General features: G+C 31.6%; 1 protein-coding gene across 2 annotated transcripts; it reads left to right on the top strand.

Annotated features, from left to right (window-relative positions):
* The first annotated feature begins 270 nt into the window (after positions 1–270).
* Positions 271–5,385, top strand: LOC112293283 (putative boron transporter 2). 2 transcript variants are annotated; one of them, XM_024542535.3, is made up of 14 exons: positions 283–505; positions 842–1,145; positions 1,264–1,346; positions 1,470–1,662; positions 1,997–2,135; positions 2,340–2,505; positions 2,628–2,794; positions 2,940–3,113; positions 3,334–3,429; positions 3,591–3,725; positions 3,830–4,134; positions 4,378–4,645; positions 4,781–4,916; positions 5,036–5,385. In XM_024542535.3, exons 2-14 carry the CDS (start codon positions 1,042–1,044, stop codon positions 5,092–5,094), a joined length of 2,025 nt encoding a protein of 674 aa, XP_024398303.1. In that variant the 5' UTR covers positions 283–505; positions 842–1,041; the 3' UTR covers positions 5,095–5,385. The 2 variants fall into 2 exon arrangements, with proteins under 2 accessions (XP_024398302.1, XP_024398303.1); XM_024542534.3 differs by having other exon boundaries at positions 271–505; positions 1,264–1,662.
* The last annotated feature ends 55,563 nt before the right edge of the window (positions 5,386–60,948 follow it).

Raw genomic sequence — 60,948 nt, 5'->3', positions numbered from 1 at the left:
TCGTAACAGAAGATGACAGAATCACCGCGAACTGGAAGATATGCAGCACGCGGGTTTGTTACAGTGGCTGCTCTTGTCCACGGATTGCCCACTTGAGACCCATCAGCCGCCAGCGATGGCGCCATGCAACGATGCTTCCCACAGGAACAAGACAACCAGCATTCATGGCATGTGTGACCCAAGTCTACAGACACCCACTGTGCAATGTGTGGAGTTGCGAGCCCACAGCAAACAAACTTACGGAAGATTGCATCCATTTCGTCTCCATTCGGCTCCATGGCAGCTGGGCTTTACTCGTGATGGCTACTGAAAGATCCCATGTTCTTGCTCTACCGTGGGTTTCAGTTTTTGGTTGGTTTGGAGTTTGGGGTCTGAATGCGTGCCCATTTCCATCCCCGTTCCTGTTCTTTTACCCCGTGTGCCATTGTAACGGTATGTAAAGGGGGGTAGATTTTTGAGACGAGTTGGCGGCAACCATCAGCCGTGTAGAGAGCGTCGTCAATGGGTACGTGGCTCTATTGTTTCTCAGTATTTGAGGGTAGTCTCTGATTTGGATATAGGTCTCTGCGTTGGGTACGACATTGAGCATTCAATTAATGATTGTCATGATTCGGGGTTTAATCTCGTGATCTTGAACAGTGGTTTGTAAAACTCTCATGGGATGATATGGTGGGAAGGAGGGGGTCGGTTGTAAAGAGAGTGTAGATCGGAAGGAGGCAGAAGATGAGTAAAACTGAAAGCGGGCTTTTCATTCGGGTTTTTATTGCAAACTTTTGGCATTGTCGGGCGGGAGACGTGGGATGGGTGGGTCAGGCGTCTGATTGCTTGGGAGTCCGTGCAGGATTTGCGTCTGCCACATGACGATTGCGGTACCGGAACTAAGATTGTACAACTACACTGCTCTTGGGAAGCAGCAGCGGCAGCTGCTGTGGTTATGGGAGTTTCGGTCTCTTCCTTCTTATTCTTTCTGCATTCCTGCCCTTGCTCTCACAATTGTGACAGCATAGCGGAGAGTGGCTACAACTGCCTTCAGTCTCAATCATGGGGAAGCCGTTTGTGCCCCTCCATGGTGTTGCGACTGATATCAAAGCTCGACTAGCATGCTACAAGCAGGACTGGATTGGAGGCTTCAACTCTGGCTACAGGTTTCTCCTTTCTCTCATGGACTCTCATGAATGCCGTGGGCTACATTTGACTTATGCAAGGGGAATATACATAATATAAATATAAATATAATAACTTGTGACTGTTTTGTCATGGCAGGATTCTTGCTCCAACAGCATACATATTTTTTGCATCAGCTCTTCCCGTAATTGCCTTCGGAGAGCAGCTCGAGAGAGATACAAGTGAGTGTTATGCACCAACTTTCCCTGTGAAGATCTTGATAATTGACTATCACGTGTTGTATTCTGTCTTCAATTTTTCGTGCTTAGAGAACTCGATCATTCTTTCATGCATCCTGTGGACAGATGGTGTGATAACAGCCGTGCAGACATTATCATCTACGGCCATCTGTGGAATTCTGCAATCAGTAATTGGAGGTCAACCTCTTCTAATTGTGGGAGTGTCGGAGCCAACTTCTTTGATGTATACGTTCATGTACCACTTTGTCAAAGGCCGGACGGAATTGGGATCAGAGCTTTTCTTAGCTTGGGTGGCGTGGTATGTGTCTCGCTCACACTAATGTTTAAAATTAAATCTTTCTTTTCTGTGAACTATGTGAATTAGCTGCATTACTGTAAATTCAATGAAATTTAGGTGAACCTGCTATCTGTTGTGGGGTTTCACCTTCTGCGACTGTTATACTGGAATGCTTACGTTCTGAAGGAAACATGATAGTTCGTCTGATTATAAATTTTGTAGCAACTGTATCTTCTTGCAGGATCCCGAGAAAATTTTCCTTATTTTATTGTTTCCTAAAGCGTAGCAGCTTGGGATAATTCAGATGAAAGTGACGAGTTTGGTTGTTTGTCACTGTGTTCAACCATGCTTGCAGGGTATGTGTGTGGTCAGCTGCATTTCTTTTTATCCTTGCTGCCATTGGGGCTTGTTCTTTCATCAACAGATTCACAAGGATATCTGGAGAGCTATTTGGAATGCTCATTGCAGTGCTATTTATTCAACAAGCAGTGAAGGTTTAATCCCTAACTACTAGGCTTTGTAGGACAAGCTATGTTTTTGCACTAGTATGTCAAGACCCAAATACATGACAAAAAATGCTTCGAAATTGTCATCTACAAAGCTTTCTTCATGTGATGTTTGAACACAGTATGATTTCCTCCGTCTATAACTCACTGTTTTTCCTCATTCTAAAAAGATCTGAGAAACGATGTTTTCAGGGAGTCGTTTACGAGTTTTGGGTTCCGGAACGAGAGGACCCAACTCTCGAGCAGTTCCAACACGCGTGGAGATTTGGCAATGGCATGTTTGGAATAGTGCTCACGTTCGGACTACTATGGACCGCCATGAAGAGCAGGAGAGCTAGGTCTTGCCGATTTGCATCAGGTAGCCCTGATATAGCTTGATGCCGAGTTGTGAGATTACTTTCGTCTAATTTTTGAACATGTTCAAGTTTCTTGTGTTTGTTTTACTATGTGATAGACTTACCCTGAGAAAGTTCTTCCCAGGTTCTATCAGAGGATTCATTGCAGACTACGGTGTTCCTCTCCTGGTCGTACTGTGGACTCTCGTTTCGTATGCATTCCGTGCATCTGTTCCTGAGGGAATTCCTAGACGCTTGTTTAGTCCAAACCCATGGTCTCCTGCGGCAACCAGGCACTGGACAATCCTCCTTGTAAGAATTGACATGCCCGAAGCAGTGATATTCTGTTTTCGTGTAGTAACAATGTACGTCTCGAAAAAATTTAGAATGCTTTGCACTCCAACGTCACGTAGTATCCCATGAAGCTTGACCACTATTCCATCTCCTCTACCTGCAGGATATGTTCAAGATTCCATACATCTTTATACTAGCCGCAGTACTTCCAGCGTTTGTGATTGCTGTCCTTTACTACTTCGACCACAGTGTATCAGCTCAGTTGGCTCAGCAAGAGGAATTCAACCTGCGGAAACCTACGGCATACCATTACGACCTCTTGCTTGTGGGAGGGATGGTAAAGTTTCTGAACAAGAATCACATCCAGATTATCATGATTGAAAGTTTAAGTGGAAAAAATGTCAAAAATAAACTCATTTGAAATAAAGTCCAGAGTTCGGTAGGATGGGGGATTTCGTTTGTCAAGCTTCTGAACTGTGATAGAATTTTTTCGTATGTTGACACTGATCAGATGCAATTGAGACCTCTTAGCTAGAGTGTGTTGATTGATCGTACAGGTTCTTGTGTGTGGATTGCTCGGCCTTCCACCGTCTCACGGAGTAATACCGCAGTCACCTATGCATACGAAGGCACTTGTCACATTGAAAAAAGAGGTGAAGCATCTTGATGCTTTCTTGGTTTTTTTGCATGCATGAGAATGCAATGTTGATCCTAGAATCGGATGTTTTTAAAGCAACAGACTTTGCCGTACTTGTGTTTAAAAAAGTAAGTATTAGCCACCAATAATCAACAATCACTACTCTGTTGTTTTCAGCTTGTGCGAAACAAGCTGGTGAAGCGACTAAAGAGCAACTTAAAGCAAAAAGCTTCGGTGGCCAACCCTCAAACTGATTTGCAAGATGAATACCAGGGGACTGAATCACCACTTCCTTATCCTTGCACTCCTCGGGTACTTATTCAGATCCTGAGGAGTTTCATGACTGGTGTTTTTATCCTCTGTTCAATCCGGAATTGTGAAACTTTGTGACTCTGACTTCTGTTCTATCTCTGTAGGCTTTAAAAGAGCTTCAGTTCAATAGCGTTCCCAGGAGCCCAGAAATTCCGAAAGAAGACGCAGTTTTTGATTTTGAGAAGCATATCGACTTGCTTCTTCCTGTGGAAGTCAAGGAGCAACGGCTGAGCAACTTGTTACAATCGCTTATGGTTGGAGGGTGCATAGCCGCAATGCCTGCCTTAAAAAGGATTCCGACGTCAGTGTTGTGGGGTTACTTTGCTTTCATGGCTATTGAAGGCTTGCCTGGAAATCAGTTTTGGGAGAGGGTTTGTCTTCTCGTGACTGCCCCTAGTCGACGCCACAAGTAATCGTTACTACTCCCAATATCTTGCATATGCTTAGACTGTTCTAGTCCTATTCTTCTTAACTTGGACACAATGCACCCTCTCTCAGTATCTCCCTCCCAACTTCAGACATATTCAATTAAAAGATTAGTCGCGGCCATCTTCTTAATTCAAAAGACCCGGCGGTACAGAATCAGCTTAAATTTATTTTTACAATGACTATTGTTGTTTTCTTAGCCCTGAGTTTGGGTGGCCATTTTCAGGGTGCTGAGGAATAACCACCTGATGTTTGTGCGCACGGTGCCTTTCAAAGTCATCGCTTGCTTCACATTGTTCCAGCTCGCCTACATGTTGAGCTGCTTCGCCTGGACATGGATTCCAGTGGGAGGAGTTATGTTTCCCATCTTGATCATGCTTCTGATCCCAGCACGCCAACACATTCTGCCTCGCTTCTTCAACCGCAAACACCTACAGGAGCTCGATGCAGCAGACTACGAGGAAACTGCCCTGCCATTCGACCTCGCAGTCAAGGTGGTGATTCAAATTTTCTGGCAATCATGATGCGAATCCTTAATGAGTATCAATAATGAGACGTTGTATACTTTGCTCACCGAGCAGAAAATTTTATCTCTTCCCTTGCTTTCCGTGATTGAATTTTCCTCACAGGAAGCCGAAGCTGAAGGCCTTGGAAAAGTAAATGTAGAGGCACAAGATGAAGAAGCAATGCCCAAGGTTGTTACCTCAAACCAGGAAGAAGTTAGACACAGTTACACGTTCAGAGGGCAAACTGATTCACATCTGGGTACGAACCCGCTATGTTCCCTGTTTCTGAATTCATGAATTTTTTACGCATGTTACAGTATTAAGCCCAAGTGAATTAAAGGATGCCTGTCTACATAACTGATTCTGGCTGAGCTGCAGGTGCTCCAACTCCGCATTTTCCACATCAAGCCCATGTTCCTGCCTCCTCCGCTCCATAAACGTCGTCTGTGATGAATTAATCTGAACTACAACTGCTAAAAATATGTGTAGTCAAATATGGCAAGCTTGAGGAGGAACATTCAACTTCTCTGCATAGGTTATCGACCAGTAGGGAGAATGGATCCCAGTGTCATTATATTTAGAACACTAGTTTGACTTAACTCCTGGAGTAGGGTTCTTAGCCCAAGAGAAGTGAACCAGGATAAATGTCGAAGAAACAGTTCTCGCCGCAGACTTGTGTAAATGGCCTCTTAAGATATTGCACCGATGCAGTGCTCATATTAACATTCTGCATGCTTTTTCTTTGAATGACTAATGGTTTTCTTTCGGCTTGTGGCTGTTGGCGAGTCCACTATCCTCGGCTACTCATGTAGCCATGAGAGAGGCAATCGTTTACTGCAAATTTATTATCTTTTGCAGTGTTTGATGAAACTATGCTCACAATTCTGGAATACATGATGTTGTGAGCCATGCTTAAGTTGTGCACCGTAACCTTGGCGTCACAGCACAGCCTCACATTTTCCACACGCAGGCTTGTGATCACTAGTCATGGAAACCTTGACCCCTCTCCATCAACAACCGCTTAACTGCCATCTTCAGCTCTGCCACAGACAGAAATATTGAGAGATTGTTTTGTGAACGTTGCAGCAGAAACTCTTTTATTTCAGCAGAGCCAAGGCAGGGCAGAAGTTCTCCTAACACTCGTATACTACACAATGTGCTTGCAATGCTTTGGAAAATGAGGGTGGCTAGTTCTCAGCCCTTGCTTGAGACCTTGCTAGGTGACCAGAGGAGACCATAAGACATTGTTTTGTAATTTTTTTATGTTTGTTTTCTTCTTTTAGCAAAAATGGCAGTTTTAAATTTAAAATAAAATAAAACAACAACAACAACATTCCCTGCAATGGACGCGAAGACCTGCTGTTACATGGATGCGTGTAAACTTGTGATCAGTGGCTTGGGTGACCAAGTGGGCATATTGTTGAATGCTGCATATATGTAAATTTCTAATCTTATGGACATTCAACGTTGATGATGTATTCATGTTACTGCAATGATATTTTCAGTTCTATTTTCACTGGAAATGCTTGAATCCATGACTGATTTAACATGTGTTGATTCCAGTTTTTATGCACACATATTATTATTTCTAATTGTTGGAAGTGAGAAGAATTGAAAATTAAATCACAGATAAAAAAGTCTAGTAATGACATGACATTATATGAGTTTGTAATCAAAATTTAAATAGTAGGTTGTCACATCTTTTGGCAAAATCAATTATTCAACTCAATGTTTAAAGATTAGATAGGATAAGAAATAATTATGTTATATCATGTTGTAACTTTTATAAAATTGACTAATAAATGCAACATTGTCCTACTTATATTCAATTTCTAGTTGTTAAACTTGTAATGTATATGTTGACACAAATAAAATTTCATGTTGCAACACTTAGATTTTGTAAGATGATATGTAAGTTGTTGCATGTTTCCTACAAATAAATCAAAATTTTGTAAAAGCAAAATGTTATTTTAATATCGTAGAAAAAGTTAATATATAACAAGCACTAATTTGTTTAGTTGTTCTTACATCTATACTATAAAATGCTTTATTTGAATTAATTTTGTAATAAATATATGAACTTAAGAATTTTTATACTAAAATTTAAAATAATAATAATTATTATTATTATTTTTTAAAAAATCTATAATTTCTAAAATATTCTATATTTTTAATAAAATATAATAACCTATTTTTAATCAAAAAAGATTTAAGATTTAAAATTGTATGTTTCACTCTTATTAAATTTTTATAAATATGAATTTAGACAAAATTCTAAAAATATGACATACTTGTGTATACTTGGAAAGAAAAAAAAAAAGTAAAGAACAAAAAGATTTAAGGTAAGAAAGAACTAAAATAATTATTGCTTTATGAAACAAAATAAAAATAGTCTTATTTTTTAAAAAAATTTAAAAATAATGTATTTTATAATATCTTAAATAATTTTATAATACATTATATAGAAAATATTTTATCTATTCCAGGAATATAAAAGAAAAAAACACCATTTTTGTATTATATTAAATTAAAAGTTAAAAATAGAAGATTATATACAGAACCAACTTTATGAATTTGTTTTAAATAAATTAACGAAAGAGAGAAAAAAATCTAGCTATGAACACAATAAAATATAATCCTTTAAATTTAAGTATTAGGAGTTGTTGTCAAGTACAAGAAAGAAGAATAGAAGCAACAACATGTAGATTAGAGAGAAAGAGAAATAAAGAAAGAAAGAAAGAAAAATATAATAAAATAATATTAAACCTAAAAATTAAACAATAAAATAAAAAGATATATTTGTGTATATGTATTTATGTACATTAGATCATTTAAAATAAAAAAATTAAATACAATTGTATATGGTATTGGAAATGTACCATAACTTAACAAGGCTAAGAAATAGGTATAATTTCTTGATAAGATATACATATATATATATATATATATATATATATGTACTTTTTTTTAATAAAATAAAATTTTTTAAAAAATATACAATCATATTTTAAGAAATATATTTCTTGTTTAAATTATGATATGTAATTATAAATTTTAAAGTAGAGTACGTATTAAAATTTTTTATTAAGAAAAAAATCAAAATATAATTTTATAGCTCGTAAGGTCCTTCATTAGACTAACTAGCTAAGATCTATAAGTGAATAAGTTAATTTGCTAAAAATTAATCTAATCACATAAAATACTCTTAAAATAAAGAAAAAAAATTATTTCTATTAAATAAAGATTATGATATTATAGTTTGAATTAGATTAGAATTTATTAGAATTTAATTAGAATTTATATATTTAAAAAATAAAAATAAAAGAAAATCTAATCTAAGTTTATAAAATAGATCAATAACTTAGATGAATATACCTTTAATTTTATTTTAAAAAAAAAAACAACTTGATCTTCACATTGAATTATAAATTCAATCTTTTTGTAACATAGCATAAAATTTAACCTTGTTTCAATATAAATAAAGAGATTATAAATTCTTCTCCTTCTCTCCAACAAAGTGACTTCTTCAACATAATAATAATAATAATAATAATAATAATAATAATAATAGTGATGTTACATTGAGACTTAACTTAATTATTAGATGAATTTCTAGATGAATTTATTAGATAAATTTCTATGATTGTGTAAATTTTTTTAAATTTGCTAATTTTTCACTCTATTATTTAATAAAGCACAAATGTAGTCAATGCACCCATTTGCAATAAGAGTCTTTCAATGTACTTTATGTCAATTCTCTATAATACTTGATGAATAATATACAATAGTGAATCATCCATGAACCTAATAATACTTGTAAGATACTTGGTTGATACTTTCAACTGCATTTCTTTTTTTTTCCAGTTCATTAACTTTCAAGGGATTATGGTGGTATTGAAGGCATGAAGTTTCCAAGTGAGTGAAGAAGTTAAGAATCATCTTTGTCATTATATATTACCTTATAGATATACAAGATCTTTCAATTGACATCACAAAATATGGACATGAACTATCTGTTAGATCTTGTCATTTTGAGGGAAGGGAAGGAGAGGGAGGTTGTGTTAAGCAGAGTCAAATGGAAGAAATTGAATTTATAGAATAAGATAATCCACATTTTTAAAAGTCTACGGCTCTTATGTTCTCTTGTCTGCAAAATTGGTGTAAAATATAACACAATCTAGTTCTTTCCACACAATTATTTTGGAATATTGTAATGACTTTACTAGATTCAAAGGCTCAACTTCCCAATAATGGAATGGTAAGTTAAGCCTTTCTTAAAAACTTCTATAATAGAAAAAAATCCATCTATAGGAAATAAAAACCTTTGTCAAAGATTGAAACTCTTGGACAACTAGAAAATTGAATTTCACAATTGTGACAGTTATTGAAAAGCTTTGCACTATAGCCTCTCACTTATAGCATAAACCCAAATAATACAGCACTGCTCATGTTCTCCTCACCCTCTGTTTAACATTGAAACACCTTAAACCATTATCTACCACTAAACCACCAATTAGACTTAAGGAGAAATTGCATGACCAGGCCTTTCATCGTGGAATACTATTGAGAGGATGTGAGATCAAGGACATGTGTGTAGTTCATTGACATGGCAATGGACACAAATAGAAGAAGAAAAAAAACATTGGAGCTCATGAGGAAGCTAGACACAATTTAAGAACACAGTTGCATAAAGTTATAAAGGCTTGAAAAGTCAGACCCTTGCACTGGCAAAGATTATGAGCCAAAAGCTATCTAGTGCCTAAAGGTTGCTCAAGGCAAGGTGGCAAAGGAGAGATTAGGAGGGCCACCTCCTTTGACTTAAAGGGACCTTCATGCAAGGGTGTGAAGGAGGTTTTAGGATCTTTAATTACCTTAGATCCGAAGTACCTAAGTGGTACTCGAAATCCTATTATAAGTCACTTGAGTATCAAAGTGATTGATTAGTTTTAGAAAGAGAGTGAGAAGAAGAGAGTTTCTTTAGTCCACCTTAGGACATAGTCCGGATGATGATCCCAAGTTAAAAAGAGATGTTTTGGGCTGGCGATACATCACCTCAAGAAAAGATATGATGTTGGTCAACAAGAGTTGTCTCATTTGACAAGGCAGCTCGATACCAAATATATTGTGATATTACAAACATATATAAGTATTCTACAAAATATCTATATAAATAGGTAGGAATAGGCAAAAATAGATAAAATTTATTATTTTCATAAAATCTTATAGGAAAGCTTTTTAAAAGCTTCATAGACGCTAACATATTACATGAAATCTTGCTTCAGAATATGCTGAGTACTTGGTTGTAGAAGATAAAAGAAATTTACAACAAGTCTTAATCACTGTAATAAAATTGTATATAAATTACTATAGAAGCTTAACAACCATAATCAAGCATCAATTAATTCTAATTATTATTTTTATTTTTTATTTATTTTTTATTTAATTTATTTTTATTTTTGAAATAAATTATAAAAAAAACACAAGAAAATCTTAAAAATTCCAAAGAAATCTTAAAGAAATCCAAATCAAACTTTAAACCAAATCAAATTCTAATCTTAATCAAAGCTTAATCCTAATCAAATCCTAATCCTAATAAAAATCTAAAACCTAATCAAATCCTAATCCCAATAAAATTCTAATCAAATCCTAAATAAGTCCTAATTAAATCCTAATCAAACCTTAGTCAAATCCTAATAAAATTCTAATCAAATCCTAAATAAATCCTAATTTTAACCAAATCTTAAATCAATCCAAAATCCTAATCCTAACTCTAAACTGAATCCTAATCAATTCCAAGTAATTCCAAAAATAGATTTAAATATTAATAACTAATAAAAAAATTAATTTCAACTCAAATTTTGCACAATTCTTAATAATTAAGTTGAAATCAAATAAAAAAAAAAATTGAAAAAAATCAAAATGACCAAATAGACAAAAACTCAAAAATGTACTCAAATATTGGCTAGCCTCCTTCTCTGACCTTGATATCAAACTTCTAGAGCCAATTACTCCTGATTGAACCATTACTTTGCTTCCAAAATTTACATACTTGTTAGAAATCAACTTGACTACCTTTGTGAAAAAATTTACTTCAATCTAACTAGCAGATTGACAGATATCTAAGAAAAACTTATTAGTCTTTAAAATACTAAATTTGAGACTATAATCCACAAAAACTTTCATACTTTTCAATCTAACTATCCAATCAAATCCAAATTCATAATACACATCTAGCACAATTATATCCACAAACCCTAATATTTTTACTTGTAGATCTATTACCAAACTCTTGAAATTGCCCAAAATGTCAACCCTATTTTGTTTTCCAAAAAATCAAAGTCACTAAAAATAATATCAACTTTGCTGTACTCTTGGAAAGTCATTATTTATTCAAAGCCCCCAAAATTAGTGCCTATAAAAATCTTATCAAGTTTTCTCTCAAATCTTACTCTCTGATCAACAAAAGAATTCCACAATCATCATCAAGGCTTGAATTGGTGCCTCAGGGTTTGATTTTGACCCTAGTTGGTAATTGGTCTTCTCCGCGTATCAATTTTTGTCTCTTTTGAGGTAAATTCTACTAAAACCAATTCTTAACTCCTTCTTACATATGCTTATATTTTTTATTTTTCTAATCTTTTTTTTATTATTTTTTTTATTTTTATGGCTCTACAAAGTAAATAGAAGCCACTTTTATAAAAAAGTAGCACTACTACTAAAAGTTTCACTATCTTCCTATTTTTTATCCATATTTTTCTATTTTATTTTTTAAATTGATTCTTCTAGAACAAAGTCCATATTATTATTTTTCATCATATAGTCATTATTGTGTGGTCATCTTATCAAATTGCACAAGATATAGCTCAAAATACAACTACTTGGAATTTAAGTCACTTACTACCCCTAGATTTGTAAGTGCTGACTTCAATCTCTAATATCTCCTTTATTAAAACTTAAAATCCATCAAATAATATACCAAAAGTGTAGCCAAGAGAGTTTTCTCTCTAACTCTAGTTGCCAATCCTTTGTTACTTTCCGTACGTGTGCGTTATACTCAAAAAAGAGACAGTAGGTACAAAATCAATACCTCGACTTTGAGAGCCTATATCTCTTTAATAAAAACTCTAAATGATTCAAAATTTGTACCAAAACCATAGCCAAAATCCTAAACTTGCTGACCTTATCTTCTTAAGATCAAATGACCCCTAAAGACTAATCTTAATCTCTGATATAGCCTCAAGCAGCCTCCTTGAAGCCCATTGGTCATGATTTTTGACCAACAGGAATGGAGATTTTCATCATCCATCTCCATTCATCTATATGGATGTCCTAAGCTTTCTTTTTGCTACCAAAATTCCTCTCCAATTCTTTTCTTTATAAGATTTATACAATATATGTCCTAAATATCATATAAAAGAAACAGAATAAGATTGTATGGGTCACCAATATCTAACAAAGATGACTCTAAATATTTAAAAGTTACTACAAAATAAGATCAACTTCAAAGTCATTATCAAAAAAAAATAAAGTCATATAAATTCTAATAGAAGCTCTTTTAAACAACCTCTTTTTGAGCTAGTAATTTTTTCACATTCTATAATCAAGAAAAATCCATTAATATGGCTTTCACTATATTGTTTGTATATTGTGTATTAAATATATAAATCCATTAGTTTCACATGATAGCCGAACCATAATATGACATTGTATTACAACACGACAATGCTTCTTGACTTTATATGTGTTTGTAGTTGATTGTTACATGTCAGGGATATGAATCTCAAAGAAAGAGAATCTTAAATATACTCTTGTGTCATTGAAGAAAACTAGAAAGCCACTCAAAAGGTAATATAATATTAACTAGAATGGCTATTGCCAAAAAGGAGAAGACTAAAATATCTTAAAATAAGACTAAAGACTAGAAAGATATTAACAAGAGTGAAGAAGGCTTCACTCTTCCTTCCATATATACTCTTAACTCGGAGCTATGTGGAGATGTTCTAAAGAACCTCCAAAACATGTTGACTTTGCTAGCCACATATCTTAACTTGCAAGGCAAGTTATCTATGTATGTGCCACATGATTAACTTATTCTACAAGCTATTATATCGAGTTAACTTATTCCACAAGCTACTAATAGGTAGTTAACTTGTTGGCTAAGTTTTCAACCTACAAATACATCTAAAGTCAAATTTTATCTATGAAGCTTCTAAAAAGCTTCACTAAAAGATTTTATAAAATTAATCTATATTTATCTACTTCTATCTAATCATATAAGTAATTATTGAGGTAAATATATATGTCTATGATATTATCTCCCCTTCTAGAGACGATTTCTACAAAGAGCGGTCTTCATATGTTGAAGAAGTCCAAGATGTAGTGAATTATATTTATCACATATTTCGATCTTTGTTCTCTTCAAAGATGGTTGATAGGCCCTCTTAGCCATTGATAGTATTCCATATCAGGGCCAGAAGACCACTATGTTATTTGGTCATTGTTGAGGCCTTTGTAACTTCTTTCAAATAAAACATTTGAAACACCATCAAGAGTTATTCCTACCTCTAATAACATCACCAAACAACGAAAGTCTCTTCCAAGGTCGTGATACCAAACATGTTGTATCTGGCCATCTATTCGAGGAAGGACATGTCGTTCTTGAGGATCTTCATCTCGATTTTTTTGTCTTCAAGGTTGTAACAATTACAATGTCTCATTTGATAAATCTACAAATAAAAGCTCTTGATTTGAATTTTCTGGTTGTTGATTCTCCATCTCCTTAGCATCAAAAATATATATAAGCTAAAAAGAAAGATAGAAGATAGAATATCATCTTCCTTTGATCTTTTTCTTTTATAGCAAAAATTTGCTATTCTTCATCTTGATTTTGATAGATTTTGTTGATGAAAAGCTTCAACTTTTTTTATTGCATTTGCAAGATTCTTTGATAGCTCCCATGTACATTCATTAATATCATATCCAAGCAAATGAATAATTTATTTTAACCTATTTTGGTGTTGCCTTGAGTCTAAGACTTCTTCAATTTTAAGCTCTTGATTATTATCTATTTCTATAGGAGGAGGTGGCATTTGTCTTCTTTCCAAAATATTCACTATTTTATACGGCTCAAGAAGGGACATGTGAAATATACAATGGATCTTCATAGACTTAAGTAGATATAATTGATAAGCAACAGGATTGATTTGTTCACAAATAGAAAAAGGTTCCAACCTATGATAGTCCAACTTATCACAAGAACAAGTAGTCTTGATATTGTGACAAAGTAATCACACTTTGTCACCTATGTTGAATTATAGTTGTTCCTTGTAATAGGTATCTCTATTGATTTTTTGCCATCCTTGAGCTTCTTTTAATTATATCTTCAATGTTGTATGTAGCTTTGACAAATAATTTGCTAAATCTTCTGCTGCAATATTATTAACTTTTGAAAAGTTAAAAGTATCAAGTTGTCGATGATAATCATAATTAGCAAAAAAAAGTATTTATTAAATAGAAGAATGTATTGAATTATTATATGCAAACTCTACAATTAGCAAAAGAGTTGTCTAATCATCTTAATGATAGTTGATGGTATACCTCAAATACTATTCTAAAATTTGATTCATTCATTTTATTTACCCATCAGTTTGAAGATAAAAAGCCAAAGAAAGCTTTATATCTAACTTTAGAATCTTAAATAAGATTTTCTAAAATCTTGATACAAATTGAATCTCTCTATCTAATATAATATCTTTTGGTAATCTATGATAGCAATAGATATTGTTGATAAAAAGCTTAGTTATTTTTTCACCTGAAATAGATTTTGTACATAGTACAAAACATGCCATTTTGGTGAAGCAATCTACGATTACAAATATGGAATCATATGAATCTAGGACTGAAAGATCCATAATAAAATCCACAAAAACAGAAGACCATGGTTGTTTTGGAATGGGTAACAGTTGAAGCAGTCCATAAGATCAATGGCGAGGAGTTTTGGATCTTGAATAAGTATCACATAATTGTACAAAGTCTTTAACTACCTTTGACAATTGAGGCCATCAAAAATCTCTTGATATTAGCTCCAATATCAGGCTGCTGAAAAATCATGATGAGCTTAAAAGATACGTAATCGTGCCTCATCTTCTGGAATATATAAGCAATCTTTAAAATATAGTAGGTTGTTCTTGAACTCAAACTTTGAAGTATCATAGGGCTTAGAAGAAGTATCCTTCATATCATAAATAAAAAGATCAAAGAACATACTTGATTGAATTTATTTGACAAAGGTTAAATCAATAGTTAATGTTGATTTTATTACTTAAAGATGAAAATGCTCAGGCTTCAAGAGAATCATTCTTTTTTAATCAAAAGATGCATCTCCTTCTTTTGGTGCAAGATAAAAATGTCTAGAAAAGACAAGTGATAGACCTTGTTGTTTTTTGGATTAATAAGTAATCTTAAAATTGAATCTAGATAAAAACATGCTCTAACAAGCTTGACAATGATTCAAAACATGTGCTAATATGAAGTACTTGAGGTTCTTATGATCTATATACATGGTGACTAGACTTGAAGTGCCTTCTAGATAATGATGCCATTCTTGAAATGAAATCACAATTGTAAAGAATTCTTTGTCATGGATTTCATAATTAATCTCAATTGCTAAAACTTTTCTGGAATAAAAAGCTATTGGATGGAGTTTGTCATTTGTTCCTATTTGTGACAACATAGCACTCATAGCAAAGTTTGATGCATTTGTTTCTACAAAAAATACCTTAGAAAAGTTGACATAATGCAAGATTAGTGCTTCTTTATTATACTCAAGTTTGTCTTTACAAGTCAAATGTGTAAGTAGAGCTACAACTTGAAAAAAGTTCTTGATAAAGATTTGGTAGTAATTAGCAAAGCCTAAAAAATATTATACATCTCATACTATTCTTTGAATCTTCTAATCTATGATAGTTTGGACCTTCTTGGGATCCATCATAAGACCTTTGTCAAAAATGATGTACTCTAAAAAGTCAACTTGAATAGTATAGAATATACACTTTTTCAACTTGGCATATAATTTTTCATCTCTAAGTTTCTCTAACACATGACAAACATGAAGTTTATATTCTTCTATGTTCTCAGAGTAAATTAGAATGTCATTTAAATAGCAAACGATAAAATTATCTAGAAACTTACAAAAAATATCATTCATAAGATGTTGAAAAGTGGCCAGTGCATTCATGAGTCCAAAAGGTATGACATTATATTTAAAATGTCCATATCTAGTTTGAAAAGCAGTCTTCCATTCATCTCCTTCTTTGATACAAACTAAATTGTATGCTCCTCATAGATCTATTTTGGTATAAATCTTTGCTTGATTGAATTGGTCAAGAAGTTCTGAAATCAAAGGCAAAGGATACTTATTCTTGATGGTGATTTTATTGAGTCTTCAATAATCCACACACATCCACAAAGATCTATCTTTCTTCTTCACAAATAAGATAAGAGCTTTGGCTAAGAATTTAGAATGGCATATGAAGTTCTTTGCCAAGTTCTCATCAATGTACTCCTTTAATGTAGCCAACTCATTCTACGATAAGCTATAGATTGGTCTAAATGGTATTTGAGATCTTTCTTATAAATCAATAGAACAATCATAAGGTCGATGTTTTGGAAGAATATCTACATTCTTCTATTCTTGGAATTCTTTATATTGGCTAGAAATATCACTTAATATTTTTTCACCATTAGAAATAAACATAGTATATATAGGAAAAGATGATCCTTTTTTTGCACCATGCACGAAAGCTCTCGCACCTATTAGTAAATGTTTGAAAGTACTAGACTTTTATACTTCTACTTTGCTAATTCGATCTTGAATTATACTATCAAAAAAATTAAGGTTATGAGAAGTTCAATCTATTTGAAGGTTATATTTTTTTAGCCATAATAATCCTAAAATAATCGGATTGGAGAGAGATCTTATTACATTAAATACTACTATGCTATTATAATCTTTAATTATTATATCTAAGTGAACAATCTCATGGATAACATTTCTAAAAGATAATGAATGACCATCTATGTTTTCTACATGTACGGATTTAATTTTCTTGATTAAAGATTTTTTTTTATTTTTGACAAAATCTTTGTCTATAAAACACACTAAGGCTCCTAAATCTATTAAAGCAAAGGCTTTGTGATTTTTAGGTCCTATACACATATCTATTATAAAATAAGATGAGAGGTCTGAAGAAAAAAGAGGACCTTTACTAGATATTGCATATGATACCAGTTGCACGGTCCTTATTGTAGTTGAAGAAGCTCGTTTTTTGACACATTATCTTCTTTGATAATTGTGCTCCTCATTTTGTAATTATATTGCTTCTTTGGACAATGTTGAGTAATATGCTTAGCTTCTCCATAGTATAAACATAAACCTTCTTATCAACGTCGAGTTTTTTCTTGCTCTATGAGAATTTTAAAATTTATCATATCAATTTGCATTGGTTTCGGCTTTGATGAATATGTTTCAGAAAACTTGGAAGCTACTGCCATTACTTGACTTGTTCTTTTCTAGCCAAGTTTTTGTTCTTGATGCCTTTCAAATAATTGATTGTCGCATGCAATGGTATGAATAATAAATTGTTCTAAAGATTATATCTTCGTTATTGTTAATAACAAATCTTTCACATTATCCTTTAATCCATATCAAAATTGATTGATGAGTGCTTTATTATTCTTGTCCACATTGCAAGCAAGGTTTTGGAATTATACAGCATATATGGTGGCTGATCGTGATTATTGTCTTAAGGATAAGAGTTTGATCTTTGCTACTTGTCAATGATCACTTTCTCCAAATGAGGCCATAAACACTTCTAAGAATAAATTCAAATCATAAAAGAGTTATAAATCTGTTTCTTTTAAAGGTGCAAACCAAGAAAGAATACTTTTTGATAGAAGTGTGCCTATGAATCCAACTTGAATAAATCCATCAAGATATTGGAAAAGATGCAACTTTACATAGAACTTGATTTGTTGCAAAAATCCTCAAAATTTTGATCTTGTTCCATCTAACTTCTCAAGCATACTAATCTTTATCCCTATCATACTTATGGAAGCAAAACTTCTTTGATTTAGTTTTTAAATCAATCTACTTACTTCATTCAATTGCACAACTTCTTACCATAGACTCTGAACTTTTTCTATAGGTATAGACATAGTACTTCTATGATTCACATTAAAAATATGTAAGATTTCTACTCTTAGAGCATTGATAAGCTCATGAAGATCTGCAATAGTTGTAAATCTATTCTCATTTTTTTTAGATATAGCATCCATAATCTTTTTTTCTATAGACAACTCAAACAAATGTAAAAAGTTAAATTAGAGGAAGGTAATCTACAACCTCTAATAAAAATTTCTACAAAAAAGAGTAATCGACTCTCTTTAAAAAAAAATCAATGTTAGAAAATAAGATTTTTTTTGTTTAAAAGGTGGATTTTTTATAACCTTAAAATATAATAATAGAAGTGGAATAATCTACTCACTTCTAAAACAAGAAAAAAACAATATGTTAGCACTCTTATCAAACTCTCAAGGATATAAATCTCAAAGAAAGAGAATCTTAGATACACTCTTGTATCACTAAAGAGAACTAGAAAGCAATTCAAAAGGTAATGTAATATTACCTAGAATGGCTATTGCCAAAAACAAGAAGACTAAAAAGTCATGAAACAAGACTAACGACTAGAAAGGCATTGATAAGAGTGAAGAAGGCTTCACTCTTGCTTCTATATATACTCTTAATTAAGAACTATATGGCGATGTTCTATAGGACCTCCAAAACATATTGACTTTGCTAGCCACATATCTTCACTTGCAAGGCAAGTTATCTATACATGCACCACATAGTTAGTTTATTCTATAAGCTATTATATGGAGTTAACTTATTCTATAAGCTATTATGTGGAATTAACTTGTTTCATAAGCTACCAACACATGGTTAACTTGTTGGCCAAGTTTCCAACCTACATATACATCTAAAGTCAAATCGCATTTATGAAGCTTCTAAGAAGCTTTACTAAAAGACTTTATGAAATTAATCTACATTTATCTATTTCTATCTAATCATATAAATGATTATTGAAGTAAATATACATGTCCATGACATTATGTCAGAAACTTGGTTAACAAGTTAACCATATGTTGGTAGTTTTCCAAATAAGCTAACTATGTGATATATATATATAGAAAACTTGCCTTACAAATTAAGATACATATCTTGTAAAGTCAATGTGTTTTCGAGGTTCTATAAGCCATTGCCATGTTGTCATGTTGTGGTTCGGCTATTATATGAAAATAATATAATTATGTACTTAATATATAATTTACTAAGTAACATGGTAAGAGCTATGTTAGTAGATTTTAGTTGGTTGTAGAATATAATTTGATTATTACTTTGAGAAGAGGTTGTTTAAAAAGATTACTATATAATTTTTATAACTTTAATTTCTTTTTGATACTGACTTTTACGATTGGTTTTGGTTGATGGTAACTTCTAAATATTTAGAGTCACCTTTATTAGACATTGGTGACCTTTGAAAACTTATTTTAGTTCTTTTATTTGGTGTTTAGAGCATAAATTATGTAAATCTTATAAGAAAAAGGATTGAAGAAGGGTTTTGGTAGCAAAAGGAGTAATTAGGGCACCAATATAGATGAATGGAGATGAATGATGAAAATCTCTATTCCTATTGGTCAAAAATCATGACCAATGGACTTTGAGGAGGCTGCCCGAGGCCATATTAGAGATTAGGGTTAGTTTCTTGAAGCCATTAGAGCTTTAAAGGCTAGGTTCAGCAAGTTAAGGTTTTTGGCTATGATTTTGGTGCAAGTCTTATATGGTTTGGAGTTTATATAATGGAGATATAGGCGTTCAAAGTTAAGGTGTTGATTTGGGAGCTACTGTCACTCTTTTTGGCATAATGCACGCGTATAGAAAGCAATTGAAGATCGGCGAGTGCAACTGGAGAGAGCACTTTTGCGGCTACACTTTTTACATACTGGATTCTAAGTTAAACTGAAGAAATTATTGGATTTTGAGGTCAACGCATGCAATCTAAGGGTAGTAAGTGACCCGATTTACTAGTGGTTGTATCTTGAGCTATATCTTGAGCAATTTGACAAGGTTTTGGCTCAAAGTTTTAGGCATTGTGTAATTTCATGTTAATAAACTTTGTACATAAGTTTTATGAAATTTTAGTATTGGGTTCTTGAGACATTAAGAAAATAGTGCTCAAGTGCTTGTAAATTAGGATTTATAGCGTCTACTAGGATTTCTTTGATGCCAAAAGATCAAGAGTGAATTTGCGGTTGGTTTTTTTAATAATAAATGTAAGAGTGAATTCTACCTATTCTATAAATTTGAAAAAAATTTAACGGTTAGATCAAGAGATATGAATTTCTAAAGTTTGGAACAAGAAAATCCCTTGCAGGAAAAATATGTTTTAAAGGGATTTTGTTATATTTTGAGTTTTATGTAAAATAAAGGAGTTTTGGAAGCTAAGATAAGATTAATATAAAGGTTTAAGCTACACTTTCTATAACTAGATACCCAGTGTATTCCCAGATAGCAAATCATGCCATATGACAACGTAGCTCCTAATTAAGAGTATATATGGAAGTAAGAGTAAAGTCTTCTTTATTCCTGTTAATACATTTTTAGTCCTTAATCTTATTTCAAGTTTTTTTAAACTTCTTCTTTTTGGTAGTAGCTATTCTAATTTAATATTATATCATCTTTGAGTGACTTTCTAGTTTTTTTTAGTGATACAAGAATGTGTTGAGGATTTTCTTTCTTCAAGATTCATATCCTTGACAATTTGACAAGAGTGGTAACATATAGTTTCTATCTTGTTTTAGAAGTAAGTAGATTATCCTACTTCTATTATTATGTTGAAGGTTGTGGACTATCCACCTTTAAACAAAAAATCTTATTTTCTAACATTGATCTTTTCTTTAAAAGGAGTGGATTACCTTTCTTTGTAGAAATTTTCATTAGAGGTTACAGATTATCTTCCTTTAATTTAACTTTTTGAATTTTTTTAAGTTATTTATGGAAGAAAAAATTATAGATGCTACTCTTAGCAAATGTAAGAATAGATTTGTAACTATTGCAAATCTTCATGAGCTTGTCAACACTTTAAGAGTGGAAATTTCACATATTTTTAATATGAATCATAGAAATATTATACATGTACCTAGGGAAGAAGTCCAAAATTTATGACAAAAAGTTGTGCAATTGAAGGGAGTAAGTAGATCAACCTTACAACCAAATTCAGAGAATTTTTCTTTTACAAATATGATAAGAACAAGGATTGTTATGCTTGAGAAGTTTAATAGAAGAAGATCAAAATTTGAAGGATTTTTGCAACAAGTCAAGCTCTATCTAAGATTACATCCTTTTCAATACCTTAATGGATTTATTCAAGTCTGATTTATAGGCATACTTCTATTAGAAAATGTTCTCTCTTGGTTTGTTCTTTTAATAAAAAAAAAATTGTAACTCTTTTATGATTTGAGTTCATTTTTAAAATTTTTTATGACCACATTTGGAGAAAGTGATTAAGAAAGAGTAGCAGAGACCACACTCTTATCTTTATGACAAGGATCATAGTCAGCTACCATATATGTTGGTGATTTCTAAAACCTTGTTTGTGATGTAGATTGGAATAACAAAGTTCTTATTAATCAATTTTGATATAGATTGAAGGATAATGTCAAAGACTTCTTATTAATAATGCCAAAGACAAAATCTTTGGAATAATTTATTGCTCAAGCCATTACATGTAACAATTGAATATTTGAAAGATGTCAAGAATAAAGATATGGTTGAAGATGAATAAATCAAATAATAACAGTAGCTCCTAAGTTTTCAATAACTTATTTATCAAGGCTAAAATCAATAAAAATTGATACAATGCATTTTAAATTCCTTACAAAGTAGGAAAAGAATTGACAATGTCAAGAAAATATATGCATATATTGTAGAGAGGCTAAACATATTGCTCAACATTATTCAAAGAAATAATGTAATTACAAAATGAGAAGCATAATTGCCAAAGAAGACAATGTGTCAAAAAATAAATTATTCTAGCTACAATAGGGACTATGCACCTAGAATCATTTATAACATCTAATAAAGGTATTATTTTCTCCTTAAATTCTTCATCTTATTTTATAATAGAACTTTGTTTAAGACAAAAAAAATTACAAAGTCTTAGCCTTCTTGGATTCAAGTTCCTGAGCTTGTTTTATAGATGAATATTTTTTCAAAAAATAAGATATATTCTAAATTAAAAAAATAAAACTTATACATGTCAAAATAATAGATGGACGTTCATTGTCTTCTAGAAATATTATACATAAAACTATTCTTGGAGAAGTAGCAACTAGTGGTCACAATAATTTAATAATATTTAATATAATTAAATCTCCTTTTAACCTAATCATTTTAAGATTATTGTGATTAAAAAAATATAATCCTCAAATAGACTTGATTTCTCACAAACTTGATTTTTTCCATGGTTTAGCCTAAGGTCCTGCTAGGCAAGTAGAAATCTATAAGTCTAGTACATCCAAACCCTTATTGGTAGGTGTAAATGCTTTCATGCATGCGACAAATGAAGGGCTATCTTTTGCTATATATGCCATGTCTGTTGCTGATGGTGAGAAGATATCAAGTGATATTCCCAGCTAGTATGAAGAATTTCATGACATTTTTTAAAATAAAAATATAGATATTCTTTTGGAGCATCATCCTTATAATTATACCATCTATTTTAAAGAAAGAATTCAATCACTTTTTAGACCAATCTATAGCCTATGACAAAATGAATTGGTTGTATTCAAAGAGTACATTAATGAAAAATTAACTAAGAACTTTATATGATATTCTAAATCTCTAGCCGGTGCTCTTATCTTATTTATAAAGAAAAAAGACGGATCTCATCAAATGTGTATGGATTATTGAAGACTTAATAAGATTACTATCAAGAATAGATATCCTCTATCTTTGATTTTAGGACTTTTTCATCAATTAAATCAAGCAAAGATCTATACAAAAATAGATCTACGAGGAGCATATAACCTAGTTTGTATCAAAGAAGGAAATGAATAGAAGACTACTTTTTGAACTAGGTATGGATATTTTGAATATAATGTCATGCCTTTTAGACTCATGAATATACCAGTTACTTTTCAATATCCAATGAATAATGTCTTTTGTGAGTTTCTTGATGATTTTTTTATTTGTTATTTGAAAAATATTTTAATCTATTCTAAGAACACAAAAGAGTATGAAGTTCATATACGTTGTATGTTACAAAAATTAAGAGATGCAAGATTATACAAAATAATGGAAAATTGTGTATTCTTCACTACTCAAGTTGACTTTTTGAAATATATTATTTCCAAAGTAGGCCTTATGACGTATCCAAAGAAGGTCCAAACTATCTTAGATTGGAATCTTCATTGGCATGGATATGATATTAATGAATATACATGGAAGCCAGAAAAGAATCTTACAAATGTAACAAAGAAAGTTGAAGTTTTTATCAACAACATTTATCAAAACTAAAATAAAAAATAACAAATCTTTGCTAAAAAAGAAACGAGATTAAAGAAAGATAACACTATACCTTCTATCTTTCTTTGTAGCTTCTGTGTAGTTAAAAAAGATGGAGAATCAACAACTAGCAGATTCAACTAAAGAACTTTTATTTGCGGACTTAGCAGACAAGACATTGCAATTGTTATAACCTTTAGCACGACAAAATTAAGATGAAGGTCTTCAAGAAAAACATATCTTTCTTCAAATAGATGGCAAGATATAATGTATTTGGTATCACGACATTGGAAGAGTGTTCCAATGTTTGGTAATTTTATTAGAGATAGGAACAATTTCTCATGGTGTTTTAAATGTTTTATTTGAAAGAAGTTATAAAGGCCTCAACAATGATCAAATAACAAGATGATCTTTTTGCGTTGGTATGGGATACTATCAATGGCTAAAAAGTCCTATCAATGATCTTCAAAGAGAACAAAGATCACAGTATGTGGCAAATATAATTCACCTAATCTTAGATTTCTTCAACATATGAAGATCTCTCTTCATAAAACTCGTCTTTAGAAGGAAGAATAATATCACAAATATATATAGGTACCCTAATAAATATCTATATGATTAGATAAGAGTAGGTAAAAATAGATAAAAATAGGTTAATTTTATAAAACCTTTTAGAAAAGCTTTCTAAAAGCTTCATAGATGCTGCTTGACTTTACATGTATTTCTAATTGATTGGAAGGTTAGAAACTTGATCAACAAGTTAACCATGTATTGATAGCTTATGGAACAAGTTTACTATGTGGCATATATATATATAAAACTTACCTTGTAAGTTAAGATACATGTCTTGTAAAATCAATATATTTTGGAAGATATATAGGATATTGCTATGTAGCTCCTAATTAAGAGTATATATAGAGGCAAGAGTGAAGAAGGCTTCACTCTTGAGAATATCTTTCTAGTCCTTAGTCTTATTTCAAGACTTTCTAGTCTTCTTGTTTTTGGCAATAGCCATTCTAGTTCAATATTATATCATCTTTGGATGACTTTTTACTTTTTTTTAGTAATATAAGAGTATATTGAAGATTTTCTTTTTTCAAGATTTATGTCCTTGACACATGGTAGCTAAGATGATGACCCCCATGAGGATTCAATGTAGCACACCCCTAGAAGAGCTTGAGGACTAGGTACTTATTCTTCCTTAGCTCAAGGTCAAATAGATTGGGTAGGCTTTAGAGAGAATAAGAGTGCTTGTTCATTTTTACATTGTGTTTGCAAGTGAATCTAATATTATTTTTAATGAAACTTTTAAGAGAGTGAATGTTTTCAATATGAATATTATTATATGTAGTATCAGAGTATCTAAGACTAGAATTGGTAAGAAACATGTGAAAAAATTCTTGATTGTATCATAGTGAGTGAAGCCAAAGCGAATGAAAAGAAAGACTACAAAGACTTTGATCCAATGGATAAAAGTCAAAGAAGTCTTCAACTTTGACTTGCAGTCGATGCAAAAAGGTTAGGAGCCTAGTCCAAAGTAAAGAGTAGTCAAGAAGAAGTCTGTGCTCAAAGAAGAGGCACCCACCCTCTTAAATAAAGAAAGTGAAGAAACTCAAGTGGAGTTGGAAGAGATCATTGAAGGACTTGAGATTGTTATAGAGTTTCTAGACCCTCTTAGTAAAGTAAAAGAGAATAATTAAGAAAGAAAGAATCTCATATCACAAAGATAAATTACATCCAAAATTTTGAATCACTTCATGGATTTACTAGTGGATAGACAAGAGATTGTCTTTCTACTCGAAGTTGAGAAGATTGTTTCAAAGAAGATGAAAGAAAAAAACAAGGAGTTCAAGAAGAAGATGATTATGATCTAAGTTCTAATTAATTCTCTGATATGATAGAATGTGAGAAAAGAGATATTGTTGGAGAGTCAACAGAGAAAATTGAGCTTCTATCAAGTGAAGATGGATCAAGTAAGAAAGTGGTGAAATATAGAGTACAAGGGAACTATAAGAAGCTTCCTTAAAGAAATAAAGCATTGGCACTTGACAAACAACATCAAAGATGATATTGATAAGATCAAGACATTATCAGCCTTACTTGAGGAAAGTGTATTAGATTAGTTTAATGGAGAGATCAAAGCCAATCCAAATCAAGCTAAAGAAAATACTTGAAGTGAAATCTATTGAAAAGCAAATGAAAAAACTTTGTAGAAGGTTTGTAATTGCTCAAGCTCAAGCAAGAAGCAAGTAAAACCTCTTTCATAAAATATATTGGTAATTTCTAAAATTAGCTAGCATACTTTCAATTAGATTATAAAAAGTACTTGCTATTTTTTTTTTTTTACAATAGACTGAGCATAACAACTAAAAGAAAGTACAAGGAGAAAAAAATAATCCCTACTAACCTCAATAACGCCTTTATATTGGCATTGCAATTAGAAATAGAAGAGCAAGGAATGGGTCATAGCAACTTGAGCATTATGACTAAGACATGGAATGGAAAAACTAGTCTCCATAGAGAAGCAAAGTCATTTTATAGTAATAAAAGATCCTCGTTTTTTTAAAAAAATTTGAAGAAACAACTCCTCACTTTTCCAAACTTAAGTCAAAGGAGAACCAAAGAAGTAGTTTGAAGAAGGCGATGATAAGCACTTTAGTAACATGCTTAAGCACCTATAGAAGAAGTACTATATCAATAACTACAAGAATGAAGAGATAATGAAGAAGGTGAATACACTTTCTAACTTTCTTTAGCAGTACAAGATTGAGATGGATCAAAATTTCTAAGTATTAAGTCTCATTATACAAGTTTTTGTAAAAGAAAGAAAATTTGAAGGAAAGTTCACTCTTTCTAGCTTGCATAAGAAACTTGTCTACTTGAGTTCCAAGATTGGAAGCACTAAAGTAGCTATGTTGATTGACATAAGGACAATTACTTCATCCTTGAGCCCAAAATATGCCCAAAGATTAGAACTAGCTTAAGAATTGACAAAAATTGTCAAGGTATTATTTGTCCAAGGAGGAAAAATATCTTGTTTAGTTGCAAAGGATATAGAGTTAAAATTAGGAAATAAACAGTTTTGAGAAGACTTTACCATCTGTCACCTCAATGGAATAGGCTTAATATTAAGAAACACGTTTCTGAGGGTTTATAGAGTAGAACTTTGATGGAAACTAGAAACACAAGTAGTCATGATGGAAGTTGAAAGAAACATTGTGGCCTTCATAAATTATTCAAAATTATATGAGTCAAAGATTATTATTGTCACTCAATGTGAGTCAGAGGGAGAACAATTCTTCTTGTACAAGAAAAGCAATGAACTTGGTTTCAAAGTTGTAAATCAAAAATTTAAAAATAAAATAGAATAGATAACAACTACTCCACGTTCTCCTAAACTTGTGCAAGAATTAACATTGGAGTTTGGTGATGTCTTAATGGCAGAACTACTGAAGGAGTTACTATCCAATAGGATGATAGAACACAAAATTGAGATAGTTCTTAGATCACAATCCTGAAATAAAATATCTTGTTGATTGAACCAACTCAAGTTGAAGGAGCTCAAGCTGTAGTTAAATGAGCTACTAGAAAAAGAATACATGAAACAAAATAAATCCCTATTTGGAGCCCTAGTCCTGTTTGTGAGCAAAAAAGATGGAAAAATGATGTGTATTGATTATTGAGCCTTGAATAACATCACCGTGAAGAACAACTACAAGTTGTCATGAATTGATTATTTATTAGATAGATTGAGCAAAAGTAAATAGTTTAGCAGGATTGATTTCAAGAAAGAATACTATCAAATAAAGATTACTGAATAGAGCATTGAAAAAATAATATGTAGAATTAAGTATAGTTACTATAAATTTATTGTGATGCCTTTTGAGTTGAGCAATACTCTAGTGACCTTTATTATATTAATAAATTCTATTTTTTATAAAAAAGTGACAAATTTTGTTGAAGAACAGCAACTACTTGCTTAGTTACAACTACATAAAGTTTAAGCATAGTATGTTGCTAATAGTAAAAAGGTAGCAAAGAGATAAAGTAACTTATTATGGTGGTACCGAGGCTTTACTAAGAAGAGGTAGAAACAGATGTAATATCAAATGGATGGAAGTTGCCTCGTTAGTAAGAAAACCACCACCTATCAGTAAAAAGTGTTAGAAGTAAGAATCATCTTCCTCCACACTTCTATTAGAGTACAATAGTTGCTAATGCTAAGTGTTTGTAGCCTTTAGACTTCTTTTTCTTCATTAGGTTATGAGCCCACTCACATTTTCTTGAGTGTCTTTTGAAGTCTTTGAAGTATTTTATTTTATAAGTGTAGAATAGATCAAGTTGTTGTTGCTGATGTTAGGCATTAAAAGTACCTAACTTTCAGATTCAGATCTAGATCTAGATCTTGGTTTGCTCTTACTTGTGATTAAGAGCATTTTGGTGTTGATGGTTGATTTATCACATAAAGTTGCTTCTTTTGCTTTATACGCCTCTTTTGGTGTATAGAGGTGACTTGTGAATGTAAGAGAGATATTAGAGTGACAATTTAGATTTGGAAAGGTCACCAGACTTATGAGAAGCCTTAGAAGTGAAGTTGTGAGAAGCCTTAGAAGTGAAGTTTGAGAGTAAAAATACTAGTTTGTTCACAAAGAAGGATTCTGTGATTCTAAGGCAACTAAACCTTCTTGCTGATTTTAAGAGCATTAGGACTTCCTCTTACAACCTTTGTTGATACAACTCTACCTTAGACATCGCTTCAAGTGAGGGTGAAGGCTTAAGAGTTATTAAGAAGTTTAGAGGTGAAAATTTCTACCATTGGAAGGTCAAAATGGAGCTTTTGTTGGCATCTTTGGATCTTTGGGATATTGTAGATGAAAGTGAAGAGGCTCCAAGCAAAGATGCTGATATGAAGGAGAAAAAGTTTTTCAAATATCGTGAAAAGAAGGTTTTTGGGTTGATTGCAATAAATGTGGATGAAGCCAACTTCTCTCACATTATCTCTTGCAAAAGACTAGCAGAAGCATGGAAGACTCTTTGTAACATCTATGAGAGCAAGAACTTATCCAACATCATTTATACAAAGAGGAAGTTCTTCACTTGTAAGATGGAAGAAGATGAAGACCTCATGGCTCATGTCAATAAGGTAAAGGCTCTTGCAAACCAACTAGCAACTATTGACAAGCCTTTAGAAGAAAGTGATATTATCATAACCTTGCTAATGAGCCTTTCCGATGTCGTATTACGTGCTTTCCTGCTCGAGAACGTGCCGGGCGTCTGGCTGTAGAAGGTAGTATGGAGATTCACCGATAGTCAAGCAATCTATCAGTTTTTTACTGCTGAAATATAAACGACTGCAACAATGTACCGTAAATCTATACAGATGCTCTTCGACTGCTTGTCGAAGTCTTTTTTTTGCCCCAGCCGATAGGTCTCTAGACGTTACAGAGAACCCCGAACAACCCAAACTGTTAATCTTCAATACCCCTTTGTACTTACGATCTTGTATCCACTGACTGTCCTGTTAGATTAACCCAATAAATTTCATTCACTCCGCATACTCAATCCTATAGACACCCCTTTAATCCTTCAATCACAGACGTAACTCGATTTTACAAAACAGTCAAGAGTATTCAAACCCACTTCATTTAAAAATCCCGATTCACCATTACAACACTGACTTCAGCAGCGATTGCCTCAGTCTTCCCAAAACTCTATGAAGAAGAAAAATCCAAATTCTATGTCTTTCCTTCCCCGACCCGAAGCATGAAGCTCCTCTCTCTAATTCCCTTGATCTTCAAAAACCTCCAATGAAACCGAACTGGTAACCTTGCAAAAGCTTCAAAACTCTCTCCCCCCCCCGATTCCCCGAAAAAAAAAAACCTCCCCCCTCAAAACTATATCCCCCCCTAACCTTATCCTCTGAATTTCTTCAATCTTTCGTCTTAGATCCGGAATTGGCTCCCACCTCAAGCTTGGATCCGAAATTGGCTCTCGCCGTCAAGCTTTCTCCTCCGTTTTTACCTTTAAGAAATCCATTTATCGAAAACAACGTTCCCTGAAACGGCACAGAGAACAGGACAGCCTGAAACAGAATCGAACCCCGTAATCAGGACCACATTGAGTCGCCCGACCAATTCAGGTCCTATATTGGGAAAGATGCCCGTAGTAACCTGGATGTTCCCGTAATTGGGTCAAATTGGTCCTCGCGTCAGATTGGCTAAGACTCGTAGTAAGACCTGAATTTTCCGTAATTAGACTGCATTGGATTGACCAGCCAATTCAGGTCTCATATTGGATAAGAGGACCCGGATTGGATTATCGAAATTAGATCCAATTGGCTCCTCGAACCCGTCGTGTGAATTGGTCCTTCTCTTCCTACTGACTCCCGTTATTGGAATCGAATGGAGCATTTCAGTATGCCCCGGCTGACTGTAACGGAGTGACTGAACCTGACCACTCAGTATTTATACTGGAGTTGGTCGATGCTCCCAATATTCGAGGTAACTGAATATTAATAAAATTCTCCTTTCTTTTTATTTTCACTATATACTCGTGTTACAACACGACATCTACCCCCTCTGAACCTGTGCATCCTCCGGTATGCACCAATTTACCCAATTGCTGTTTGATTCAGAATATATCCCCTACGTCTTTGTCCAGTTCGTCTTCGTCACCTTCATTATCCATATCACTTTCATCTTCTTGCTGCGGAATCTCTGTACCTTCATTAAGGTCTTCCATATTCATCTCTGCGTGTCTTCGTTTAAATATTTTTACTCGCTTCCTTGCAATTGGTATTTTCAATTTTGTACCATCTAACTCCCGTAATGAGTAAGTCGCATTATCATGAACAGTTGTTACAACATATGGTCCAAACCAACGTTTTGAAAATTTCCGCAAAGTACTATGTTGATTATCCAGACTATTGTTATAAACAAGTACCCAGTCACCTTCCTCGATTGCTTTTGGTCTCAATCGATGTTGCTTATCGAATCGCGCCTTGTTTGGTAACCTTGCTCTTTTTAATCTTTCCAATGCTATCTGGACATCTTCCGTTCTTTGCTCCAATTGTCGAATCCTAATAGCCAGAAGTTCTTCTCTTGTCAATCCATCTTCCCATGGTAGCATACTCCAAGTAAGTACCTTTTCTTCAATCGGCATAATTGGTTTTTGACCTGTCATAAGTTCTACTGGCATATATCCTGTCACCGAACTATGTGTTGTTCGATCAGCCCATAATGCAAATGACAAAAGCCGTAGCCACTCTTTAACTTTCCCATTACAAGCTTTAACCAATACTTTCACAATCGGCAGGTGACCGCGTTCGCTTTTCGCATTCCCTTCCGGATTATAAGCAGTAGTCAGTGATAGTTTAACTCCACATTTTTCAAAGAACTTACGAGCTTCTTATGCATTTAATTCTCCACGATCTGCAGTGATTTTTCCTACGCATCCGTAACGGCAAATGACATCTTCAAGCAAAAACCTACAAATCCCCTCTGTAGATTTTGTCCTCAATGCTCTTCCTTCTACTAGATTTGATAAATCTTCACGAGCTAAAACCAAATATCTCATCTGCCATAACCCAACCGGCATAATAACCAAATCAACAACCCATTTAAAATGAATAGCCAGAGGATACGTAGGATGAAGACCATCTCGATGTCGGATATTAGAATACGATTGACAGATTTCACATGACTCTACAAATGAGAGCACATCTCGATACATATTTTTCTACCAATATCGTTCCTTGAGTTTAGCAAAAGTAGCCTAGATTCCTCTATGCCCTGCCTATAAACTATCATGAAACTCCTTTAATAATTTTAGTTTTTCTTCCCTTTTGCCTATCACTCGTTGTGGCATCCCAATTCCTTTCTTCGGTCTCTTCCATAAGAATCCATCTCGAAGTAAAAATCCATATGCTTTTTTTCTTATTTGTTTGAATTTTTCTGTAGACCAATTCCCCTGCTTAGACAAGGTATTCAAATAATGACCAATATCCAATAATTCTCCTTCATAAGATTCTTCAAGAAATAGCTTGTCTTCTCTGTTGAGATTTGATATTGAATAGAATTTCAATCCGACATCATCAATGTCTTCAACCATTTTGTCCTCCCTCTTGTATCTTGCTCGAGATAGCATGTCTGCTACTAAATTATCCTTTCCAGTGATATGCTTAAATTCTGGATTTAGTGACTTAATATAAGCAATCCATCTCAACATTGCAATATCTGGCGTTGAACAGTTAATAATCATTCCAAGCAATGGCAAGCAATCTGTTTCAATTACTACTACTGCCCCAATCAAATAGTCCTTTTCAGCTTTCATAGCCGAAACGACTCCCCAAAGTTCTCTTTTGACTTGCGAATATGCACGCTGACTAATACTTAAAACTTTAGCCCCAAATCGAATTGCAAATCTACTCCCATTCGAATCATCTTGACCCACAGCCCATCCAACGGCAATTGGACTAGCGTCTACAGTAAGAATCACTGGTCTATTGCACTTATAATCAACCTTCCTCATTATTGGAGGTGACATCAATAATTTCTTCAATCTTTGCATTGCCTGAATATGCCTTTCTTCCCATTCAAATCGGTAACCCTTGCGTAACAGTTCATATAATGGATCCGCTATGTGAGCAAAATGAGGGATCCAGATTCGATAAAATACACATGCACCCAAAAACCTGTGAACCTCTGTTAAAGAACCACAATCCTCTTTCATCCTTCCAATTGCATCAACTTTAGTCGGATCTGGTTTTCTTCCATAAGATCCGCATAAATGTCCAACAATTACAACCTCTCGCACTCCAAATATGGACTTCATACCCGATAATGTAAGATAAACTTCTCCAAGCCGAGTTAAAATCTTTTCACAATCTTGTATATAATCAACAACATATCTGTGACACCCCCTCGTATCTAAAGTTTCATCCTTGTCTCCTTCTCTGCACCCTTTTATAGGAACATCATCCAGAAAAGGCATAGTCTTTTCCGGAATAAAATCTCTCAATACCTTATTCATCCCATTCATCATATGCGCAACTGAGTTGGTCGCACCTTGAGGAAGAATGCACATTCTAACCAATTCAAGCGGTATTCTCATCGTTGTCATATCTCTACTTCCTTCGGCAAGTTGAAATTGATCATAACCTGAATACAAATCACCCATTGAATAGATCGCCCTTCCAGCAAACGCCTCAGCAAATTCATCCACAATAGGTCCAATTCCTGCATTCCTGACAGTTACAGCATTCACCGGCTGCATATCTTGAATAAACCGTAGTGACCCATTCTTCTTAGGTACCGTAAACCATCGACTAGAATACGGCGCAAATGAAGGTTTTAATATTTTCATCTTTATCTTTTCTTTCAATAGTTCCACCAATTTAGGTAAATGTGCCCTCGGTATTGGAATCGGTCTTAGATTCCAAGGTACATGCGGTACAGTGAAGATAACCATAGATGTTATAATATTTGGATCCACACACCCAATTTCATGAGATTCGAAGGCAAACGATCTACCTTATTTAGCCAACATCTTTTTGAAGCAAGTAATTTCCTCCGGCAATAAAGAACCATCAGAACCAATCTTCAATTCTTCAAGAGCCTCTTCAGTAAACTGATGTCCAATACTCATTGGATCTCTTAAACTTGCTTCTTTTGATGCTTCTCCCATTTGTTCTTTAGAATCCTCTGGTAATGGTCCGGCAACAGGCTTTACCTTCTTATCTGCCGTTTTATATCTCGTCTCTATTGTGACTTCTGGTGCTTGAAAAGATTCAAGCATGGTATAAACCTCTCTCGAATGAATCTCAACAATCTTATCATTATCTCCTAACCCAATAGATATAATCAATTCCAATGAATCTTCTAGCCCATTTTCTTCATAAACACCCAAAATCCTCTCATCATCTTATAATGTACCTATCTTGCGTAACTGTCCTTCAATATCATATAATCTTTTTCTTTCTTTTCTTTTAAAATCATCAACTTTCTTATACATAATATTTCCATTCTCCAATATACCAATAAAACTCGCATCAAAGGCACCTTCATCTCGCGAGAGTACCTCCTCCTTTGTACCTCCATAATCTCGCTTTACAGTGGTACCTCCCCAAAATCCTTAAATCCTTCAACAATCTTTGGCAATGGTTTCTCCCTCAACCTATCTCGATTCCATTCGTGGTTAGGAAGTATTGTTAGAAATTGTACAGCTTTCCTCCCATCTTCGCTCCGTACCCTTGCATAAGCAGAACCATCGTCAAGTACCTTTGTTTCCATCCGTGTTGCTTTGATATAAGGTTGTCCTAAAATCAACGGATAAGACGTTGTATCTTGAACGAAGAAATGTTGCTCCGTAGCAACATCCCCAATCCGAATTTTGACATCTGGACAAGCTCCATATAATTCGCCTCGTGTGTTATTAGCTGCTCGTATTGCCCATCCATGTTCCATATCAATTGGCCATTTTTGCTTCTTATAAAGATCTTTAGACATGAGATTTATTTCAGAACCATGGTCCACCAAAGCAACTATTGGTTCTTCTATATCTCCTACCTTCACCAATACCTCAGTAGTTGTCCTTGCCCAATGCTTTCGAGTATAATGGCTCAAAGTTTCGATTTCCTTGTCACTAGAATCTTCGAAATGTACTCGCTGATTGTACCCATTCTTTTCATTTGTTGGTTGCTTGTAACCAATATCAACCTCTTCTTCATCTCTACATATTCTTGCATCAATAGTATGACTCATTCCAGTTTCGCTCATTAATTGCCTCTTTCGCTTAATGCTGTCAATGATAACATCATGAAACTCCTTCTTTGCAATTCCCAAGACTTCTTTCAATGTGAATTCCACCTTAGCGTTTAATATACGTTCTTCCAACACCCCTTTCAAATTTGTTGCCGCTTCAATGTCAGAAAGTAGCTTATAAGCAATTGATTTGCCCTTATCTTTTGTCTCCATTGTTTTTTCTCCCAATGATGCTGAGGTATCCTTTACAGGCAATTCTTGTGAAGCTGCCTCCCGAGCCTTGTCTCCTCGAGTTTGCCTCTTAAAAGAATTTCCTTCTCTAGTATCATCAAAATTTCCTCGTCTTTTTTCTTCCATCAAAGCTTCATGTTGGCTCTTAGCAATATATGCATGAACTGAAAGAGACTCAACAGGATCCTCCCAACCTGTTCTTCCTCGTATTGTAGCTGCAGTTCTCAATAACGCTTCTCGAGGTAATTTCCCTTCTTACATTGTAGAAACGGCAGAAGCCCAAAACTCACTATTTTCCGTACTTCCACCAATTTCATCATCTACTCTAGCACCATAACTTGCACTTTCTCGTACTACTGTTTCATACTCTTTTAAGTAATCTTGAACCAATGCTCTCATTCCTCCCTTGCCAAAATTGGTTTGAAGAAGATCCTCCCTATCTTTCAATGCTATCTTCTCATCTTTCCAGCAAATAATTCCCTGCCGTATCATATTATTAAATTCATTGCAATCTTTTCTAGTGTGTGAAGCATCATCACACCAAATGCAACTTTGTACATATCCTTGTTTTGAAACATTCTTCGAATTGTTTATAGAAGTATTCTCTTCAAGTCTTGCCAATTTGATTTGAAGATCTTGCATTCCTCGTATAATTTCTTCCATATTCATATCTGCTTTCTTTGACAAGGATGTCGAAGGTTGAACTGTAGGCATTGTCGGTGGTGTTGTACGTACTGGAGCTTTGGGTGCTTGTACTGTTTTCGGAATATTGCTCCTATCCTTCCTCCTTTCTTTTTTTGTAAGCAACCCCACCGCATCTTCAACGTTCTTCCACTTCGTTGTCAATCCTTCATCTTCTTCTTTGTCTTCAAGAAGGGGTTCTAATTTCTCTTGCAATTCTCCATCAGCAGCTTGAAGAAATAGATCAACTTTGTTCGGCTCCAATGTCAATTTTTCTACCTTCGATAATTGAGAGTACTGCCTCTCAAATTCCCTTAGTAGCTCTGTTGCTTGCAAATTCTTATTGGGCCATTCAATCCATCCCAGAAACAGCTTCTTAGTAACGCGATCAGCATCTTCCAAGAAATATTCGTCTTTCAATGCATGTGAAAAATCCTCCCATGAATTCCCACAATGATCCGTAATCGATGTAATGTGGTTTCTTATCTCCGGTATCGTGGCAAGTCCAAATAGTGCAACCATTTTCTTCTCAGAAACCCGATTTAATTCCATTTCACGAACATAACATCTTAAATACCTTGAAATATTCCTCCCATCAAATTGATCAATTTTATTGACCACTGCTTGCAATGCTTTGGTTGCCAAAGCTTCCTTTCGATCATTGCTTTGCTGTTGCTGCATTGACAATGAGAAGGCTTGAAACAAACTAGCAATAGACGGATCCATGTGCATACCTTGTCCTTTAGAAGACTCCCCACCAGAAACTTCTCCCAAAAATCCTTCAAAATTTTTATTTTCGTTTTCCATAAAAATAAAGATAAAATCAACCGAAATCTAATACCTTCTACCTCAAGCTTTCACGTCGGGTTCACCACTTATGTCGTATTACGTGCTTTCCTACTCGAGAACGCGCCGGGCGTCTGGCTGTAGAAGGTAGTATGGAGATTCGCCGATAGTCAAGCAGTCTATCAGTTTTTGACAACTGGAATATAAACGACTGCAACAATGTACCGTAAATCTATACAGATGCTCTTCGACTGCTTGTCGAAGTCTTTTTTTTGCCCCAGCCGATAGGTCTCTAGACGTTACAGAGAACCCCGAACAACCCAAACTGTTAATCTTCAATACCCCTTTGTACTTACAAACTTGTATCCACTGACTGTCCTGTTAGATTAACCCAATAAATTTCATTCACTCCGCATACTCAATCCTATAGACACCCTTTTAATCCTTCAATCACAGACGTAACTCGATTTCACAAAACAGTCAAGAGTATTCAAATCCACTTCATTTAAAAATCCCGATTCACCATTACAACACTGACTTCAGCAGCGATTGCCTCAGTCTTCCCAAAACTCTATGAAGAAGAAAAATCCAAATTCTATGTCTTTCCTTCCCCGACCCGAAGCATGAAGCTCCTCTCTCTAATTCCCTTGATCTTCAAAAACCTCCAATGAAACCGAACTGGTAACCTTGCAAAAGCTTCAAAACTCTCTCCCCCCCCCGATTCCCCGAAAAAAAAAAAACCTCCCCCCTCAAAACTATATCCCCCCCTAACCTTATCCTCTGAATTTCTTCAATCTTTCGTCTTAGATCCGGAATTGGCTCCCACCTCAAGCTTGGATCCGAAATTGGCTCTCGCCGTCAAGCTTTCTCCTCCGTTTTTACCTTTAAGAAATCCATTTACCGAAAACAACGTTCCCTGAAACGGCACAGAGAACAGGACAGCCTGAAATAGAATCGAACCCCATAATCGGGACCACATTGAGTCGCCCGACCAATTCAGGTCCTATATTGGGAAAGATGCCCATAGTAACCTGGATGTTCCCGTAATTGGGTCAAATTGGTCCTCGCGTCAGATTGGCTAAGACTCGTAGTAAGACCTGAATTTTCCGTAATTAGACTGCATTGGATTGACCAGCCAATTCAGGTCTCATATTGGATAAGAGGACCCGGATTGGATTATCGAAATTGGATCCAATTGGCTCCTCGAACCCGTCGTGTGAATTGGTCCTTCTCTTCCTACTGACTCCCGTTATTGGAATCGAATGGAGCATTTCAGTATGCCCCGGCTGACTGTAACGGAGTGACTGAACCTGACCACTCAGTATTTGTACTGGAGTTGGTCGATGCTCCCAATATTCGAGGTAACTGAATATTAATAAAATTCCCCTTTCTTTTTATTTTCACTGTATACTTGTGTTACAACACGACATCGAATCCTACAACTACCTTATTGTGGCATTGGAATCCATCAAGGTAAAAGAACTTACAATGGACTATGTGACGGCAAGACTTGCCCATGAATTAACCAAGAAGAAAGAAAAGGAGTCCCAAAGTAAAATTTCAGCATTGTATTCACATCAAGGTAAGGGCAACTATCCAAATCAATGAGGCAATGTCAAATCTTGCTTCATTTGTGGCAAAAGAGGCCATTTTGCTCGAAATTGCTACAAAGGCAAAAAGATGAAGAAGAATACAAATGGTGTACAAGATGACTTTGGAGGACAAGATTATGCATTCACGGCAACAAATGGGACCTCTATGGCTGCCATGTCAAGATGGATTGTGGATTCAGGTTGTTCCAAGCATGTGACACCTTATAAGTGTTCATTTGATACTTATGAAGTTATTCTAGCATCAAATGTGGTGTTGGCAGATAGTGCTACATGTGAAGCCATTGGAATTGGCTCTATTATGGTGGAGGTGGTTGTGAATGGACAAACCAATCGGATCAAATTCAAAAACGTCCTTCATATGCCTAAGATGAAGCAAAACCTTCTTTCGGTGAGTAAACTTGTAATGGAAGGTTTTAAAGTTCAATTTGATATGAATGGATGTTTTGTAAGATCATTGAGTGGAGACAAGGTCTTCAAAGGCTTGAAAGATGGAAATTTGTACTACCTCATTTGTAAGAAGATAAATAGAATAGAGGTAGCTGCATTTACTAAGTTTACATCAAACAAAGATAAGTTGAATATATGGCATCATCGTCTTGGCCATTTGAATGTGAAGAGCATGAAAGAGCTCAAGACCATGGTAAGTGGCTTAGATCTTGGAAATACAAGCCAAAATACAAAACAACTTGCATATGAAGGATGTATATAAGGCAAACAACAAAGGGCCTCATTTCCAAAGAGTGTAGCAACACGTGCTACCAAGTTGCTAGAGATTGTCCATTCAGATGTATGTGGAACTATGAAAAATATAAGTATTGGAGGATCAAGGTATTTCCTCACTTTCATTGATGATTATTCAAAAAAGATTTGGATCCATATTCTTAAAGTCAAGAGTGAATGCTTTTGGAGGTTTAAGGAGTTTAAAGCACTTATTGAAAAATAAAGTGAATGCAAGATCAAGGTGCTATGTATGGACAATGGAGGTGAGTATATGTCTAAGCAATTTGATGTTTATTTGAAGAATGAAGGAATTGCTACATAAACCACAACTCCATACACTCCACAACAAAATGGTGTTGCTGAAAGGGCAAATCGAACCATTGTAGAGATAGCAAGGAGTATGTTACATGCTCAAAATCTTGGCTATGAATTTTAGGCGGAAGCTGTGGTGAATGCAGTATATATAAGAAATAGATGTCCAACAAGTACTTTTGCATCAATGACACCACAAGAAGCATGGAGTGGTAGACAACCTTGTATTTCCCATATGAGGAGCTTTGGTTGCATTGCATATGCAAAAACACCTGATTATATGAGGTCCAAACTTGATGCAAAAGGTACAAAGTGTGTGTTTCTTGGTTATTGTGAAGGTACTAAGGCATATAGGCTAATGTGCTTGGAAACCAAGAAGATCATCAAAAGTCGTGATGTTATGTTCTTAGAGCACAAGAGTGCTTGTGAGCACTTGGAGATGTGTCCAAGTCGGAATAATGGTGTGTTTGTGGACACATCTTTGAATTCAACAAAGAAACAAGAAGATGAAGACAATGAAGATGATGAAGATGAAAAGCCAAAGAAGGTTAAAAAGATAAAGGTTCTTATAATTGATAGGACCAGCAATGAAAAAAATGAAGATGTTGAAGATTGGGATGATGACAATGGTGAAGACTTCCAACCATTGAGTGAGAAACGACAAGATTTAAGAGTTGGAAAAGAATAAGGTGAATGTTCTTCAATCAATGAAAGGAGATATCTTTTGAGAGAAAGAAGGCAACATGGCGAATGATGGAAGGATCACATCTTCCCTCAAGTAAGTGAAGAAAATACAAATATTACTCTTCTTGCTGATCCATTGTCTTTGTGTGATGCTATGAAGTATGAAGATGCAATCAAGTGGGAGAAGGCTATGGAAGAAGAGTACCAATCTCTTATGGATAATGATACATGGAAATTGGCACTTCTTCCACCAAATCGATCTAGTGTTGGTTGTAAATGGGTGTTTAGAACTAAAAGAGATGCAATAGGTGTGGTGGTGAGGCACAAGGCAAGATTAGTTGCCAAAAGATACTCACAAGTTGCTGGAATTGATTTCAATGAGACTTATGCACCCGTTGTCAAATTCACCACCATAAGGACCATTGTAGCAATTGGGGCAGCAATGGATTTGGAAATACACCAAATGGATGTGAAGACGGCCTTTTTGAATGGAGAATTACAAGAAGACATCTATATGGATCAACCTCAAGGATTTGTACAACAAGGCAAAGAACATCTTGTTTGCAAATTGAAGAAATCCTTGTATGGGTTGAAACAATCACCAAGAGCATGGTACCAACGAATTGACACCTTCTTTGTCAATGAAGGATTTGTAAGGAGTGAAGCTGATTATTCATTGTATGTGATCCAATCTAGAGAGTTCTTGCTGATTGTAATCCTCTATGTTGATGATTTGATCATCTTGGCTAACAATATGGAAAAGATGGATTAAATGAAGGCCAAATTAGAGAAGGAATATGAGATGAGTGATTTGGAAGAATTGCACTATTGCTTGGGAGTGGAATTTATAAGAGATCATGGTAACAAGACCATTACAATGAGCCAAACAAAGTACATTGAAGAAGTGTTGAAATGATTCAACATGGAGGAGTGGAAGCCCATTGGAACACCCTTGGAGGCAAATTTGAAGTTGATGAAGCTCACGGATGAGGAGTTTGCACAAGTTGAAGGTGAAATACAAAGTATTCCATACAAAACAGTAGTAGGCTCACTCATATATGCAATGGTGGCTACAAGAGTGGATCTTGCGTATGCAGTGAGTGTTGTAAGCCAACACATGTCTAAGGTTGGACCAATGCATTGGAAAACAGTAAAGAGGATTTTGAGATACTTAAAATGCACAAAAGACTTCAAATTATGCCTTGGTGGTAAGAACATTCACTAGCAAGGTTATTGTGATGCGGATTGGGCTGGAGATGTAAATGATAGAAGATCCACAACTGGATATGTATTCTTCATTGGAGTGGGAGCCATTTCATGGAATTACAAGAGACAACTTACTATTGTAAGATCAACAATGGAGGCAGAGTACATGACAGCAAGTCATTGTACAATGGAGGCCTATTGGATAAGGCAACTCTTAGAAGACATTAGGCTAGTGCAACTAAAAGCAATTCCTATTATGTGTGACAATCAAGGATGTCTTGCATTTGCAAAGAATCCAAAGCATTATTCAAGGACCAAGCACATTGATGTTCAACATCATTTCATACGAGAGAAGATTGAAGATGGAATAATAGGTATGAAGTATTGTGCTACAAACGATATACTTGCTGATGTGCTTACAAAGGCATTAGTAAAGGGTAGACATCATGACTTGATTCAGAGATTAGGATTAAAATCCTTTTGAATATTAGCAAAGTGGGAGTGTTGAAGAACAGTAAGTACTTGCTTAGTTACAACCACATAAAGTTTAAGCATAGTATGTTACTAATAGTAAAAAGGTAGCAAAGAGGTAAAGTAAGTTATTATGGTGGTACCGAGGCTTTACTAAGAAGAAGTAGAAACAGATGTAATATCAAATGGATGGAAGTTGCCTCGTTGGTAAGCAAACCACCACTTATAAGTAAAGAGTGTTAGAAGTAAGAATCATCTTCCTCCACACTTCTATTAGAGTACAATACTTGCTGATGCTAAGTGTTTGTAGCCTTTAGACTTCTTTTTCTTCATTAAATTTGTGATTGTATATATTGATGATATTCTACTATTTTCTAAGAGTGAAGTAGATTATAAGAAGTACTTACAAATTATGTTTACTAAGTTGTACAAAAACCAATTATATGCCAACATGGAGAAGAGCATCTTCTACTTGGACGAGTTGAAATTTCTTAGGTACATCATCAATAGTAAAGGGATAAAGTCGGATCCAAAGAAAATCTAGATGATTAAAACTTAGGAGGTATCTAAGACTCAAAAGGACATAAGATCTTTTTTGGAATTAGAAAATTATTATTAGAAGTTCATAAAGAATTTCTCAAAGATTGCTAGACTTTTGACAAGCCACTTGAAAAAAGATAGTAAGTCCATTAGATAGAACTCATACTGTAAAAAATCCTTCTAAGAGTTTAAAGAAATATTGATTTTTATTTTAGTGTTGTGTTACTCATAATTTGATAAAGAATTTGAGATCCACATAGATGCAAGTAACTTTGCTATCAATAGAGTATTAATATAAGAAAGAAGACTCAAGGTATTTAAAAATAAGAAATTAAGTGGAAGCCAACTAGGATGTCTCATATATAAGAAAGAATTTTTTATAATGGTGCATTACTTAAAGGCTTGGATGCACTACTTAGGTAATAAGAAGACTAGGGTCTACACTGATAACATGTCTTTTAAGTATTTTGCCTTGAAGGTACAAGCATCTCCAAAGGAATTGAGATAGTTTGATGTGATTGTCTTGATGGACATTGAGTTGATTCACAAATTGAGTAAAAATAATTTAGTGCTAGACATTGTAAGTAGAACAGAGGAGTTCATGGAGGTGAAATTCAATGACACAGTGATGCTCAGCATGATCATCTATTATAATGACTCTCCCTTCATCAAAGACTTAAAGAAAGCCTACAAGATAGATAAGGATGCACTAGAAATTAAGAAAGCATTTGCTCCAATGAAATCTATAATAAAGTAGAAAAGACTTATAGAAGCCTCGTCAATAAGGGATGGATTTATTTGATTCAAACAAACACGGTTCTATATCTCAAAGAATAAGTAAAAAAAAAAAAAGTGATTTTTGAAATACATGACGCTCTATGCTTGGGAAATTAAGGTATGAAGATTAGGAGGAAGGATGTAGCACAATCATAGTATTAGCTTTCCTTAAGATAAGATGTAGAGCAATATGCAAGAAGTTGCTTTGTATGCTAAAGAAATAAGTAGTCAACGCAAGTTAAGGTGGGCATCTTAAAATTTATGCTATTTCTATCTTTATCTCATAGAGACATATCTATGGATTTCACAATGGGCTTATCAAAGTGAGGTGAAGTCAATGCTATTTTAGTAGTAGTTGACTATTCAACAAAAAATCAAGATTTATAGTAATGATAATGTTTTTAAAAGACTTCAATGAAGAATTGGAGACTGCACCATAGATGATGGTAGGTCTCTTCTTCGATTTGTAGATTTTGCTATATAACGTGCCAACATCAATTGTAAGCAATAGAAATGTCCACTTCACAACATAGTTTTGACAATATGTTATGAAGAAGCTAAGATCCAAGATCATTCTCACAACAACATGGCATCCACAAGGAGATGGCCAAATAGAAAGAATCAATGAGATTCTTTCAATGTAATTGAGACATTACATGCCAAGCAACCATAAAAATTGGGTCAAATAATTGTCCATAGAAGAGTTTAATTACAATACTATCTAAAAGAAGTCTCTAGGTAATACATCATTCGAAGTGGCCCATAATTTTGATGCATTCAAGCCAATCGACTTGATTGGAGTCAAACAAGGTGATGAGCTTACTTTGAGATTCTACTCAATAGAAGAAACTGAGTGGATTGTGCAAAGAAAAGTCATCATGACTACTGCTAAAGTAAAACTAAAAGTAGTCCAGAGTAGATATAAGAAGGAAGCTTATAAGCATACGAGAGATGTGGAATACAAAAGAAGAGTTAAAGTTTGATTTAACACAAACAATCTTACTTGCTATGCACACCTCACTTCCAAGTGGACTCAAAAATGAACAAGGCACTATGTAATTGAGCGGATACTATACAAAAATGTCTATGTGCTAAACATCCCATAAAAACTAAAGTGGCATCCAATTTTTCATGTAAGTATTCTCAAAAAGTTTGTAGATAATAAAAAGCAGTTTCATAAAGACAAGGCATAAATTTTACCTCAAGAAGAGGTATGAAATCAAACCATGGATCAAGTATCAGTAATACTTGATAAAAAAACAAAAAGATGTCAGTGAATCACAATACCTATGTACTTTTAAAGGTTATCTGTGGTACAAATTTTAATGGATTAATGAACATAATCTAAGATATATATAGGGCTTAATAATCACTTTCAATAAGAAAGTTGGTGAGTATAGAAAAAAGAGATTTATGCAGAAATATTTGAAGAACTGAAGACTCAACTAGCAATAAGAAGAATTTTATGGCAAACTTGAAGATGACAACATCTTTGCTGTAAGAAAAAAGAAAGGATCATAAAAAAAATCCTATGTAATACAAGAAAATGAGATTGTGAAGAAGAATTGAAAAAATTTGAACATCCATTATGTTGAGCAAATTAAAGAAGTGGAAAGGCTTCAAAGCTTGAAACAGATTCAAGGTGTTAGCGTCGCAATGAAGGTGTAAGTTTTTCAAAAGTATGAAGAATATTGAAAAGATTTCAGCCTAAAGGAACTCCATGTAACCTTAAAAAACTTATATGAGGTGAATACAAGGCTTTGAGCGACTGGGCCTAAACAGTCAACTTTTTCTAAATAAATTTCTTGATGGATGACCGCAAATCACTTCCATAAAATAGAGAAGAGTAGTGAGGTAAGGTAGATTTCAATTAAGAGATATAATGGCCAAGGTAAGTCTTGCAAGAGTATATGCTTTTACGACCTGTAATTGGAGATGCGAGTGTCTTAAGTTGCTTGTTAAAAAAAATTGATAGAAAGTTGGAGATAAAATGCACAAGAATGTAAGGAAGTAGCAATGCATTTCATCATTTGCATTGAGATTATTCTAAGGTTTCAAAGGTGAAACAAGGGCTAGGCAAGAAAGACAACTATTATGTTACTTAAAATGAAGGGTGCCGATTGTCCTAGTGTATTTGAAGAAAATATGAAAATAATTCCTACTCATGAAACAAAACTACTTTCAAGAAAGTAGCCACCATGTCAATGAAGACATTTACTTCCTCATAATAGAAAAAGATGTAAGGACTTAAAAAATTAGACCCTTGCAATACCAAAGATTATGAGCCAAGAGCTATGTACTGCCTAAAGATTGCTTTGATACAAGGTAGCAAAAGAGAGGTTGAAAGGGCCACCTGTGTCAATCCAATGGGACCTTCATGCAAAGGTGTGAAAGGGGTTGTGAAATCTTTAAGTACCTTAGATCTCAAGAGTCCAAATAGCACTCAAGATTCTATTCTAAATTACTCAAGTATTAAAGTGATTAGTTATTCTTAAAAAAAGAGTGGAAAAGAGAAGATCTCTTCAACCTACACTAGTGCATAATCTGGATAATAACCCTGAGTTGGCAACTGTAACTCTTACTCCCGTAAGAGCTTAGTGTGGCACACATCTAAGAGAGCTTGGAAATTGGACGCTTATTCTTCCTTGGCTGAAGGTCGGATGGATTGAATAGATTACAGAGAGAGTAAGAATGCTTGTTTATTTTTGTATTGTATTTGCGAATGAATCTAATGTTGTTTCTAGTAGAACTTTCAAGCAAGTGAAGGTTCTCAATAAGAGCATCGTTACAACAATTTTGATGTTAGCTTGAGGTTTGTGTGTAACTAGTTTTTGAATTGTGATTTATTTTTTACTAAAAATTCATCCAACTAAGATAAATTTGTGTTTCAGGTTTAAGGTGCTACTGTTGATTGCTTTGGCAAATTTCTCTTATACAAGATTATTGAAATTGAAGAGTTTGTTAAGAAAATCAAGTTACTTACTCTATAAATTCTACTTTCTTATCTAATTTTTTATATTACGTAATTGAAATGGCAATACCAACAACAAAGTAGATTAGAGTAATGTTAAAATGTCTTGAATCTAGAATATTTCATTCAAAATCATGAGAAAAGTACATAGCATTTCTGCCATGGTGTTCTAAAATTGAACTAATTCATAATTGATTTAAGAATTAAATTAGACAATGAAAAGTTATAAACTATGATAGAATACATAAAACTAATAAGAATGGTAAATATTTGTATATTAAAAAATAATAATAATAAAATATAAAAATAATAGTAACAATCTCAAAAGATATTCATTATAATTTATAAAATTATTTCCTTGAATATTGAATCTTGTTTAAGGACTCTTCACTAATAGCAAAATTGACTTCTTAAATCTCAAGATCACTTCTCAAATAATTTTTCAAACATTACAAGATGATGTTTGTAAAGCCATTGAAATAAGTTTTTGAAAAATATAACTGAAAAGTATATAAATCTTAGAATCAAGTTAGAATTAGAATGAATTTGAAAAAAAATATTTCTAGCATGTAGTCAAATTTGAATTAAAAATTATATAGAAATTAATCTTAAAATTATATAAAGAATAGAAAAAGAGATAAAACATGAACAACAAAGAATAATTAAACAAATAATATGCATATCCTAAGACACATTTTATAACTCTTCTTTTGATGAACTCTTCTTTTGATGAACTCTTCTTTTGATGGACTCTTCTTCTTCTACATCTAGTTACACTTTATTATTGTTGTTGTTTATTTTTTTATTTTTTTTAAATACCTATGTATGTATATATATATATATATATATATATATATATATATATAGATATATTATATAAAAAAATCCTTGATTTTGAAGGAACATGTACTTGACTAAATCAACAATATGAATAAGAATAATAAGAATAATAAAGAAAGTAATCATGCAAATGAAAAATGACTTGTCTTTTCATAGTAGAAAAGACAAGAGATTCTTATTTTATTTGTTTAATTTGTTTCATTTATGAAAATTATATTAATAAAATTCGAATAAATTTTATTTTCTTTATAATCTTATAGATCTTTGTTGATATATGTTTTTTGAATCAAATTCACTTTTATAATTTAAAGTCGACTTTTCTTTTTTATTTGTGAATTTTCGTTTTGAAATTTGAATAGTACACATTGTCACGTAAAAGTTTTGTAACAACTTTTGAAGATCAAAAAATAAATAAATAAATATTTATATCATATATAATATATATTATGAAATTAAAATTATAAAAATATAAAAATTATGAAATAATACACATTCATAAATTATTTTCTTATTAATATATATGTCAAGAGTATAACCAATACAAATTCATTTAAAATTTAGGTATCATCGACTAATAATTTGAATTTTAATGCATTTTTATTCATGAATCTAGATTTGCTAGTTGAGATTCTTGTTTGATGCAAATTGCCAATTTATAAATCATCCATTTCTTCCATTGTAACTATCTAGTGGTACAAGGTTTCTTCTTTCTAAAATATTAGGTACAATTGAGAGTTTTTGTTTCCATTTGTTTTTTCAACAATTTAATTCATTATGTAGGAAGTTTTAAGCCATCAAGAGTCTTACTTATCCTATAAGTGAGGATAAGAAAGTTTTAATAGAAATAAACTCTATGCATATTAAATTATTTTTATTTACTTAATAATTAGTATTTTTATTATTTAATGTATAAAAGATACAAAAAAAATATAATTTTATGTTAAACTAAATATTTTTTTATAAAAAAATTTATAAACTATGTATAAGTTTAAATATAATAGAATATAAAACTTTTATACATATGAACTTACACATAGTCCATAGTTAGAGGTGGATTGGCAACAATCTTTTGTGTAAATTATTTTACTCTCTATTAGTATTAAATAACAAAAATATAGAAAAATTTCAAATATTTTAATATATAGGATCTAAATATCTAAGATATTATTTTGAAGTAATTAATATCAACTATTTTTTTAGAATCTATTTTATAAATAGTATTATTTTATAAAAATAAGAAAATATATATAATTTTTAATAAAAAATATATCTTGAATCTAGTTAGTCATGAAGAATTCTTTGGTACTAAATCTAATGAAGAAGACAGCTACTATAATTCTAGTGATGAATTAATCAAAAATAACTCCAATGATGGTCAATACCAATCACATGCTTAAGTAGAATTTACACAATTTAAAAAGATGCAAGGTGTGAATTGACCACAATATGTTAGAAGGAGAATGTTTAACAATGTGGATTGTATTCTATAGTTGATATTTTTTTTCCAACTATATGTGCATACTTCAAGACAATGAATTCCATAGCCAATTGGATGTGCAAGTGGCTACTTCAAGGATTCAATGACTAATCATAGAAAAAGAGTACAAACTTTTTGCAACTTTTCACCTTCATGTTGTCAACCATTGATTTATTTGGAATTTCCTATTATTAAAAAATATATTCTTTTTTTCATAATTTAACCAAGCCAAGATGCCAAAAGGATAGTTTGGAATAGACAGAGAGATAGAAGAGGGGATAAAAATATCAAGTACATATATATTTACTTAGATATGAAGTATTATATAAAAAATAATTGTAGGTAGATTTGATATTATCTTGTAGCAAAACTTCTTAAAAGCTTTATAGATATGTGTTTGAATTTGATATATTTGTAGTTAATTGATAGGTTAAAAATTTTACCAAAAAGTTAGCCATATGTTGCACATGCCAATAGTTTGGAAAACAAGCTAATTTTTTGGCACACATATATGAAACTTGTCTTATAAGATAGATATGTATCTTATAATTTGGACACATATTGGAGATCCTATAGAATGTTGTCACATAGCTTCTAGTTAGATAATATATATGAAGACAAAAGTAAAGCCTTTTTCACTCTTAATAAGTGCTTTGTTTTATTTCAAGACTTTGTAGTATTCTTATCTTTAGTAATAGCTATTTTAGTTTCAATACTATATTAATTTTGATTGAACATCTATTCTTTTTGAATTACATAAGAGTATACTGAATTTTTGGTTCTTTAAGATTCATGTCTTTGATAGTTTGACAAGAATGCTAACTCATTGTTCTTATCTGGTTTTAGAAGTGAGTAGACTATCTTACTTCTATTATTATATTTTGAAGGTTGTAAACTATCTACATTCAATCTAATATTTTAATTCTTTAATAATAATTTTATCCTTAAACACAATCAACTATCCGCTTTTGTAGAAATTTTAATTTGATATTAGAGGTTGCAAATTACTTTCCTTTAATTTGACATATATATTTTTTTAAATTGTCTATAGAAGGAAAAATTATAGATACTACTCTTGGCAGAAGTGAGTATAGATTTGTAACCATTACAAATCTCCACGAGCTTTTAAACACTCTTTGGATAGAACTCTCACATATCTCTAACATTAACTATAGAAGTAGTATTTTAATGCTTATAGAAGAGGTCAAGGATGAAGTTCATAATCTACATAAAGAAGTTGTGCAATTGAAAGAAATAAGTAGATTAAATTCATAACTAAATCTCAGAAGCCTTAGTACTAGAAGTATAATAGAAATAAAGATAAGTATGCCAAAGAAGTTCAATAGAACAAGATTGAAGTTTAAAAGATTTTTACAATAAGTAAAGTTTTATTTAAGATTGCATCTTTTTTAATATCTTAGTGGATTAACTTAAGTTGAATATATAAGTATACTTCTTTTTGTGACTCGTCTTTCTTGATTTTTATCTTTAATAGAAAAGGATTCACATTTACTCCATGATTTAAATTCATTCTTGGGAGTCTTCATGGCTATATATGAAAAAAGTAATTGGAAAAGAGTAGTAGAGACTAAATTCTTATCTTTACAATAAAGATCATGTTTAGCTATTATATATGCTGCTAAATTCCAAAACCTTATTTATAATGTAGATTGAAATGATAAGGCCTTATCAATCAATTTCAATATAGATTAAAATATAACGTCAAAGATTTATTGTTGATGATACCAAGAGCAAATTCATTAGAGTAATTTATTATTTAAGCCATTGCATACAACAATCAATTCTTTGAAAAATACCAAAAATAAAAATTTGATTGAAGAGATATACTTCAAGTCATGGCAATGACTTCTAAATTCATGGAAGCTTACTCATCAAGATTGAAATCTATGTAAATTAACATAGTATATTTCAAAATTCTTATTCAATAAAAAAGATTTCATGCCATCAAGAAGGATTGTGCCTATATTATAGAGAACTAAATACAATATTGTCTAAAAAAGCAAAGTAGCTACAAAATGAAGAGCATGACTGCCAAAGATGATAATGTATTAGAAAACCAATTTCTCCAATTACAATGGAACCATGCAGTTAAAACCTTATGTGATACTTTATAAAGATCATACCTTTTATTTAGATCTTTCACTTTATTTTACAATAAAATTTTATTTAGCATAAAAAAATCACAAAGTCATAGCCTAATAAGATTCAAGAACCTTTTCTTGTTTTTTGGATAAAAACTTTATCAAAAAAAATATCTTTAATTAAAAAACTTAAATGTATGCATTATTCATTGTCTTTTAGAAATCTCACCTATGAAATTTTTTTTTTAGATATAGCAACTAGTAGTCATAGTAGGTTAGTAATATTTAATGGAATTAAATCTACTTTTAATTTAGTTATTTTAGGATTATCATAACTAAAAATATAACCTCCAAATAGATTATACTTCTTATAACCTTGATTTATTTTATAGTTAGCTCAAGATTTTGCTAAAGAAGTAAAAATCCATAAGTCTAAAATATTCAAATTCTTATTAGTAGATGCAAAAGTTTTCATGCATATTGCAAAAAAAATGTCATTTTTTGTTGTATATGCCACACCTATTTTTTATTAAAAGAAGATTTTAAGTTAGTACCAAGATTATCAAGATATTTTTAAGAAAAAAAATACATATAATCTTCTAAAATATTGTTTGTATGATTGTTCCATTGATCTTCAAGAAGAAGTTTAATCACCATTCAAACCAATCTATAATCTATGACAAAACTAGTTAGTTGCATATAAAGAATACATTGATAAGAACTTGGCTAAGAATTTCATATGCCACTCTAAATCTCCAATAGATGCTTCTATCTTATATGTGAAGTAAAAAAGACAAATCTTTGCAAATGCATATAGACTATGAAAAACTCAAGAAGATCACCATTAAGAATGGATATCTTCTACCTTTGATTTTAAGACTTCTTAATAAAATCAATCAAGAAAAGATCTATATCAAAATAGATTTATAAAGAATATATAATCTGATATGTATTAAAAAGAGGGATGAATAAAAAGTAGTATTTTGAACTAGATATGGATATTTTGAATATAATGTCATGTCTTTTAGACACACAAATGCACCAAATATTTTTCAAAATCTAATGAATAATATCTATTAAGAATTTTTTGATGACTTTCTCATCTATTACTTGTGTGACATCTCAATCTGTTCTAAGAATATAAAAGATAATAAACTTTATATTCTTTATATGTTACAAATACTAAAAGATATAGGATTATATGTCAAGATAGAAAAGTATGTATTTTACACTACTCAAGTTAATTTCTTAGGATACATCATTTCAAATGATGGCCTTATCATAGATCCTAAGAAGGTTTTGACTATTTTAGATTGGAAGATCTCAAAAACCATCAAAGAAGTATAATAATTTTTAGGATTTGATAATTATTTTTGATCTTCATGAAGAATTGTTTTCAAGTTGTCGCTCTTCTTGTATGTTTGACATGTAAAGAAAAACTTGAGTGGAGCAAAAAAGCTAAGATATCTTTTAGAACCTTAAAGATATCATTTATTTTTGGATCAATCTTGTATTATGCTAACTTTTTCAAGGTATTCTTTATGTAAAAAAAATGCATCAAAATTTTTTGAAGGTGAGATTTTGTTACAAATAAGAGTAGATAACAAGCTCCATATAGTAGCTTTCTACTCTGAAAAAAATTTAGTAGGTAGGATTAATTACAAGATCTATGACAAAGAGCTTTTTGCAATTTTGGACTCATTTCAAGAATGGCTTTATTATCTAGAAGAAGCTTCCAATCTAATCATTGTATATTTGAATTACAAAAACCTTGAATACTTAATATCAACATATATTTTGAATTGTCACCAAACTTATTAGAACATGTCTTTATTAATATTTAATTTCAAGATCACTTATTAACTCAAAAAATAATAAGATTTGATAAACATTCTTTCTAAACATTCTTATTTTGCATCAAAAGAAAGAAATATATTTTTTTATTAATAAAAAATAATTTTCTTAAAGCTAAAGAATTTTTATCTTTGAGAAATGAAATTAAATTTTTTTTAGTGATTCAACCTTTTTCAAGCAAGTTCAATTGAGTATGTCTTTTAATCTTCTTATTTATGATGTTAAGAATAATTCTTCTCAATTTTATGATACTTTTAAGTTAATATTTAAAAATAATCTACTCTATTTTAAAAGAAGATTATACATTCAAAAAGACATAGTATAATTATGCATTCTTTAAGCTTATTATGACTTTTAAATAGTTTGACATTTTAGATATAATGAAATTTTAGATCCAATATCTAAAGATTTTTAAGGCATCAAATGAAGAAAATAGTTAAAAACTTTGTACCATCATATGATGATTATTCAAAATAAAAAAAAAACTCCGTATTATTGATCTTATCAACTTCTATGGCTATTATCTATTTTAATATAACTATGGTCTTTTCTTTCTATAGAATTTATTATAGATCTTTCAATCTCAATTTTTTTTGACTCTATATTTGTAATAGTAGATTAATTCACTAAGATGGCATATTTTTCATTAAATACAAAATCTATTATATTTAAATAAATAGATAAGATTTTCTTTGATAATATTTATTGCTATCATAGATTGGTAAGGAATACTATATCAAATAGTAGGATGTAATTTATATCAAGATTTTAGAAAATACTTTTTAAGATTTTAAAAGATGGATATAAAACCATCTTTAACTTTCTATCCTCAAAATAATGGACAAATGAAGCAAGTGAATCAAGTTTTAGAACAATATTTGACTTGTATCATCAACTAATAATAAAATAATTAGATATTAGTAGAATTTGCTTGTAATAACATAATACATTCTACTACTGAAGAAACACCTTTTTTTTGCTAATTATGGTTATCATCCTTAATTTGATACTTTAGACTTTTCAAAAGTTAATAATCATGAGGTAAAAGATTTGACAAATTATTTGTCTAATCTACATGCAACAATGAAGGTACAATTTAAATAAATTCAAGAATGACAAAAAATCAATAAAGATATTTTTTAAAAAGAAAAACCTTAATTCTATATTAATAATAAGATGTTGTTACTTACTTGTAATATTAAGACTATTTGTCTTTGTGACAAATTAGATTACTATAGACTTAGACCATTTTTTACATGTAAATAAATTAATTTAATTGGTTATTGATTATACCTATTGGAATTTATGAAGATCCATCATGTATTTTATATATTTTTTTTTAAACCATACAAGATAATAAATATGTTAGAAAGACAATAAATTCCACCTCCTTCTATAGAATTGGATAATATCCAAGAGTATGAGATTGAAGAAATCTTAGACTAAAAGTAGCATCAAAATAGGTTAGAATATCTTGTTCATTAGCATGGATTTGATATTAGTGAATACACATGGAAGCTAATTAAGAATTTTGTAAATACAACAAAAAAAGGTTGATGTTTTTATCAATGACATCCATCTAAACTAAGATGAAGGATAGCAAATCTTTGTTATAAAAGAAATATAATTCAAAAAAGATTACATACTATTTCTTATCCTTCTTTATAATTTTTATATATTTATAGCTCTAAAGAGATAGAAAATCAATAATTAGAAGATTTTACTTAATAGCTATTGTTTGTTGAATTATTAGATAAGACATTGTAACTATCTCAACCTTCAAGACAATGCAATAGAAATGAAGACCCTCAAGAACAACAAGTACTTCCTTGTATATGTAGTAAAATAAAATATGTTTGATATTACAATCTTTGAAAAAATTCTTGATGTTTGGTGTTATCATTGGAGGTAGGAACTACCTTTGATGGTGTTCTAAATATTTTATTTAAACAGAGTTATAAAGACCTTAACAATGATCAAATAACAAGATAATCTTTTTGCCCTATTATAAAATACTATCAATAGTTGAGAGGATCTATCAACCACCTTCAAAGAAAACAAAGATTGGAATATATAACAAATATAATTTGTTGTATTTTGAATTGCTTTAACATATAATTGTCACTCCTCATAGAATTTATGTCAAGGAGAAGGTGGGAGTGTCATGTACATACATATTTACCTAGATAAAAAGTGTTAAATACAAGATAAATATAGATATATTTGATATTATTTTATTGCAGAACTTTTTAGAAGCTTAATAGATGTATATTTTACTTTGATGTATTTGTACTTAATTAGTAGGTTAAAAACTTGGCCAACAATTTAGCCATGTGTTGCACATACAAATAATTTGTGAAACAAGCTAACTTTGTGGCTTATATATAAGAAACTTGTCTTTTAAGTTAATAAATCTCTTGCAAGTTAAATACATATTAGATGTCTTATAGAACGTTACTACATAGCTTCTAATTAGATAGTATATATGGAGGCAAAAAAGAAGCCTATTTCATTCTTGATAATACCTTTTTAGTCCTTTGTCTTGTTTCAAGACTTTCAAATCTTTTTATTTTTAGCAATAATCATTCCAATTTTAATACTATATTAACTTTGATTGAATATATATTCTTTTTGAGTTACACAAGAGTGTATTGAATTTTTGATTCTTTGAGATTCATGTCTTTAACATAGTGAGAGAAGGGTAAGAAAAAAAAGAAGAAAAAGAATTGTCAAAAGCTATTTCAAGAAAGACTTAGAAGAGTAGTAATTAGACTAATGAAGACCTTAAATATGCTTTCAATGATATTGACAATAAAATTTCTATCAAAGTTGCAAAAAAAAAGAACAACATTTCAATCTCTAAATTATGTAATTAATGCTATAGACATATAAGAAGTTAAGTCAAGGGTGCAAAGAATGTATAAATAGTTGAAGAAAAAGCACAACTAATGGACTACTTCATGAAAATGTGTAATACAAGATATAGCCTATCACCCTCTTGTGAGTCATCAAATTGACTCACTAGTTGTTTTAGGATAAAAGAATGCATGTAGAATATTAAAATTATACTTGTAAGGTGAAGATGTGCTAAGAGGATATTAAATAAAAGAGAATAGTACTAGTAGAGAAGAAATAGAATCTTACTAAGTCTTTGAGGTAATTATTTTAGTTGATTTAGGATTTTTATTTATTGTTGAATAGTAAGTATTAGTTATTAAGATCAATATCTATATTGATCTTCTATCTATATGTATTACTTGTAAAAGACTATAAATATTAATTATTAGTTAGAAGAAGTATGAGAACGAACTTCATGTCTTTTTAATTATTTATATAAAAAGTAGGATTTATGGTGGATTTGAATTTATTTTATTATTGTAAAAAAATCATAAAAGTAAGAAAATATAGCTTCAAATTTATTTTGATATTATAAAAAAATTATAGGAGTTTTTCGAATTTATTGAAAATATTTTTAGAATTTTTTAGGAATTTTTATAGTAATTTTCAAGACTTTGGTAAAAATGAGTTTTACCACTTTGGAAGCCATTATAAAGAAATAGAATAAGATTTGAAGGTTACATCAAGTTCTTAGGCTAATTGGGTGTTTTTAAACACCATGATAAAGTCAAAAATGTAAAATTATGGATTTCACTAGTAGAAAATAGGAGGACCAATAGCTCGTGTAGTCTTGGTAAGAAGGAAAGTACACAAGTTCCATATGGATTGTAGCACCTTGAAGGTAGTTAGAAAGATAAGACTAAGGCCTCATGGCCTCTCTTAGGTCCAATATATACTACTAGTGAGCCTTGGTGAGGCTCGAATTTTTGATCTCTTAAGCAAATTATCCTTGAAGTAAAATTATTTACTTAACTTTTCATTTATTTACTTATTATTTTTAAACCTTCATAACTTATTCATAATAACTTGGATTTATATGTTTCTTATATCATTTAAAATATTATATATATATATATATATATATATATATATATATATATATATATATTAAAAATATTTTTTTTACTTTTATTTTTTATTTTTTACTAAGTAAAATTCAATGAACAAAATGTAACTAGTTTTATAGTATATAATTACTTGATTGCACTTGTTTTACTTATTTTTTTGTATTTTTCTCCTTTTTTCCTTATTCTTGCTACTTCCACTTTATATCAATTACAAGCAACTCTTAATTGAGGCCATGTTGTATTTTGGATTGAAGAATGTGAAGAGTGAATTTTACACTCACCTTTTGGTGCATTTGCTAGGAGATGGTGCTTCTAATGGAATGTATGGATGTGAAGTTACTTATTGTGATTGATCTTGCTTGGTTTTATTGAGTAAGAAATTCAAATAGGTCTTCATCATTGATAAGTGTTCTACATCTCTTCTTTATATGTGAAAACAAAGTATTTCAAATTTTCACTTTATAAGTTAATTAAAGATTTCAATATTGAATTGAATATGGATTGTTCTGAGGTTTATCTCAATCCGTTTTTATGTGTTTTATCTTTTAAGTTAAAACTTCTTAAGCTTGTATATCTTGATGTCAAATTTCCAGAAAGCTATCACACTTTCAAATTGGAATTGATATAAATTTTAAGTAAATTTTAAATTAGGAAGAGGTTCATTGCCTTAGTAGTTTCATATACCCCTTGTTTGGAAAGGAATTTTTTAGTACTTCGTAATTATTTTAATGTGAAAATTTTTAAAGATGAGCATCTTGAAGTTAAGTATGTAGTGGTGAAAAATTCAATACTATTGAATCAAAATCAAATTTGTGGCGATTTTTGGAGTGAAGAGAGGTTGCTGCCATAATTGGAATACAGTTGGGGTTAGTGATTTCTATCTCTTCTATCATTTACATTTTGGATTTTATGTTATAATTTGAAATTTTGTATTAAAAAACTTCTTTTTAACTATATCAAATTATAATTAAGAAAATATATATATATATATATATATATATATATATATATATCAAGAAAGAAATAAAATAAAATAAAAATAAATAAAAATAAAATAAAATAATAATAATAATAATAATAATAATAATAATAATATTTTAAAATAATTATTTAATTAATTTGAAAAAAACTAAACTTAATTAATAGTTTAAATTTACTTTTAACTTTTTTTACTTTTACTTTTTTATTTATCTTTTTATTTATTTTTTTTATTTAATTTTTACTCTTATTTTTATTTACTAATATTATTTTTTTCTTTTACATGCATGATAAGTTTTATGTATTGAGATAAATTCAATTTATTTTTTATTTTTTTACTAATTGATTTTTTTAAGGTAATATTGTTATTTCTAATCTTAAGTAATATTTGATTAGTTTATTTTTAGTATTAGCATTACTTAGTAGTTTTCTTAAGTTGATTGTCAGTTCCAAAAGCATAAGAGGTAGAGTTCATCTTCAAGGTTTCATCACTCCTCCTCCTCCTTATACTTTTTCATGTTGAAGGTATTTCTCTAAAAGTAGGAGGATTTAATCACCTCCTCTATCCTTTATAGCATCTCTTTTTTTCTGATAAAAATCTAGTAGAGGATTTTTTTTTAGTAGTAAGAGGATTTAATCACCTCCTCGACCCCTCATATCACCTCTATTTATAGTAGTAGTACAGAAGGAATTTAAAAAGAACCTCAAGAAAATTCTTCATTAACAAGGAAAGAAGAAGAAAATTTAAGAAGAAATAGATAAAAAAGCTAGATAAAAAGAATTTAGAAAAAAAAAAAAAAAAAAAAAAAAAAAAAACACAAAGACCAACAAATTCAGATCACAATCCAAGGTAAGTATTTTTTTGACAAAATTCATTAAGTTCTAATTCTTTTTACTAACACAGATTATTATTTGAAGAAAAGAAGTATAAGAAGAAGAAGAGAGTAGCACTAATAGCATGCAAACAAATAAGTCCCTGAACTTTTATTAATTATTTCTTTTTTAAAAAAATTAATAAACTGCTTGAATGCAAGGAGTATGAGTGAAGAGTTGGAGGGTAGAATCTAGGAGGACAATATAAGAGATGTAAGTCCCCAGTCTTTCTTGTAGATGTGGATGGAAGGAAGTAAATAGAACCATTAATCTAATATCCTTAAACCTTAAATTCCTACTTAGAATATTTAGTTTGGGATTAATTAGGAGAAAAGTCACATATTTTAGAAGTTCATTGACAAGTGTCAGGTTGGCTAGAAATGCAACTAGGTGAATTCCTCTTCAATGTGGTATGAAATTTTTACAAAGAATTATTTTTGTAATATAATATTTATTATTAATTATTATAATAAGTAATTATTTAATTTACTTATTATGAAAAAATAAGAAAAAAAGAAAGCTTGGATTCTTTGCTATTTAGATATGGAATTTCTTTTTATAACTAAGATAGCTTAGAGTCACTCCTATACAATAGTAGTTTTATATAACAATTCAAATCAAAAATTATCTTGCTTGAGGTGATACTTAAGAAAATATTCTTCTTTTAATTATTTTATTTTCTTTTCTTTTCTTGATGGAAGGTACTTAAATAGGTTACAAGTAGAGAAACCAAATATTTAAATTTTTACGAAATTAGGTAGATTAAAAAGTACACTAAGTTAAATGATATGTCTATAGTTATGTAGATGCATCATTCTACTAGCTCTAAACAATCCAACTTATGTTCATCCATAAAAAAACCTGAATCTATTGGCAAAAAAAATAAACCAAAGCTCAAACAAATAGAAATTCAACCATTGGATAAGCAATCCTCACCTCCAATATGAAAAGTCATTTTTCTTTTAAATTCAATTGAATTAATTTTGAAAGAAGGACTAAGGAAGAAACGATTAGATCTTAACTGTCCTAACTTGGTTGTAGAGGTAAATCAAGAGAGAGAAGGATCAACACCTCTTTTTCTTCCAATGGAATGTGAAAGAAAATCTATACCCATTCTTATATCCATCAATCTCTTGGTTCAACCAAAGAGCTTATCAATAATAATCTCTAAGGATTTATAAAAAAACTCCTATGCTCCACAACCTCCCTATATTTAAAGGAACTAGATACGATAATCCATTGGCATACGTGGAGAAATTTATTGAACATGTGAGTCCCACCAATGGATCTTAATTGGTGGATTGATTAATAATATAGTATTGAGTCATTTCATAAGATAAAATTAAGGTTAGAAATTCTTTTTGACTATTTATATATTTATTAGAATTTAGAAGTATTTATAAGTATAAAAGACTTATTAGAAGAAAAGTTACAAAAATAGAATCTTAATAAGTCTTGGAGGTAATTATCTTAGTTGGTTTAGTATTTTCACTCATTATTGAATATTAATGATTAGTAATTGAGACCAATTTATTTATTGGCCTCATATCTATATGTATTACTTACAAAAATCCTATTAATGGTTATTTAATAGCTAAAAGAAGCATGAAAAAGAACTTCATGTCTTTTAAATTATGTATGTAGAAAATAGGATTTTTAGTGGATTTAAATTGATTTTATTACTATAAAAATCAAAAAAATATAAAAATACAGCCTTATATGGATATTAGTATTATATAAATATTATAGGATTTTTTAGATTTTATTTAATATTTTTTATGAATTTTTAGAGAAAATTACAAGACCTTTATAAAATTATGTTTTACCACCTTGAGAGCCACTATGAAGAAATGAAGCAAGATTTGAAGACTATGTAATGTTTCTAGGCTAATTGGGTGTTTTTGAACACCATGGTGAAGTCAAAAATGCAAAAAAAGTAGTTTTACTAGTAGAAAATAGGGGGACCAGCAGCTAGTGTAATCCTTGTAGAAAGAGAGGTCCACAATTCCCATATGGATTGTAGCACCTTAGATATAGGTAGGAAGATAAGACTAAGGCCTCAAGGCCTCTTTGGACGACCAATATATAATACTTATGAGCCTTGGTGAGGCTTGAGCTCCTGATTTCTTAAGCAAGTTACCCTTGAAGTAAAAATTATTCACTTAATTTTTCTATTATATACATTCTATCTTTAATCTATCATAACTTACTCATAGTAACTTGGAATTATATGAGTTTTTTATCATTGGAAAGATAAAAAAAATTATCTATCTAAAAATATTTTTTACTCTTTACTATTATTTTTTTTCGATAAAAATCTACTAAAAAAAATTATGACTAGTTTTGTAGTGTACAATTGCTTGATTGCACTTGTTTCACTTGTTCTGAGTTGTTCTTCTTTTTTTCTTATTTATTGCTACTTCTACTTCCCACCACCAATTATAAACAACTCTTAATTGAGGCTATCTTATAATTTGGAGTGAGGGAAAAATTTACTCTCACAAAACTTTTCATGACGTGTTTAATAACCAATCTGGATTATTATCTTATATGGTTTTGAAGTATCCTAAAGGATGGAGCTCATGAATGGTATAAAACCACCTTCAAATCTTTAAGAACTAGGATATATTCATGAAAGTATTTTTAAAAAATTTTATACCAAACATAAAGCAAAGTAATACCCTCACAACTCTTTTTTCTTTCAGATAAGGAAAAGGGAAAGAAATCACAAAATATATTTGATAATTTGAACTGATAATAATCCAATTTGTAGGAATTATTTTGACAGATGATATCCTCATTCATTTCTTTATTCAAGGATTTAATAGTAAATAAAGAATTTAAAAAATCCTCAAATAAAGGTCAAATAATTTGAAGGTCAAAAAAATGGCTTGGTTGATTGAAGACATCAACAAAAAATAAAAGCAAATAAAGAAAGAAGACCATAGAATATCTAATTTTATTTTTTTCCATATATTATAGACATACGCATGTAAGCCAATAATTACATATATAAATAGATAGAAATAAATAAAAGTAGGTAAAAATAAATTAATTCTATAATATTTGCTATAATAGCTTCTTAGAAGCTTCATAGATGCTACTTTGACTTTATAGGTATCTTTAATTGACTTTTTGGATTAGAAACGTGGTCAACAAGTTAACCATATGCCACACATGTTGTTAGCTTGAAGACCAAGCTAACTATGTGGCCCACACGTAAAAAAAATTGCCTTATAAGTCAAGGCATGTGTCTTACAAAGTCAACACGTATTTGAGGTCCTATAGAACATCGCCATATAGCCCCTAGTTAGATAGTATATATAGAGATAAGACTAAAGCCCTCTTCACTCTTGTCAACTCCTTTCTTACTTCTAGTTTAGTTTCAAGGGTTTTTAGTTTTCTTGTCTTTTGGCAATAGCCATTCTAGTTTCTTTCTTAGTATACATATTGAGTTATTTCTATTTTTTTTTATCTTTCTTTGAGATAAGTCTCACTTGTTTATTTGTCTTTATAAAGTTCTTGTCTTTAACACTATACTCAAAATATAAGAAATTTTGAAGGACATTTGTATGGTGTTGTGAGAAATCAATTTCGACCTATAAATCACTATCCAATATCTTTAGAGGTTAGACTTCCTTCCAACCTCCTTCAATTGACATATCTAGAAGATAAGAATAAATGAAAGGAAGAATTTAAAAATAAAATCTTTCAAAACCTAAGAAAATTCTAAAATAGATTTGCTCAGCAAATAAAGACTTTGTAAGAATAGATGAATCTTTTAATTAAGAACTAAAATCCAAATGAAGCCTCATCTCCTATAGAATC

Source organism: Physcomitrium patens, chromosome 16 (genome assembly GCF_059467195.1).
Source record: "Physcomitrium patens ecotype Gransden chromosome 16, ASM5946719v1, whole genome shotgun sequence".
NCBI lineage: Eukaryota > Viridiplantae > Streptophyta > Bryopsida > Funariales > Funariaceae > Physcomitrium > Physcomitrium patens.
The sequence above is the reverse complement of the archived record's forward strand: the minus strand, read 5'-3'. Positions and strand labels throughout refer to the sequence as shown.

Excerpts from the sequence above, each read along its gene's own strand:
- LOC112293283 (XM_024542534.3), top strand. The coding sequence starts at position 1,042 with ATGGGGAAGCCGTTTGTGCCCCTCCATGGTGTTGCGACTGATATCAAA. Across the intron at positions 2,136-2,339 it reads TTATTCAACAAGCAGTGAAG|GGAGTCGTTTACGAGTTTTG; the intron begins GTTTAATCCCTA and ends CGATGTTTTCAG. Across the intron at positions 4,917-5,035 it reads GCAAACTGATTCACATCTGG|GTGCTCCAACTCCGCATTTT; the intron begins GTACGAACCCGC and ends GCTGAGCTGCAG.